Here is a 72,089-nt window from a genome sequence, read left to right as displayed (position 1 = left end):
AATGCATCAGGAGTTCTTGCCACCTGTTGCTACAGTCAATAAGGAATATTTTCTTGTAGTTATATGCCGCTTGCGAGAAGCAATACAAAGAAAACATCCGGCTCATTGCTTTTGAATCATGATAATTCGCCTGCTCATTGGTTGTTCTTAATTTTTTGGCCAAAAACAACACTGAAATCATGTCTCAGCCACCACGATTACCAGATTTGGCCTCCTGCGACTTTTTTCTATTTCCAAGATTGAAGAGACCCATGAAAGGACGGCGTTTTGTGACGAATGATGAGGTAAAAACCGAATTGCTGTGAGAGATAAAGAACTTACCGAAAATTGCATATCAGAACTGCTTTGAGAAACAGAAATAACGCCAGCATAGGTGTATTAAATCTGAGGAGACTACTTTGAAGGGGACAAATTAGAAATTGATGAATAAATAAATATTTTTTGGGAAAAATGAAAATTCACCTTATTTTCTGAACAGACCTCGTAAGGGTCTTATCAAATTCCTCATATGGTTCGACTTGCCCTACTTTTTGAAAAAAAATTCAAATTGATTCAAGTATTTTTATATGCTGATAATGATGCGCACGGCTGGTGTAAACCTCGAAGTAGGAATGGGTCAATTGAGGCTGAGCCTATGAAGAGAAGCGCTTACTGCGCAACCTTTGCTGCAGGCAACCAGTTATGCAATTGAACCCAGCTTTGTGTTCAATAAACCTTACAAAATACAAATAAAACAGAACACAGAGTCAGATGCTACAAATGGAATACGCATATATTCAGACGGCTCAAAAACCAAAGAAGGCTCAGGATGTGGAGTGTACTCCAGATCACTAAGCCTAAGATTTAAGTGGGGAATGGGAAAAAATACCAGCGTTGTCCAAACATAACTGGCTGGTATCTTACCTCAGGGCTAGTACTAGAGTGCCACCAAGATTTAACCAAAGCCTCGGCAGTTAATAACATTATCCTGAGGTGGGTTAAAGGGCACGACAGGAGTAAAAGTAATCACATTGCCACACCTTTAGCCAAGAAAGCGGCTGGACTGAGAATTTTAGGACCCAGGGGCACCTACGGCCTGATGATTTCGACGATTGCGGAACTAGCCAAATGTTACACCCATGCTCAATCTCTAAAAAGATGACATGTCATCAAAGGATGCAATCTTGCCAGGATCATCATGGGTGACCCCGGGAAGCTAGCGCCGAAGAAATATCTGGCGATGACCAGGAAAAATCTATGCTTAACAGTAGGATTTCTGACTGGCTACTGTCAACTAAGGAAATACCTCCATAATATGGGGCTAATGGACACACCTTTATGCAGGATGTGTGAATAGGAAGATGAGACTGTCAGGCAAATCCTATGCGAGTGCCCGGAGTTATCGTCAATAAGAGAGAGTGTGTTCCACGAGTCTTGGCCTACACCTGCCAATATAAAGGAGATGTCTCCCAGTGACCTGTCCACCTTCCTGGAAAGGACAGGATGGACGATGACCTCGGAAGGATGTACAATGGGTCATATGTGGCCTAAGAGCTGTGGGCTTACACTAACCCTCCCTACTCTACAGATATCTACTTTCGGAGATGCAGCCAATAAAAAGTTAATGGGCTATTATGAAATGAATATTTAAGAAATTCACTTCTGACAATGGAAACTCATGAGATGAATTACAATGTCAATATTGAGAAGTGAAAGATAAGCTACCAAATTGCGAAAATTTCACTCAGATTTGCCCTAAAAGACAAAAACAAATCATTACTTTTTGAAAATGTCTCAATAATTGATATGCAAACCATATAAATTACTCTTCTTTCTTTTGACCTGAATTGGACGATCTGGACACCAATGACATGTGGTTTCAACAGGCGGTACGTGCCACACAGCTGATGCCATATTGGATATTATGGACGAGTGATTTGAGGGCATGATCATCTCATGTGGAGGTGATGTGATATGATCACCGAGATGGTGTGATTTAACTCCTTTAGACTTTTCTTGTGGGGTTTTATAAGTCGCAGGTGTATGCGAATAAGCCACAAACCACATCGTTCCTCAAAGCCAACATAACCTATACCATTGGTCAAATTCAGCCTGAATTTGGCGCCAGAAATATAGAAAATTGGATGTTTCATATGTGCTCCAACCAGAGAAGCGGTGGCTGATATTTGAACGATGTTATATTCCACACATAATGTCATCAATAGGTATTTCAAGCAAATACAATTTTTTGATGATATCACACACACTTTGTTTTATCTGAAATTAAAGATAGGAAGAGCTCAATGAAAGACCCTAGAGAAGACACATTATAAATGTTGAAAAAATGATCTTTATCTTTTCTATATGCATATAAATTTATCAACATTATATTCAGTTGTAGTTAATTGTTGTCACACTTTCAACAGAACCAAGGAAAAAGCCCCTTACAAAAGAGTCATTTATTTCATAACTTCATGATGTAGTTTGTTGGAAAAGATACAATTTTGGGAAAATCAGCAGCAGCAGGTTATGAGTTTTTATTACTGAGAGTTCTTAAAATAGTCAAATTTTAGATGGCAACACCAACTTTTGGCTTCAGATTCGTGATCAGCAGTAGGTGGTTAGGTAGGTCCCATTACCAGCGTGTCAAATATTGGCTTCAGATTTGTGATTGTATATTTGTGAAAATATTTCAAATAATAGTGTGAACTGTTAAAATGAATATTAACTCCCTAATTTCAATGTGTCAGTCCTTATTGAACTTGTGTACTTACTTCTCTCTGGAGCGGGTCTACTGCCACTATATTTCCTATAAAGTTCTTTAAGCTTTACTTGATCATTGAGAGCAAGAGCATCCAAATATTCATTTTGTGCTTTGAGTCTTTCAAGATCAGGAAAAAAATCCCTTTGGATGATTTTTCCAATTTCCTGAAGAACAGATACAAAATTAATACAAAGTGATGAAATATTCGATGAGATTTTCCATACCTCCACATAGGTTTCTTCTTGTAAAACTTTCTTCTTGTTTCGTTTTTTAGCTTTTCCAATGGGCTTCTTGAAAACTATATCATTATGCAGAGTTTCCATTATTTCCATCGCTTTCCTGCCAGGGGAATTCTCAATAGAGTCACACATTTTGGAAAATATTTAAGAACTTTGTAGTTAGGTAAAATACTATCATCAAATTAAATGAGGTTAGCTTTTGATGACATAGAACATACACATCCATGGAATCATAGAATCACAGAGTGAATTGAATTCCTTTTGAGCTGTATTCGAGTTGTTGGTTGCCCGGAACGATCGGAGCTCACCCTGAATGATTCTATAGTATTTCTTTTGAAACTTTAGAGTCGGGGTATGCTCTCGCTCCTGTGTGTCAATTTTTTCCTGTTTCTGTATTCAAAAAACACTTTATTAGTAGATTTTCACTGAACAGCTTTATAAAAACACAAAACAATGGCTTCTTCAAGCGTGTCTTTACTCTATTGAACTGTTTGGTAAAGATCTCACAATAAAGTATTTTTCTGATACCTACGTTATGAATTTCCATCAAGTACCGGTCAATTCCATCAAATATTCTGTTTCTGATTTCACGCTCAATCACTGACTTAAACTTTATTTCACATTGAACTAAGGCTAAAAGTATAATTCTGTCCCCAATTCCCTTGAACAATTAAATTTCGCAAATTCCAAAACAAAATATGAAGACCATTTGTTCTACTGAAATTAAAGTAAATTATTGATATCTTGTAAGGAATAGGTAAAGTAAACTCTGTAGGTGAGGTGTTTGTTCGTATTTATATTACCTTTATACAACCACAGTTTTATTTATTTATTTTTTTCTTCTTTTTTTCTCTTTTCAGGGTTGAGTGGAAGAACATTTTTCGTGACGTCGTATTGCATTACGGATGATGAACTTCGCCCTTTATTTCACTTGCTAGTTTGAATAGTTATGTTGAGTTTTTTATTCATGAAATAATAAATACGGTATTATTATTATTAGGTACTCTTATCATTGAATACTACGTAAGAAGGTCTGTCCGCTCGATCGGGTGTCAACTCGAATGCAGTTAAAAAGGGGCTGACATGCTTGCTCAAATTCTGCATGATTTTTACAAATGAAATGATTACCACAAATAGGTTGCTTGCTTGTTTGATTTGTGATTGTGCCCCACAACCACAAACACAATTTGTTAGTTTCGATGATCTGAATCATCACCATTCTTGTAGACGATCATGTATGTTGTCCCTCTCAAGCTGATAACATGAATATTGAGATGAATTACTTGATTGCAATTATTTTCTCGAATTCTAGTATATGTGTATGGTTGGTAGATGTCGACTGTTTTGAAGTTCACACGTGGTATGAATGAAATATTAGTAATGTAGAATAAAGAAGAAGAATAGTATGTTAGGTATAATGTAACATTCCGTTTTTCCACTTTTCATTTTTTATTATTTTCGACACAATATGAACAGGAATGAACCTGTTTTGCCAATTTTAACTTGTAGATTGTAACATACCAGTTATTGATATTCATATTTTCACTGATCTAGGATTCTTCCAAGCAGTCTACAGTAGTACTCCAAATAAATCATGATCAGAATGCTGAAACCTATTTCAAAGTTCATATTGATTATTTTGATTATTTTTATTTATGTAACGGTTAGGATTACGAATAAACATCAACTAGTTCTTTCCTTCTGTTGTCCAGTCATAGACTTTATTTTTATAGTGTAGTGTAACGTAGAGTAAGTGAGGTACAGAGAGAGAGATCTTTTAGTAATGTCAAATCTAGAATCGGGCTTTGCATATATGAATGATTCAACAGGTGGCAGAACTTGTCTGAACATTGAACTGATACCGATTCTATAAGTGAGGATGAAGTTTTGAAAGGGTCTTTTCGGTGCTTGGCTTCGTATGGAAATCATGCCAGTTAATAAATAAATTGGATAAATAATATGTTTCAAAATCGAGATCTAGGATACGGGATCAGTCTAGCTCAAACTACAGATCAAAAACTCAGTCTAGGTATTTCGAGCCCACGAAAATAATTATGTTACTACCATCTCAAATTCAATGAAAAAGTTAGAAAATGTGATTCGCCTTGTACTAATACAGACAAAAGTGATTCGGAAAACGAGCAGGCCAGTCGTAGATGACGACCAACATTTTTCGCCAGGAAGAGTCGTCTTTTCATTCACGAACCTATTGAAAAAGGTGTTTTCCTCTTTTATAGTGGTTCTGATGTTTCAATTGTACCCAAAAATAAGAACTCCTTACACGGAAAACCCGTGTAAGCAGTTAATGAAATGATAATTGACACTTATGATAAAGAACTCCTTGCGACATTTTCATGCTTGAAGGATGTGAATTTGTAATATATTCTGATAAACAGAAACTACTTCTCCCAGACCATACCAATACCTAGATTTCATTAGGCAGTTTTCCACACATATCAGGCATATTTCTTATTCCAAAAATATTGTTGCTGACACCTTATCAAGAATTTGACACAAATAAGACACTTATTTGACCCTAACTAGAAAGGAATTATTAGGGCCAATGACGTGTCATTGGGCACCGCGACCAACAATACTGAGGAAAGAAAGTACTTCAATTTTCAGAAACACATCAATGATTTCGGGTGGAGCGATATACAATGAGCTGTTTGAAATGGCCTATGTTACTGTATGTAGTTCTCATGCCATACATCTATTTTCAGACTTTTGGAAGCATAGAAAAATCTAGTGTCATGTACCGATCTCAATAATTTCAGACACTAGATTTTCTGGTCTCCAAAATAGGAATCAAATCCGCCCATGATAGCTAGAGATTCCAATATACTCGTAATCCAAGTTATCGATACTTATAAATGCGAAAGTCACTCACTTAACACTTACTCCGTACTGGTAAGTCCTAGGAAGCTAACATATGGTATATAGGTGCTTCTTAGGTCTTAGATTCGCACCAAGGATTTCCAAATATTCCAACTGGGAAGACCCTGTGGGGATAAACGGGGTGTATTTACATATGCAAATTATTTTTAATCACTGTTTTTCCGTACTGCTATATTTTAGAAGGCTGACATTTTGTTTGTGGGTTCGTTTTATGTTGTAGATGTGCAATAAGAAAGGATTTTCAAATATTCCAACTGGGACGACCCCTGAGGATAGGGGCACGTATACATATGAAAATAATTTTTTCATCACTGTTGTTCCGTACCACTACATTTTCGGGGGCTGAAATTTTGTATGAAGATTCGTTTTATGTTGTAGATAATAAAAAAGGATTGTCAAAAATTCCAACTGGGGTGCCAGCCGTGGGAGAAAAAGGGGCTTTCATAAAATAAAGTTATCTTTTCATCACTGTTTCTCCGTACCGGTATATCTATGAAGGTTGGAATTTTGTATGAAGGTTTTATATTGTAGATGTGCAATAAAAAAAATGATTTTTAAATATTCCAAGTGAGATGCCAGCAGCGGGAGGAAAAGCCGGGATGTCCATAATGTGATCAAGTGATCAATATGGCCCCCTAGAGCTTGTAATTTGAATGAATATTTTCGAAGATATTACATATTTAGAATGCAGAGACGTAGTGGTTGCAGCGGTATCGGGCCAATAATATGTCGCCCTCTGGAGAAAACATGTTTGTTGTGTATACTGACAAAAAAAACTGTGAAAGTTATATAGAAAGACATTCTGTTGTATATTTAGTATCAGCATTGCACCCGTGCGGAACCGGGGCGGTGGCTAGTAATTCGTATCCCAGCAACTGAATTTTTTTAACGCTCAACTAATATGCATATACAACGCGTTCATTGACATTTTGTTTTCATTTCAAATGTTATGTACCATTTAGAAATAAAACACGACTGAGCATATTGAATGGCAGCACTATGAGCAAATTATGCATTTTTTGAGCTTTGGCAGCATTTTTTCGAAGCAAATTTATACAGTAACTGTTGATTTACCTGTGGTTTCTTGAGTGATATTTTAGTTTGATTCTTTCAGAGAAAATACATTTTGGGAGATGTTTATTCAAATCTCATTATGATCGGTGTTTCTTTTGATAGTTTATGGTGGCTGTGCCACAAGATGTTAGTGACAAGGTGAACACATAAGACGAAGTTTAGAAAGAAGCCTGTTAGAAAGAAAAAAATGTAGAAAATAATAATACGGCATGAAAATTATTGAAAAGTGTAGAAAATATTCTGCTCATACCTAAAATATGAATTGTAGGATATGGAGGATGAATTACTGTGAATCTCAGGAGTGGACATTTTTTTTCATGAGTTCCTATCGAGAAATGTTGGAAAAAAATATTTTATATATTACAAATATTTAAAACTTTTGCATGAATTAACCTGGAAATTTTCGAAAAAAAAATTTCTAAACTGATTTTTTGTTTTCAAACAAAAATTATTTGTTCCTTACGACATTTTGTGGAAACTTAATATTTTGTATTCTCGATATGTAGTAATTTTGAATCATGAAATAATTAACTCAATTTTCACACTGAAAATAGTTTCTTTTTCAAAATCAACGCGTGATGATGTGAAAAATTAACATCATTATAGAGAAATTTGCCGGAAAATGCGCATAACTGATAAAACTTTTGAAAACAGTGAAAACATCGGCGGAAAGGTGATGATTCGATAAAAAAGACCCTTGCTGATTTTGAAAAAATCGCTTTCAGCATTATTTTCACAACGCCTCTTTCAGGTTTTAAAAATGAAGACTCTTCAATATTATGAACACATGGATGAATAAAATTGGAGTACAAAAATATAGGTTTACACTAAATTTCATAGAAAATGAATATCACCCATTTTTAAAACTGAAAGGGAAAAAGTATCTTCATGAGATAGTATTGCAATTTCCACTGGAGTCGTGAATTTTTATTACCTACAAATTTGATATTTGAGGTTTTTTGATGAATACATTTGTGTAATGGAATTGGCCGATACTTGATAAAAATCTATAATGAATTCAAGTAGCACTTTGTTGTGACATTTTTATTGGACAGTTCACATAATCTTAACAACCGCAACACTTGTTTCGCTATACCTACTATAGCTTTCTCAGCGTTTTCATATCGTATAAGAAATTAAATATTTCGAAATAAAATCTCCCGGGCTAATAGCACACTGGATATTGAATTATATCCGATAGACATTTATGAAAGATATCTCACAGAGGTTAGTCTCGCAGATGTCTCTCGTTCATCCAGTAGCAGGGCCATACGTTAATTGTCCGAGAAGATCACCAACAGACCGGTTTCGAGGTATTACCGACTTAAACAGTAGAATGCCTGGGAATTGATTCATTTCAACGCGACTCCACTGCATTTATGAAACCTTCGTGTAAGAGAAAAATTTCGAGAACAAAGCAGACAAGCGGAAAGAAACATCCCATGTAGCCAATACCGCACAGAAAGCTGAAGTTGAATCATCAGCCACCTGTGCAACGTCTTCCATTTGGAATATTCGTCGCAAGTAACTTTTTATATATGAAAAGCTGAAATTAATTTCATCTGGTAAGGATGACCACCGACAGACTCTTTTCGGACTACTAGCTCCTCGTCAGTGCTGGATAGACAATTTCAGATGGAGTGAACTAGTATGTATGTATGTATGTATGTTTGTTTGTTTGTTTGCTTGTAACTCTCAAGCTCGGGATCTGTATTTGACAGAATTATCGACATTATTGCTTGATCTATTCGCGGGCAGATGGCGCTGTACGTAACCTCCTTGATATAATTCTAACTCACTTTACATGTATTTCTTCATTTGAAAAAAGTATTTTTTTTATTAACACGCGCGCCTGCTGCCTTATTTGTAACCCTCCTTTACGTGCCTGCTGCCTTGGGCTAGTAGCTGATTTTCAGGCTCCCTCTCTGGAATCGGAAAATATCAATGGCCATTTTTTCAAAAAATATACGGCTGATTGATCCCAAAGTTTATATAAAATAAATATAATTTAAAAAGACTAAAAAACACGCTTTTGAAGAACATCGAACTAAAAAGTTAAAAATATTTTTTTCAAATAAGCTTAGAACGGACGAAAAATACTAGTATTATTGTGAAAAAAAGCGCCAAAATAATACTAGTATTTTTCGTTCCTTATTGTTTTAAGCTAAATAAAAAATATATTTTTAATTTTTAGTTCGATGTTCTTCACTGTTTCTTTTTCAAACTATATTTATTCAATATATGTATTTCCAGTGATTCATTTGTTTTTAAACGAGTTTTATATTTGTGACTGATAATAGGTAAGTGCCAACGTTTCTTGTATTGTTGAATGACATTTTTGTAGAAATAGAAATAATGTCGCATGCATATCTAATACTTCTGATTCTGCAAATACTGAGCTAGACGAATATCTAATTGGTTTGGATGTCGTTATTTTCAAAAATATTTTTTTGATTACATCGAGGTGATGGATAAGTGAATTAGATGCTGCTTCCCAGGCCAATATCCAATACGTGATACATGATTCCACTAAGGCTTGATAACGAATTTTGAGATGTTTATATAATGAAGTATTTGCGTGAAATATTTAAATTTGGGAAGCTGTGAACGTAATGTTTTACAGACTTGTAATATGTGTTTGTTCCACTTCATATGACAATCGACAGTTAATCCAAGGTACTTCATGCTGTTTGTTCTCAGTATATTAATTGTTTCGCCAGAGCAATTGTTGATTTTGTAATGTATCTATCATAGATAGGGAGGCCACTAGCATAACATGCAAAAGGTAAGAACCACAATTTTTTTTAAATTTATGGATACTACCATCTGATTAAAACATTCAACTATATTTTTCATATTCTGTTCTACTTTTTCATTCACATCTGTCCAGTTATTGCCTTCATAGATGATAATTGTATTATCTGCAAAAGTAGAAATTGTACCACGACTATCGAAAAAAAGTATTGAATTAATATATGGTATAAAAAGTATGGGACCGAGAACGGAACCCTGTGGGACATTTTATCTTTGACTTTTCACTTATTGATCCACCGATCCTCACATATTGCACTCTATCCATCAGTGCGATTCCTCTGAATCCCTTACCTTGTAAAACGTCCAGCAACTGTGCATGATTTTCATAGGTTCTAGCTGTAAATGAGTGAATTACGTCCTCAGTAGATCAACCATCGCGAAAACCAAATTGTTTATTATAATAGGGGAGCCCAAGTCGGGATTTCGGGATTTACTGAAGCGCGGCAGATTAATATACAGGGGGATACCTTGTACCCGGTTAAGTACCTCCTCCAAATATGAGCCCCATATATAAGGCCGCCCGTGAAGAATAAAGGATCAGATAAGTAAAAATAAGTTGATCATCAGAAATTCTCGAGCGCGTCAGATTAAGGTAGGGTAAGTTAATTACATGCTAAAAAGTGTATATTCCAGTAATCTGATAATTTGAGAGTGACGTAAAGAAAGGGGAGGGCAGCAAAGTTGTAAAAAAAACGTCATCTCGACACGCTACGAGCGTAGCGAATTTATTTTTATTTTGAAGAAAATAATTCAAGGATATCGAAAAATATAAAATCTGACGATTTGCACAAGCCGAAATAGCAAAAATTCGTCGAGAAAGTTTAATGCGTGCAGCTGCGTGATGCCTATATTTCCCGCTCCGCGTTTCTATTCCTTTTTCACTTTTTCTCTATCTATGACTCTCTCACTCCGTCCCCACTCTGAATTCTGTTGCCATGACGCCATCACAGCTGATCACAGAGACTCGATCGTGATGAAGATGAAGATGATGATTGATTAATCAATTAATTGATGGATGTAGCCGTTACTACGTGGTAGAAAATCATAATGAAGAAAAGAGAAATGAAACTTTCTATGTTTTTTACCACTTTATTTGTAACTAACGTTACTGCAGTTTCGTCCTATAAGGACATTTTCAAACTTATATATTGTAAAAGTAACTGCAGTAACGTTAGTTATAAATAAAAGTAGTAGAAAACATAGAAAGTTTCATTTCTCTTTTTTACATCAATTAATCAATTGATTATAGAAAATTAAATTTATTTTTTTATAAATACAAGTATTCTACTTAAAAAACATATACTTATTTATTTGTATGCTATTTCCTGAGCTTTCCAATTAATTGAGTTCAATGAAAAAAAAAATTAAAAAAATATTTTTCTGACAGATTAGGCAAATCCCGGTAGATAATCGTCAGATTATGAGACAGCACGTCTAAAACATAAAGATGAACCATATATATCTTAATCTGACGCGCTTGAGTATTTCAAAATGACTTTTTTTTTGCACATTATAATAATGGCCGCGAGCTTGCGTCAGATCAAAATCGTCAGATTATTGAATGAGAGCTTTTTTTAGGTGCACTTAATACCCCCTTAGAAAATCTGACGCGCTCGATTAATTTTTCTATTCATTTTTAACCCTTACGTACAACCACCCACATCATGCAAACGATCAGATTAACATACCAACATTATTAAAAATACATAGGACATTGATGGAATCAATATCTGACGCGCTCGAGTATGTCCATGCAACAGTACTTTTTACATATTTAATAATCTATAGCAGCTTCCCTCACCGATGAAAAGGTATATACAGGGTGTCCCTGGGCTTCCTCTTTTCCTCTCGGGAATGTATAGATGGGGTCAAAATATCACCAGTACTTCATATAACTTTTTTTCCTAAAATCCTTCGTTACCAAGTAACGGGCCCTCGAAGTTACAAAATGAAAAATGTTTTTCTTTGATAACTTTTCAAGTGAATATTCAAAATCATCCAAATTTTGGTAATTGACTAAACAAATGAATTCCGTCGATGAGCTTTCATGCAGGAGTGAGTTGTTTTGCTACAAAGTCAGGAACGGACTACCCCCGATGGTCCACACCCCAAAACTTTGAAATGACAGATATTTTTCAATATTTTTCAACAAAATAAGGTTACTTGGACAATTTTATGAATAAAAGTACTCGTGTGGAAAGTCGATCGGAGCAACGAGTCTTGATAAAAATGTAGTTCTACTCGACGACATCAAACCCGCTCGTCCACCATTATTTGAAATGAATAATTATCAAAGCAGAAATAATAATGATAACGTTAATTCAACAACATTTATAACAGGAATAATACAAAGTATGCTAAAATGAAGTCGTAAACAAAAAGTACAGTACCTATATGGAAGTTTAAGTCACAATTGTGATAGCAGATATTTTTTCAAAAGAAATATCAAGTTCTGTAGATTCGTGGTGTTTTTAAACTAACAAGCTACTCTACTATGAAATATCGAATTCATTCCATATTTTGTATGTACATAATACGTGTGGAATAATCACGTTTCGTGTTGATCAGTTATCTGAATCTCATGAAACTCAACATTCGAATGTTTCAAATTCTTCTTCACAGCTAAACTGTTGAGGAGTTTAGCTGATAATTATAATTTTATGGGAGAAATTCTCTAACACGAATCTAAATTTAGCTGAAAAAACGCACATCGGAAAAAATATTTACTATACTAATAAAAAGCAAACGAATGAACTACAAAAACGGCTGCACATGATCAGGTGAAAAATATCCAGGGAATAATTATGTTCCATTTCTTTCACAGATGTTGACAAAAAAACCTTTTAGAAAGTTTTGATAAAAAATGAGAAACTGGAATGCGATTTTGTTTTGTTGAGTGGTGCGTTGTCATATGACTATCATTGTATTGTCAATATTCTATAGGATATTTTGAATTTTTTTGATATGGCCGAACAGTTTACATTCAATGAATATGCAGATATGCATGTATTTTATGGACGAGCATTTTGTAATGCTGCAGAAGCTCGTCGTCTGTATTCCGAGCATTTTCCCAATCGAACGGTACCGTCAAGAGAAACATTCGAGCGTGTCGATCGCAGCTTGAGGGAGACAGGTATGTAATAATTGATAATTAATTTGAGCACGTTGTTTTATTTCGATATTATTGTAGGTACAGTTTTGCCAAAACGAGGTGGTGAGGGCGCTCCTAGGACTGTACGTACCGTTGTATTGGAGGAAAATATTTTGGAAGCCGTCGCTGATGATTCTTCAATGAGCATCAGAAATCTATCAGAACAGTTCCATACATCCAAGTCCACTATTCATAGAATAATTAGGGAACAACTGCTCTACCCATTTCACATCCAGAAGGTACATGCCATGACACCTCAAGATTTTCCAGCACGACTGGAATATGCCAATTGGTTCATGTACAGGCAAAGAGAGGATATGACTTTTATTAATCGAGTTTTATTCACTGATGAAGCATGTTTCAGTGGAGATGGAGTTATCAACTCTCATAATCTCCATATATGGACCGAAGAAAGGCCCCATGGGATATTGAAAACCAAACACCAACGGAAATTCAACGTGAATGTTTGGGCTGGTATCATAGGAAACCATTTTATAGGACCATTCGTTCTACAGGACCGATTGAATGGAGAACGTTATTTGGAGTTCATTCAGATCGATTTGAATGGACTTTTGGAACATGTTCAATTGCAAACCCGAAGAGATATGTGGTTTATGCATGATGGCGCTCCTCCTCATTTTAGTGTGATTGTGCGTGACCATCTGAACCATATTTTCCACAATAGATGGATTGGTAGAGGTGGGCCATATTCATGGCCATCGCGGTCTCCGGATTTAAATTCATTGGATTTCTTTCTGTGGGGGCATCTAAAAAGCCTTGTTTACGCTACACCTATTCACACAAGAGATGCATTGTTGAAAAGAATAACATTACATTGTGAAGCCATACGAAACGACCCTGGAATGCTATTTCAAGTACAGAGAGGGTGTCTTCGCAGACTAAGAAAATGTATAGAGAGAGAAGGTGGTCATATAGAGCAGTTTCTGTAGCGAATTTTTCATTTCTGTTTGCTCTTGAGGCTCTTGAGTTTCGTTAGTTAAACGTGTTTGCATTATAAAAATTCGTTATAAACATTTTACCTATCATTTCCATTTTCCTTAAAAACTAATATTTTCGAATAATGGTAGACATCTCAGGATGAATGTTGTTGAATTAACGTTATCATTATTATTTCTGCTTTGATAATTATTCATTTCAAATAATGGTGGACGAGCGGGTTTGATGTCGAGTGAAACTACATTTTTATCAAGACTCGTTGCTCCGATCGACTTTCCACACGAGTACTTTTATTCATAAAATTGTCCAAGTAACCTTATTTGTTGAAAAATATTTAAAAATATCTGTCATTTCAAAGTTTTGGGGTGTGGATCATCGGGGGTAGTCCGTTCCTGACTTTGTAGCAAAACAACTGACTCCTGCATGAAAGCTCATCGAAGGAATTCATTTGTTTAGTCAATTACCAAAATTTGGATGATTTTGAATATTCACTTGAAAAGTTATCAAAGAAAAACATTTTTCATTTTGTAACTTCGAGGGTCCGTTACGTGGTAACGAAGGATTTTAGGAAAAAAAGTTATATGAAGTACTGGTGATATTTTGACCCCATCTATACATTCCCGAGAGGAAAAGAGAAAGTCCAGGGACACCCTGTATATTATATAACATTTTTTTTTCTTATCATCTAAGCTTTGCAACCTAATAGGTCTCTATGACGCTCGAGTAAATCCCCATTTTGCATCGTGGGCTCCCCTATATTTGACAAGGTATTTTACTATTCTGTCCTTCATGATTTTTTCTATTATTTTTGCCAAACTACTAATGAGCTTGATTGGTCTGTAGTTGCAAATGGGTTTTTGATTATCTTTTTTGAAAAGAGGTTTCATTCATTATACTCATTTTGAAAACTGAGGGGAACTGCCCATTTTTCAAAACTTTGTTTATGAGATGTGTTAATGGGATTGCTATTTCTATTTTGATTTCATTTAATGTTTCAGGTCTGATGTCATCCATACCCGGTGCCTGTTTCGATTTGAGGGACATTATCTTATCAATTACTTTGTCCTCATTTGTTGGTACAAAAAATGGATTAAGCCTTGTTATTTATTTTTAGAGGGTGATTATTCCGAATTATCACCTGCTCAGCTAGTGTCTCGCCTTCATTTGTGTAATATCTGTTGCCTTAGAGTTATTACTGTTCTTTTCAAATTTTTCTGGGAAATATTGTTTTTTTATTCTTTCAATTTGAGTGTACAGGACGTTTCTATAGGTCAAGTATTGTTCCTTCAGACGTAGATCATTATAATTAGGTATTTCTGTATGCCCTGTATAACTTATTCCTTTCAATGATAGATTGCACCAGATATGATTCACAGGATTGCTACACAATATAGTCTATGAAAGAGGTAGAATTTCACTTACATGAAACACTGTCATCCTCAATGGCGAACATTCGATGTTTCGGAATAAGACACTCTTCATAATCAATCTGAATAACATTACAAGATGAAGCCCTCAATTCATTCATAAAATTACGACTTCGTGTCACGAATGTGGAAAATCTACTCATGTCATCGATGTCACTAAGTAACGTTTGTTTCTGAACTAAACATCTTTGTATAGATTTTATTTTGAAGTTGATTACTTCATTCCTTTCTCAAAAAGACTTCCACATTTTTTTTAAATTATGGTGTAGAAGTAGGGAGCAAAATCTTCCTTTCTCAATTATACTTAATTATTACCGCCAATTGATCTACATATGCAATTTCTGTCGTAGAATCAACAATTCATGCAAAATAATGGCGGTTTTCATTTCATCTACTATTATGCTATATACTTTTTTTGCCTAGAATTTTCAGCAACTCTTCATAAGTGGTTGAGGACAAGTAAAAGGTATATTCTTGGTCTGGATTCCAATATTTGGGAATATTAGTGGCCAAATGAGGAAACAACTTGGCAATTGATTCAATACACATGATGACATTTTCACAGTTATGGGTTCCAAATCGATCAATATGACCTCTCAGAGGTGAACTATCATCGGCTAATAAAGAATATCAGCAACAATACGTTTCCATTCTACAAATAGAAATTTTGTCCAATTGTGTTAGCGATTGACAATCAACTCTTCCTTTTCATACACATACGATTCATGGCATTTTTGGGTTTTCGTGGCTTTTCAAATGAATATATCCATATCTTCTGTCATCAAATCTTTCGTTAATTTAGAAATTCCTCCAAAGAGTTGATATGGAATGGTAATATGTTTTGTCAGCTTTCAGGGTACATAAGGTAGAATATTTTTATCTCTTGTTTATTGATTGGTTCAGATTGAATTGATTTAGGAAGCGATGTTGCCTTCAAACACATTTCTTTGAACGAATTGAAATCAGTTTTGACAAATCTTGACAACTTATCAAGTTATCACTTAATCAGATGAATACTTTTTGTAACATGATGCAAATACAAACGTGTAATGCACTGATAGAAAATACTCAATAGAAAAAAAATAAATTGCCGCCCCCTGAAACCTAACACCCTGAACTGCAGCCCCTTCAGGCCTCCAAACCATCTTTGGGCTCTGTTCAATCTAGTTGCCTCGTAATGAAAGCTGTAGTAAAATACATTGTCAAAGCTTGTCATTGCAACGGACCGCTATTGAGATCCCTGTTCAGAAATTGACAGATGAAACTTTCAAGGTGGCTACTGGGCGCCATCGCTAGGGAAAAACATTAAATGGGAAGGGGGGTCTTGTGAATATAATGTCAATGTTTTCAACTGCTACAAAATGGCAGAACTTTTAATAATTGCCTGAATACATTGACATTTAACTCCATAATATGAGGTGATAAGCTTGAGGTCAGTCCAGAATATGCTCGAAATGGTTGCCTTGAACTTCTTCACATCTGAACAGCCTATCCGATATTTTACGACGAACATTTTCGAATACAGTAATGTCAATATCTCTACAAATATTTATTATTCTCTGCCGTTTATCCAATATTGAAGCGGTTTCAGCTTCATACACCTTTTGCTTCAGATGGCCCCATAAAAAAGTCCAAAGGTGTCAAATCTAACGAGCGGGCTGGCCATTCTGTAGGACCTGGACGGCCAATCCAACGACCGGGAAAAGTAGTATCCAAATAGTTTCGTTACTTGTCTGGAGTAATGTGGTGGTGCTCCATTTTGTTGGAATACAATATTCATATCGAATTCATTAGGATTCGCTTCAACAATTTCAGTGATGAGGGGGTCAACAGTAGTTTTTAGCATATTCAAATACTAATGGAAAAAAAAATTTAAACTTTTTACGTTTTTTACCACTTTTATTTGTAACTAACGTTACTGCAGTTTCGTCCTATAAGTTTGAAAGTGTCCCTATAGGACGAACCGCAGTAACGTTAGTCACAAATAAAAGTGATAAAAACATAGAAAGTTTCAATTCTATTTTCTCCATTATGACTTCCCACCACGTAGTAATGGCTACATCCAAGAATTTATATATTTCCCCTGTTGAATTTTGATCAATAAATAGAGGTCCTACAATATGGTTTCCCAATATTCCTGCCCAAACGTTAATTTTTCCTAGATATTGGGTATGTGTTTCCAGGAGAACGTGAGGGTTGGTGTCACTCCAATAACGGCATTTCTGGGGCCCTCAGAAGTTTCAGTCAAAAAAAGGTAATGTGCCGTTCATAAAGCGGTTTTGAAAAGATTGATATGTGGGTCGAAAATCACTCTCATTTTTCACATCACCTTTGATGTATTGTATGTAGGATGTTTCTTAATATCACCTAATAACAAAATTTTCACAAAATGAAAAAAAAAGTGTAATTTCCTGTTATTTCACAACACACTAACAACTGAATGAAAATCCACTTCTAGCAATAAAACTAAGTCTAAGATAATAGATAAATGGAATGATGAGGTTCATTAACCTATATGTACCGCACGTATTAACATGAACTTTGTTTAACTTTTTTCCTGCATCAACACCTACACCAATATATTTAATTTGACGTAAATATAACCTTGGGTCAGTTTGGTATGCAATAACGTAAAATATATAAAAACCCGGAATTTGGTTGCAGTCATATTCCAATCACTTTTGTCTATAGTCATATAGATAGACAGTGAACCATGAAATTCGTCTTAGTTGTAGTCGGGTTGGTGGTCGTGATTCAAAATGTAAGTGAATTATTTGTTAAGTCAATGAACAAAGTTGAAAGTTGAGGGTAATCACTTCTAGTTTAGTTGAATTCTCAGTTTGGTCATTTCTGTTTTCTTCAAAAAGTGTTTTGGAAAACTCGAGATATTAGATTATTGTTCAATGAATATTGCTGACGATAATAATTGTACTTCTTCTGAAAAATATTTATTATTTATCGGATGAACTCAAGGATGAACTCACCCCCGCTGCTATTCGAATGATATATTCGACATGTTGTTCAACTAACTATTCAGTTGTAGTTTTAGTAGTAGTTTTGCTTTGAGCAAAAAAATTCAAACTGGTCTATTTCAATACATTATCTTTCCGAAGACGTGTGATAGGAGAAGATGGCATTTGCTGAAGTAATAGTATATTGTGATATTTTCAATGAAGAATGTATCAAGTCGCAAACAGGCGTCTCGCTGTACACGATCTTCTTCATGCATATTCATACTAAATCAATTCTACCTAACAATATATCACTTTGAATCACATGACCTAATAAATTATTGACTGACAATAATTTCACCAGAGTTTGGATATAAATTAATTAAGAATTTGAACATTATACCTACTGATTTCAGCAACTTATAAAATGGACAAGTAAAAAAATAATTAACAATTCCACATAAGAAAACAGATTCAGCAGACAGAAATAATTCAATTCATATTGTACCTCATTGATGACTGATAAATTTGCAAGATTTTGTGTAAAAACTAATTGATAAAAATTTTAACATTATAAAAGAAAGTTTCACCAAATCATTGAATAGACATGTGATACACTGATCACATCTTTCTACATTAGAAAATAGAGGAGAAGAATACAATTCCATTTGATCATTCGGTGAATTCTCCAGATTTCCGAATCTATCAATATCTAAATATTTCAAAAAATTGAGTTTCAACCTTTCTCTTCCAAATGTAATACATCATGGTGTGATTGAATTCATGCTCCCCTGCCAAAAAAAGGTTTACAAATGTGAAATTGTTCTTCACAATCAAAAAATTATTACCATGTTCTCTCATTCTTTGCGAAAACGTTCTCCCCGTTTGGGTAATATAAAATTTTGGGTAAGAACCACAAATCAACTCATATACTCAGTATATATCCGATACTGAAGTTTCGTCTTCATTGCACTTGGTGAATCTGCTTAAGTTTTCATTTATTCTGTAATCTACGTCTAGGTTTTTGCTTTCAAAAAAACGAACGATGTTATTCGTGGGTACGCAAGTATGTCAATGTCCTCTGATGTTCATTATCGTTTCTTGAAGTGGGATATACCTGGTAAATGGCTGGTTTTTGTAGTTTCCGTAGTATAAAAGAACATAGAAGTGGTTTTTTGGATAGAAGACTAATTCCACATTTACAAACCATCTTCTGGTAGAGGGACAGGAGTTCAACCACGACTATGACGTATTACATTGGGAAAATAGGTTGAGTCTTTTGAACTGGTTGACCATTAATATATTCAAAAATTCGTAAAACTCACTGGAAGACCAGATAGAATTGAATTCTTTCTCTCTGTTGAATCTGTTTTAACGTGAAAATTGGTGATTGGTTCATTACATGTTCATTTAATAAGTTAATACAATTTCTTATGTTTGAATTTTCAATCAGTTCATACCTGAACAGAGGTAGATTTATTAGTCATCAAATAGGTAGATGGACATATGCTTCAAATTGTTATAGTATATGAATATTACTGGAGTTTTTTCCCAACACCAAATCGTTATTTTTACACCTCGACACGTGTTTCGATCACCAAGTGATCATCTTCAAGAGGAAGATAAAACTAATAACTACTCAAAACTGAAGCTAGTTTTGTAGCTTTAGTTTTGAGTAGTTATTAGTTTTATCTTCCTCTTGAAGATGATCACTTGGTGATGGAAACACGTGTCGAGGTGTAAAAATAACGATTTGGTGTTGGGAAAAAACTCCAGTAATATTCATTACTACACCAAAGGTTCCAAACAGTATATCACAAATGTTATAGTATACAATATAGAATAGAATTCGGTGAGAAAAGCGTAACGGAAGCGTATAGCGAAACACGTGTTGTGATTTTGTGAACTGTTCAGACAATCTAATAAAAATTGTCACTTGAATATGAATCGAACATACTGAGGAATAGTTGGTGAGAAGAATAATATAAAACATATTCGCTAAAAACAAAAAATATGCATGAACACTTCTCAATATCGATCTTTACCAAAGAAGTATTATGGTATTATGATGGTACCTTATTAACACATTTTGAAATCTCAATATATGAGGATCAGGAAACTGATGGAAGATAGAAATAACATTCGGTACATATTACGAACAACACACCTATTTCCCTATTTGCTTCAGGTCGCTGCCTATCCCTATGGTGGATGTGGATCATGTGGAGGATGTGGTGGATGCGGAGGATGTGGAGGCAGCGGCGGTTGTTTCGGACCTGGAGGACGAGAAGACCTCAATGGATTTGGTGGTGTAGACGGATTGAATGGATTAGCTGGATTCACCGGATTGGGAGGCCTTAATAGTAATGGTTTTGGAGGACCTGGTGGACTTGGTTCAGGTAGACCTCATGTTCCATTGGTTGTTAGACCCCAAGAATTACCTAAACCCGCTGTATCTCTTCCCCCATCTCTGGGACCAGTTCCTGGTCCATGTGCAATCAAAAAGGCTATTGTTAAACCTGCTGTTCTTCCAAAACCTGTTTGCCGTGCACCAGCATCTACATGTGGAGCTATTGACAGCTGCCATTGTAGCCACGTAAGTGATCGTTACTAATTTTTTTGCTCTACGAAGTAGTTTGATCATATTGATATCATAAATGGAGAATCAATTTTCGACTAATACTTCCTTTTCTGAAGAATATTTGATGATTTTCTATCGAAATATACTATTAATCAATCCAATACTTTTGAATTGAAATTTTTGCAAATTATTCATTGTCTTCACATAGACGATTAGATGAAAACAACTTTTTTGAATAAGGGGAAAGGTGAAATCTTTATAATCTTCAAAGGAAGATTTTTATACAATCAAAATACTTCTGTTGAAACTAAACAAAAGTAAAATTATTGGATAGAGAGTAGACCACAGCAATATTATATCTCGTCATATATAATTCTTTGAATGACAAAATACTCAACTGGTGGAAGATATAGTGATGCCACCTACTGCCACAGAAATGATATAGTGGCCTCTGAAGGAGTTAATATGATTGCAATAATATTTCAATTATTTAACTTATCTTAAATGGCTTCAACAGCTCTCAATTCACATTTTCAATTTGTGACGTTCAGTTATTTCAATATGCCATTCAAATTATATATTATATTATTCTTCGAACTCCTATCGAGATGTTGGTAGTTAATTGAAGGATTTTTCAGAATGTTCAATGTACCGCGACTTCAACAATCCTTGGATCTTGCTCAGGACCCGTTTTGGGAAATTTAGGATCTTATGGAACTGCACCAGGAGCGGGCCTCTATGGACTCAATGGAGGTCGTGATGGTTTACTCGGACCATCTCCCCTCAATGGACCTTATGGACCTGGATCTGCAAGCTGTATCAGGAACCAAGCCAACTGCGCTCCAGCTGATGCTGTTTCATTAGATCTAGCTTACAAAATGGCCCAAAAGGCACAAGTCAACACTATCGCAGGTGAAGATAGATTACACTTTGGGTTCAGGAAAATCCCCAAGGAATTACCACCCAAAAAGGTAAGTTATATTTCTCAACATCCTGTATATAACGGAACATGAAGGTCCACTGAATAATTATGTTTGGAAAATTGTTTTCGATTCGAAAATGGTCAAATCATCATGTTTTGATTTAGGTAATCCAAAACAATGTCCCCGAAGAGAAAATGTTCAGTTTGAACGGACAAATCGTAGAACTGAAACCAGTGAAACGAGGATCAGGAAGATCTTTGGCAGAGGAAGCTGCGGATGACTTGTTAGAACTTCAAGCAGAAGAAGATGATATGGCTGTAGACGGAAATGATGGAACTGGTAATATGGGACCAAGAAGAGTCAGTTTGGGAGAGATTGGATATACTCCTGCTAAACGTAAGTGAAAATGAATTTGCACTTACTCATTGGATATTATATAAAGTGAAATAGACTAAAAATACCAATAATTATTTTTTATCCAACCAGTGACCTTCAGATTGACTCATAGTACAATATATTTGTCTTTTTTTGTTCTTTGTTGTAGGGTCGATTGTAACTTTCAGATACATTGACGACTTGTGCATTCGTTATTTTTGGATATATTGTTCTTCTTCTTTCTTCTTTTCTCAACAAAAGTTTCTTATCTGATGTCCTTCTGCTCGCCATCCTTCATAACTGGATATTGATCAAGATCATTGTTGTTTTTTTTTGCTACAAGTTTGAACAATGTCAATACTGGATTTAATCCAATAGGTCTTCGTAAGAAGACCTATTGGACATTCATACAGATCCAAAAACGTCTTCAGAATTCTGCAGTCAGTGATAGATGAAGAATAATCAAACCAAATTCGCCACATGAAATTCAATAAGATATTACCATTATAAACATTCCAGCAACATCTCTATAGTTGTTGGGTATTTCCTATCGGAACATTTGACGTTGACTGATTCTATTCGAAATAAATTTTTGTCAATTCATTTCTAGAATATTCATCATTCGAATTGCCTTTTTGTTTATCGTTTTTTTCTTTAAGTGATACTTCACTATGAGTTCCACTAGGTATTCGTTTGTTTAGCGTATTTAATATTGATTGTTAGTATAGCTATTTTATCGTGAAACACTTGTTGCGCTTTTGTGAAATGTTTAGTGAAAATATATTTACCCAAGTACGTTATCATGGATTTTCATCAAGTATCGATTAATTTCCTAACGTATTCAAAAAACACGTTATTGCAAGATTTTCACTAAACGATTTTACAAAAACGTAACACGTGTTTCGCCATACAATGACTTCTTGAGGCATGTATGTATGACCATTGTATGGCGAAACACGTGTTGCGTTTTTGTATAATCGTTTAGTGAAAATCTCACAATAAAGTGTTTTTTGAATACGTTACTTATGGATTTTCATCAAGTATCGGCCAATTCCGTCATATGTATTGTATTCATTTGATCATTTTCAATTTTCATACAATTATTTCTCATTCAACCTGTCATCGTATGCTTTCATTATTCCTTTTTACTAGAGGAATGAATAATATGTCGTTGGCGAAAATACTGAGGGGTCTATAGTATATATAATACAAGAGATTGTTTATACTTCAATTTTGCAGCATGGGCTCAGTCATTTTTTATCAGTTTTCCGTTAGGCATTAACCTTCAAGCGATAATCCCCAAAAGTCTTAAGTTGTGCGAGCTAAATGTTAACGAGGCTTTATATTTAAACGAGCGATTCCTAGCGCGTGAAAACTGCAGGATGAAATGTTCATTTTTATAGGGAGCTTCATTTGTAAAAAATAATGATAAATGTTTGTTTTGTGATTATGTTATGTTCAAAATTTGATTTTTTCTAGCCAACAATCCAACCTTCGTCAACGTACCAGCAGGAAACCTGATCGAAACTGCCGTTGATGGTGCTGCTGATGCTATCAGTGACGCAACTGGTATTAGCGGTGGTGTCAGTGGAGGTGTCAGTGGTGGGGTTGGTGGTGGCAGGGGTTGTTGCAGCTGTTGCAGCTCTCCATGTGTCTGCAAAGTCATACCCGGAGACGTTACTTTCAAGACTGAACCCAAAATTCCACAAGTTTGCCTTCCACCAGCTGTGGTTCCTGACAGCTGTGAATCCGGCGAGGTGAACATATCTGAAGAAGAACAGGGTTGCCAATGCAGCTGTGTACCAATCTGCGTGAAAAAATCCCACTGCTGCCATAAGAAATCTTTCTCCGTCCAACAATACTTGTGAGGAGGATAAAAATATTTTACAAGCAATTGTATGAAGTGTATTTTGATCTGTGATATTGAGTTGCAATAATTTTATCAAGGACTTGCCCCATATATTCTAATTTTAATGATAATTCAAATGATTTTTCGAATCGACATATTTTGGTTTTCAATATTTTTTTTTTATCCCGGCGATACTAATATATCTCTTCAATTGTTCAATAATGTATATTTTCAATATCTAAGTTTCTATCATCTTCTATGATGGCGATTTTTTGATAACGTTCCAAAGTTGTTTTTAATGACAGGTTTCTTTGAAATTTTATTTTACATCTTTGAAGTGATGTAAGAAGTGTATTCTTTGAATATGGTGAAGAACTTTTTGAGACAATTTTTTTTAATAGGTGTTCGTGAAAATTCTATTCGATATTTATCAATTTTTCGGTGTTTCATGACGTTCCAATTCAATATACATCACTTTCTCGATTTTTGTTTTTGATATTTATATTTTATTTTTTAAATCAGCTCGTATTCACTCAATGATCTCATCAAAACTGTTTTTTGTATATATTCTTCTAACTTAGTTGAACCCCTCATATTTTTTTTATACGAATTTTGTCAATTTAATTTCACACTGTTTTTTGTTTCTTCCTATATATAATTTCTGTTTAACAGATATTTTGTTCTGAATAATTATAAACCGACTGTGATTTAATGTAAGATTTTTAAAACTATTGTTTCAATTTAACTTGTATAATTGCTTGTGAAAGCATACTTTCAGCAATAAATATTTGCAAATATTTAACATCCTATTCATTTCATTCCAAATTTCTACTCACAATAATGAACCGTAATTGACGAAAATAATTCTTTCTGAAGATTATTACCTTGTATAATTATGATGTTTCCATTTTTTGTATATTTTAACCTGAAGAAAAAGTTGATGAAAATTATCTATGGAAATTGTTACGATTTTTCGAAAGTGACATTTCAGCTACAGCAGTATGCAGATATGGTTTTGGTGATTCCTAACAATTTTTGTCACTATGATTTGTTTAACATCCCAATCTGTCATTTGTTTTAATTTCGATTTCTTCTAGAAAATAATTTGGTGACGAACGACAAACACATTTTTCAGATCATTAATCTTTTATACAGAATACATATCCCCATTTCATGGTTTTGAGGTTTATCTTTATAAAGTCAATCAATTGACGTATCTATATGAATTTTTATTGTAATGTAGTTTTGAAGAATAGATGCAATGAATTTCTGACATTGGAGACAAAAGTAAACATTATTGAAAATCTTGAGAAGATTATAATTGGAGAAGTATTTATCGATACTGAGTAAGAGATTTTCTGAATAAACGAATACACTTTTTTATGAGAGATGAACAGGAACTATTTCATCTCAACCGAATAATTGTATTTATATTTATATCAAAATCAAAAAAGCCGTAATTCTAGATGTATGAAAATTAAATGTATTGAATTATATGTATAACCTAAATTACTTCTTTATAAGGGCGTTTATTTCAGTTTCATAAATTGAAACTCATTGCATGTTGAATATGTCATTATACTTTTTTTTTGAGTCAGCTGTAGTCTAAATAGTTATTCCATTGTCACAGTTTTTACAGAAGATTGAAAAAGTATTCCCAATTTGCTTTCATTATCACAATAAATTTCTGATATCAATTGGGGGGTAACGATCCATGCAAAATTTTCAAAATATTTGTTTATTTGAGATGATCTCACTCAGAAGCGACTCTATTTCTTCGTAATTTCACGAGTTGGATTAGCCTTAAAATGCTACGATAGAATACAAATTCAACAAAACGAAGAAAAATAGGACAACTTCTCGAACCTCAAAATCATGATACAGAACCAAAAAAAGTCTGTAGTATTACTTGGTAACTTATTTGAAATTTACTTCTTTTATTTTCCGGTGTTTGACTTTTGACCTGCATGTCATCCCATCCAGTGTCATTTGTTGTTCCTTGCCTTACCCGCCTACACCTTCTCTAGCTCTCTCTCTTTCAATTTTTTGTATTTTCTTCAGAAATTTCATCTTTGTCACATTCAGCTCACTATCTTCTTCATCTCTTGCTGTTTTGCTGGTTTCTCCATTTTACCATTTTGTCATATTCCACCTATCTATTCCGCACACTGAATATCTTTCCAGCAATTTATACACTTACCAATAAGTCATAATCATAAAATCAGTAAAATAAAATATCTCTTGGAAACCCAATGGCAACGGGATCTTTATTTATTCTATTAATTTGGGTAGATGATATGACCGTGGTAACGAGAAGAAAAGAAAGTTTCAGTACCCATAGATAATATTAACAAAATACTCGTAGAATACTGAATTATATTCATCAGAGTGGAGGCGCTGTTTCTATTAGAAACGGGGTTTTGATAGGAGAACCAGATTCAAATCGAGAAGTACCATCCAGCTAGAAAATGATGAAACAGCACAGTACATACTTTGTGCCTGCTTCGCTGGGAACCGAATCAGGTTTTTGGAGTTCGGCAGAGCCGTACTTTTACCATCTGACCTGAAAGACCACTCACCATACAAACGAATCAGCCTCGTTAAGAAGCTGGGTTTATTTGGTCGAGTGTGGATAGGTGTTAGCCACAATCAACCCTTGCGGGTTGCGGTGGATACAGATTAGACCCACTCACTTCGGACCTAACCCAACCTAACCTAACCATCCAGTTGACAAATCCGTGAACCGGCAAAGGCCGGTTCACGGATTTGTCAAGCAGATCATCATTTCCAACTGATAGCGGTTTATCTTCTCAATTTGTGACATTCGAGGGTTATCATGCATTATGATCGAGTTCACCACGAAGTATGATGATAAAAAGTAAATATTACTGGAGTTTTATACCAATACCAAACCGTTATTTCAACATCTCGACACGTGCTTTGATCACCAAATGATCATCTTCAAGAGTACATAATAGGAGGTAAATATTACTGGAGTTTTTTCCAAACACCAAAAACCTCGACACGTGTTATTTTAACACCTTGACACTTGTTTTGATCACCAAGTGATCACCTTCAAGAGAAAGATCAGACTGATCATACTTATAAAGCTATCCCTATTCAAACCATCAAATCAAATCAAAATATGCTTTATTGTCCAAGAATGAATCTTATTGACAAAGCGTGTTATATAGAATGGATAGTAAGTACAAACATGAAACCTAAATATATAAGTAACATATGTAAAAACATAAATCTAAATGTAAATATAAATATAAAAACATAAATATAAAAATAAATTCAAATATAAACATAAACAATATAAATATAATCATAGTCATTGTCATATGAAGTCGAGGTGAAATATACTTTAATATCGAAATTAATATCTTATAAATAGAGTATTAAAACTAAGACTAACTAACAATTACCAATCAGTAGGTATGTTGGTATGTCAATAAAAATAAGTACACATGAAACATATATATGGACATACATTTTAAGAATGATAAAAGCAAAGTTGATACAAGTTACAGTAAAAATTATAAGCGACCAACATTACAAATTCAAGGCTTTTCAGGACTAAGCCAGATTGTCAACATAATACTCCAGTATAGTGTAGAATGCCTTTTTCACAAGTGCATTTTTAACGGTCTTTCGAAATAATGGATAGTTTGTAATATTTTTAAAGAGACTAGGTAAATGGTTATATAACTTTTTACTTTCAAATATAATGGAATTTTTAGTTGAAGACGTAGGTTTAGGGAGATAAAAATTATAGATACCTATTACAGGTACTAGCGTCTTGAGTGTCTTAAATTAATTTTACAAAGTGCCTTATCTACTTGTCTTGAATTAGTTTTACAAAGTGTCCTTATGTAACAGTCAGGTAACTATAATAATTGAAATATTATAAGCTATATAAAATCGATTTCACAAATTGCCTCATTTACTATTCTTACATAAATTTTACAATGTTTCCTTACGTAATAGTGAGGTGAATCTAATGATTGAAATATTATAAGCTATATAAAATTAATTTCACAAATTGCCTTATCTACTAGTCTTAAATTAAATGTACAATGTGTCCTTATGTAATAGTTGGGTAAATCTAATAATTAAAATATTATAAGATATAAAAAATTCAATTTCACAATATTGCCCTATCTACTTGACTTAAATTAATTTACAATGTGTCCTTATGTAATGGTCAGGTAGATCTATAAAAAAATATTATTTTAACAAGCTATATAGTATACTCGGTGTTGAGATAAAACTCCAGTAATATTCATTACTACACCAAAGGTTCCAAACAGTGCATCACGAGTATATAATATAGGGTGTTTGATAGTAACGGACACTTTGTTTTTCTGGTCCCAATGTAACTCTGTTAACTGTGCTCTATATCTTATGATGAATATTTCTGATCTCAAGAACATTTCAGTCATTGAGACAGGCTACTGTTCATTTAAAATTCTTAACTTACTCTCAAAAATTATCAGTCGAGTTGAAAATCACCTCAACAAGTTATTTATTATGTCGTAGTCATTTGTGAATATCAAGAATGGTGTTATCGAACATTTTTTTATCCTCAGAGGTTAATCTGAGGTCGGGATGAACACGATGATAGATGATGGTTGCAAAGGCTTGTAATATTATTTCTCAACAAAGTAAGAATGTTTCCGCAACATTTCATTGAAAGCCGTAGTGCGAAGGAAAAGTAATTGGTTTTGTGTCACAGGAAGTAAGTTGTGTCACTTTCATTGCGACTTATCGAGCACAAACAATCTTATGAAAATACCCAACAATGGTTTTGGTACCTACGCAAGTTGGATTTGCATATTGAGAAAAAATAAAAAGTAGATTTTTTTTATTCTATGAACACTACAGGAATTTACATTTTCCCGTCGCTATAATTTTGTATAACACTACGTTCATGTATTACTAGGTTTTCTCCATTTTCATTTAGTTTTTATACTAACAGAGTTTCAAGCAGAGGTCGTGTTAAGAAGGCAGTTAATAATATCGGTTAAATACTTTTTGGGAAAGGAAGATTTTGGCTTTCTACTTCTCCATCTTGATACAAAAAAGTGAAAATCTTCCAAACGAAGCAAGGAAGCAATCAATTTCAAAAATGACCTCTACACAAAGATGTGTTGATCATTCAAAAAAGTAACTTTGAATTATACTAAAAAACACTTCTCCATTCCGTTTGAAATCCTAACATTCTTATGGAATTGAATGAGACATCATTCATAGAATTCCCACACAATATAATGAATGAAAGGAGTGAAATTCAATTACAATTACTGTCATCCTCACTGGTAGATATCGATATTTTGCCGTAAGACACTTGTCTTACTCTCCAGTACCTACCAAATACGGATAACATTATAAAAAATGAAATGAGTAAAAAAATTTTTTATGTTAAATGTTTTTATTGAAAGAAAAAGATTATAATGATGTAAATAATGCACTAAAAACTGAAAAATAATTCGGAAGGTCGTTGGTAGCAATCATCACACCACTCTTCTCAGCAATCTACGGTATTGATCAGATAAAAAATAATTAAATCGTTAGGCGTAGCGTAACCTGAGTAAATATGTAAATACTACACCCAACGATTTTATTTTTGTTTATCTGATCAATATCCTAAAATGCTGAGAAGAGGGGTATGGTGACTGGGTATGATTAGGGCTTTCCGCATAATTTTTTTTTGTTTATAGTACATTATCTACATCATTATTTTTTTTTTCGAAGAAACCGAAGAAAATGTTTTTACATATTTTATTTTCAAATTTTTAGTTTTCTATTTTGTCACTCAATTCTTTCCATTTTGTTTAGTTTTTCAAGTGCCTCAGTATTACAAGGTAATATGTAATCCATCATTTTGTAGCTGCGGCCATCTTTAATTTGTATCTTTTTCAAAGTGTACTACTATTATGCTAGCCAAGCCCTGTTATTTGAAACCCAAATTGTGGTAGTTGTGGAAAAAATATGTAATCTGCCATTTTGTTACTGCGGCCATTTTGGATTTGCATCTTTTTTGAAGTGAACTACTATTCTACTCGTCAAGCTCTGTCAATCAATATACATATTGGGGTAATTTTGTTTTACAAGGTGTCCTCATGTAACAGTCAGGTAAATATAATAATTGAAATATTATAAGCTATATAAAATCGATTTCACAAATTGCCTCATTTACTATTCTTACATAAATTTTACAATGTTTCCTATAATTTTGTATAACACTACGTTCATGTATTTGTATAACACTACGTTATTATATATTTGGAAATATATAATCCGCCATTCTGTAGCTGCTTACATTTTGAATTTGCATTTTTTTCAAAATGTACCACTATTCCACTGGTCAGCTCTGTCATTTGATACCCATATTAAGTTACTTGTGAAACAATATGTAATTCGCCATTTTGTAGCTGCGTCCATCTTGGATTTACAATGATACTGAATTTATTGAATTGTATTGTCATCAAAACTGAATGAGTGTACCAAATTTCAGATTAATCTGTCAATAGGAAGGGGGTCAAATTCCAATTACTGAATTAGACCCAAACAAACAAACGGGGCTAGCTGAATAAAACTGTTCAATTAATGTAAAAACACTAAATTCGTTCATAAAATTACTTATTGTCACGAAATGAGTTGAATCCACCCATGTCATCGATCATAGTACGTAAATAACATTCATTCGTTTATTTGGTTAAATCCCAGCCATTAGAATCTACCAAAGAAAAGAAGGAAGCAATCAATTTTAAAAGTCAACTCTATACAAAGATGTGTAGATCATGCAAAGAGGTAACTTTAAGATACAAAGGAAGTAAATATCCTTTATATTTTCATATAAACATTGAAGTACACGAAAGAAAAATACTTTTGAAACAAATACGTTTATATGAACGCTGGATTATACGGAAAAACACTTTTCTCCATTTCGTTTGAATTCCAAACATTCGTATGGGATTCCTACGCAATATAATCAATGAAATAAGTAAAATTTCACTTACATTGAACACTGTCATCCTCAATAGTATGTTTCGCCGTAAGACACTTGCCTTATCCGCTCTTCAGTATCAAATACAGATCATATTATGAGAACCCAAAAATTAATCTCTCCTAAAAATATACCTTTTCAATTTAATCAGTAAAATACTACAGTATTAACATGAATTGATGATAGTCACCGTTTACCCTTTATGCTAATCAAGGTTATGAAAACTATCTGAATGCCAAATTTCATCGAGGTTTGGTAACAAGCATCCGAGTATATTAATTTTTCACATTTTTGTTAATAACAGGATAGCAGCATAGTCCAATAATTTGGAGTATGCTGCTAAACCTGTTGTCTTATTTGAGTGATATTTTCATGTCTCGTAGCCTTATTCTTTGAAATAATACTCGTATCATTTTTTTGCTAGAAAGTTAATTGTCATTGTATACCCAGTTCGAAAATCGTACTGTGCTTTTTTTTCAAAATTTGTAACGCCCTGTAAAACATTCTAAGACTCATGAAATATCGAATTGAAACCCAACTGTAGTCACATAGGCCAATGCAAATCATTTTTGAATAGGAACGAATCAGTCACAGCATAGAAAAAATTAAATTATACCAGGTTACAACGAAATCATTGCACACGGCCCCATTCGGTTGTTTCTGAAATGGAAAATTTGATATTGTAAACGGAATCATAGTTCATTGAAACCAAAGCTTTTGTCGATAAAATAATTGAAACTCTTTTTTCTTTAAACAAAAGACAAGCACTACAGGTAAATCCTTAAGGCGCTCTTACAGCCTGGCCACGGGACATTCGCCGATGCGAATATTCTCGGATAACCTAAATTAATTTTATAATTTTGCCTCATCTATTATTTTACAATATATGTTTAACTGTTATAGCTGTATAAAAAACAATTTTCAGATATATAAAAATTAATTTCACAATATTTCCTATCAAAATTTATTTTTGCAATGTGTCCTTATGTAGTAATCAGTAAACCCAACAATATTATTTCAACAAACTATATAGTATGCTCTTTGTTATAGGTCCGTCATCGTTATTCATAATATTATTGTGTTTACTTATTTCTACACTCTCATAGGCATCTAGTTGCAACAGGCAACAGGTTGGTATACCTGTATGGGTGGTACATCTCGATGGTTTACCTGTATGGGATATCTATATAGCATAATAGCGTTAGCTTCGCGTTACTTTCCAGTTTAATCTTTCTCTTTGAAGATGATCATTTGGTGATCGAAACACGTGTCGAGGTGTTAAAAATAACGATTTGGTATTGGGAAAAACTTCAGTAATATTGATTACTACACCAAAGGTTCCAAACAGTGCATCATAAGTATTTAATTAGCTGATACTATTTTGGGCAAAGATAGTTCCAAATAAATTCAGTTATAAAAAATCCGTTTGTGACCATTACTTTCTTGGGAAAAGTTGTTTATACTGATGGATACTATAGGTAATTCTCCAAAATATGATCAGCTAATTAAATATTTCCTTTATACTCAGGTATATAGATGAATACGTAATGTATATTAATATAGATGGATATGTATAGGTCGATAGTTAAGTACCTACATACCTTAATGTCAAAAACAATTTTTCAGCGGCACTCAAAACTCTATTCCCATTTGCTTTTTTCTCCAATTCTGGTTGAATATTCATAATAATATAATCGAAGGTTTACTCAAAAAAATTTTATGGATATAATCTGTATTTCTCGTACTTCTTGTGGAATTCTCTAAAATTCTGCAAACGGGGCCGCGTGAATGGTCCCCTCGCGCCCCGCTTCGACGTTCGCATCGCCGATCTCCGTGGCTAGGCCGTTAGAGCGATACCAGTGCGAAAGTAGTGATTCACATTGTATTGAATCGCTGTATATGAAATCCATTTGGAAAAACGTTCTCAGGAAGTTTATTCCACATAAACGCAGTTTTCCAAATAAAAGAGTTATTATACAGTAAAGTTAGAGGTGTTCTGAGTTGAGTCTCAAAAAGATGAGCAGCCACAGTCTGTCAGGTATTTCTGATATGTACCACTCTTGGTGAATCGAATGTGCCAACAGGTTTAACCAGAAATGAATCCGAGACGGAGGTTTTGAACCCTGTTTTTATTGTTTGTTCATTTAATAGGATATAAAATTATATTTTCGTCGATATAACACGAGTGATGACTATTAAGAAATCATTTCCTCCAAATTCAATATGGCGAAACTATGAAGTCATTAATGAAAATATTGTCAGACAACTTAATGTATTGAGAAGCAAAAGATGACATTCGTTCAATTTTGAAGACATTTTTAGAAATTGTAATTCTCCACCAATTCAGGTTTTTTGCTAATTTTCCATTCATTCTTTTCGAAAATCTCAATAGATGGTAGTATTTTTTAAACATTTATATCGATATGTATCTCACTCATTACAGATTAGTCGATTCATTTGTCTATGCAGTGAAAAACTGAAAAAGTGAACAATTATTTAAGTACTGACTTGTTACTGGCACAGAATAATTAACCGAATAGTATCTGACATTTTTTTCTGGTGAAGACGTACACTTTAGGTAAATGCTTCGAAAATATCACTTCCTATTGAGAATTTTTTAGATAAAGTTGAAAACTACAGTGATGAAAATAAATGGAAAGTATGTTAATTGGTGGAACATTTCAATTCTTGAATTTTTTTTAAGAACCAAGCAAACTTCGCCTTTTGTTTCTCACTTTGTCCAGTTGTTCAACAATATTTTCATAGATCAGGGCATGGTATCGCCATACTGGATTTGAAGAAGATGGTTTCCACTTTTTGAAATTTTTGAATTGGGTTCATTTTCACTTCAGATTTCCAGTAGGTTCATCAGTGAAAATATTGGTTTCAATGAATTACTTTTTCCTCAAATGTTATGTATAATGATTTTGTTGTCAACATGTAGTCTATGCAAGTTAAGAGAAATGAAATGGGATGAATTTTAGGAGCAGAAAGTATCTAGGGATGTGAACTTTGTACAAACTATATGGGGGTATTTTCACTGAATATGGTATTTTTCAGCTTCAACATCAAAATAAAATGTTATATGTTCAACAAGAGAAAGCTTGTCTTCCATTTTGTGTCTGAAAGTTGCTTCTTTGCATGATCCATGTATCTTTGTATAGGGTCAGAGAAACTGATTGCTTTCTTCCTTTGTTTCTTTCTTCGGAAAATTCTCACATTTTTTTGTATAAAGATGGAGAAGCAGAAAGCCAAAAGTTTTATTACCTAAAAATGCTGGAAAACAAATGATTTTTGTAGAAAAAAAAACATCACAACACGGATTTTTCAAATTTTCTCGGAAAATTTGAGGTCATGTGAACGAATGATTTATACAAACTATGAATATTACTGGAGTGTTGGGAAAAAACTCCAGTAATATTCATTACTACTCCAAAGGTTCCAAACAGTACATCATAATATACAAACGATGTTAAGTTTTTTTTTAATGAAAGTTTTATTTCGAGTGGAACTTATGAGAACTTGTTTTCCACCCCTAAAATTCACCCCATCTCATTTTCTGTACCTTGAAACGACTGATCATTTTCATGCTATTCATATTTTTTTCTAACACGCGTATCTACTGATGGTTGAACAGGTTTCAACTTTTTTGATTCACCCAGTTGTATTCGATAATAAAAACGTCAGATACCTGATCAACTATTGCTGTTTGGTTGAAATGAAACGCTTCACAAGGAATTTGACCCATGATGAGAGTGTTCGAGCCGTGACCTGACATATAGCAAACCATGCCATCGGCCTAATGGAGTAAACATCAATATCCCATATTGTTCAACCCTATAGAAGTAATGAAAACGATTACAGTAACCATCTTGGAAAAGGTGACCTCAAGTTACTACAGTTACCCAAAATCGTTTTATTACACATATTTCTTTAAGCGGACCACATTAGAATCTCTAAAGCTTTCAAAAAAGGTCGGTTAAATTACAAAAAAATTGTGTATTTCAAAGGTCAAGTCAAACGGTGTACTCAAATCGAAATCAGGCGTTGTCAAGATGTTTGAAGAAAATAAAAATTGTCGATTTTGGTTTCCTTGGTACAGAACTTTCATTTTTAATAGTATAAAAAATGCAGGTGTGAACTTCCTGAGTATTTCATGGACACTTTCTTTAGGTGTCATGATATTTTTGTTGAGATTTTTCGTTCAATGATGGTCACGTCCAACTTTCTTTTCAAATACGGACAAGTATTTTTTCTTTGCAACTGTGTATATCTTTCGCCATGTATCACACTTGACGTGATTAATAGTTTTCACTCTCTGAGTGAATAAGAAAGTTTCATGATAGCGTCGACGCGATGTTTCGCAGTGGGACCACGATGCAAAAAAAATAGGAAATTTGTAACGATTCATTGAAGGGTGTTGAAGAATCATGTTCACCTCGGAATTGATTCGTTAGATAATTTTCAATGAATCATGCCTAAAAACACGAGATTTTTATTAAACGAAAGATATTATGATGTCAGAATTTCAATGCCAACTATTCAGGTGAATCAAATAATTGAAAAAACTCTTTCCTCATCAGAACAATGGGCTATTAGGATTAGGATGTTCATCACCGTTCATAAGTCTCATTCCACATTTTTCGATATCTAAACTTTCGAAGGCATCTTGAAACTTGTTGTCTTATCGGCCTCAACAATTTCAAGCATTCCTCACTTATTCTGTGGCCGTTCTCTATGGAATGTTGAGCAACACTGGATTTCTTTTGTAGTACACTTCAACAAGTGTTGAGCAACCCCAAAGACAAGAAGATGGAAAAGTAGCAGTCTGGGATTTGCGAAATAAGATGCATATGTTGGTCAAACTAAGTGGACTACAATAACTCGCTACAAGGAACATGTTTCATACATTGGGTTCCATAGACCAAGGAAGTATAGTGTTCTGTAAAAGATGCCATAGAGAACGATCACAGAATGAGCGGGAAATGCTCGAAATTGTTGACAATAATATACGATTACAAGTTTTCAGATGCCTTCTCAAATTCAGAAATCGAAAAATGTGGAATGAGATCTTTGAATGGTAATGAAGGTCCTATTTTTAATAACCCATTTTTCGCACATGACCTCAATTGCAGGTAGAAACAGGAGAATAATAGGAACAATAATATAATAATAGGAATTGATTTAATGACCCTCATTATGATTTGTCTAGATTCGTATGAAAACATTAACATACCTGTAAGAAGTAGTTTTAGTCATCTCCTGATGGTGCTAACTAACACGCGTTGAGAAAAAGCATTTCTGTTCTGGCGCAGATAGTGTTTTCATGCCAGAGGTTCCAAATTCGACTTGTCAAGCGAATCAATCAGCCGCGTGCAGATGATATCAGAAAAGTATGGAATTTACCGAGAACGAATTGATAGATGTTTTGAGCTATACTCAGAGCGTGTATAGATTACCAAACCAAACCTATTTCAGAAAACTGGAAAGAAACCCACAAACATTTGGTTATTTCATAAACTGCGGGTCGCTAAAATCGATGCATCATTGCGAAGAAGAATGATGCTGATGTTCTTGGATAAGTCAGTTATGAAAATAACATTGATGGAGAAGTTTCCTTACGAAAAATTGAGAACATTCATGTATATCGAAACGTAAACAATTATCGAAAATACAAATATCGTCCATACAAAATTCGTCTATTAATCTAGACTCTGTAGATTGTTGTTGAGGAAAAAACGTTTCGACAATAGGACTGGTGTCAAAATCATTTGGACAGATGAAAGTTCAATCGCAATGTCCATTTTCATTGGAGTGATGAAAACAAGCGTCGAACCCGTGATACACATTACCAAAAATTGGTATCAATGTTTAACATAAGTAATTCTGAGAAAGAATATGTTGTCTTTTATTTAAAAGATAATATCACATTTTTTTTCTGGAACTTGTTTTAAAAAAACGTTTTTTACTATCGAAGAAATCAGTTTTGCACTCAAACTATTGTGGTGCTGTTCAACTGTTTGGTATATAACATTGCGCTTTCACTTTGATATATTTTAAAAATCGTTTGTGACTATTTGTCCAGATATATCATTTCTTGTGAAGTTCGCTTTCCTCTGAGTGGTCAACCACTTATAGTTGGGAGTAGCGCTTCCCTCAATAGAATAAAAATTGCCCTTGAACTATCAACCTCGCTTCTATAACACTACTTCAGAAGAATTACACCTATTTGTGTTTGATTTCGGTTATTAGAATGCCACAAAAATATACTACGAACAGTTGTTTACGAAGAAGTGAATAAAATTCATAAATATTATGAACTCTTTCAACACGACATTAGGATTGTCATTGCACTCTAAATTATAAATAAAGTATATAAAAAACGATATAAAACCAAAACCACTTTTAGCCCGTTTCAGTTGTTTTTCGTGGGGGAGAGTTTAAAGGGAGTTACTATGAAAGTTTTCATTGTTTTTGCGTTGGCCATACTGGCCTACGTAGAAGCCGACTGTGGATGTTTGAAAGTGAGTACTGAATTAATAAGGAGTGTTCCGAGAAAATAAACGATATTTCAGAAACAGAGAATCTATCCTAATTTTTCATTCTACACTTGTGAATCTAATGAAAGAACATCTTTCGTTTTCTGAAGCACTCTTTCTGAAAATTCCAATCGATTAAAATATTTCCTTGCAGAGACCATTTTTCAGGTTGGTTTCTGATGGGTTCAAATTTGCATCTAACCTGTCAAGGAAAATTAAAGTTGAATGAATATATTTAACAACATTTTCTTGAAATTTTTTAAAATCACAACGCATGTTTTACTATAGAATATCTTCACTATTAGGAAGCAGAATTATAAAATACGTGTTGCGAATTTGTGAAATATTCTATGGAAATATCACAAAAAAGTCTTGTTAGATACGTTATGAATTCCTATCGAGTATTGATCACACGGTTCTTTTTTTTCCACAACTATATACATAGTCAAACTTTCAAAAAGCTCGCTCTATTTTTTACAGAGCTCTAATGATCTGAAAGCTATTTTTATTCGTGAACTTGGAATAAGTTTCAACTGAGTTAGTGACAAAGCTTCAATTTTCACAAGAAATAATACCGTATTTGAATGAATTCCAAACGAAAAAATGCATAAATTTTGTCATAATTTCTTATTGAAAAAATGCCTATATATGTTATGGAATATGAAAGTACCATCTTTCTGATGGGAAGTTCTACTTCTAGCTAGTTGAAGTTTTCATTTGAATATGAATCAAATGCAATAACACACAATATCAAACCGTATCTAGAATAATAGCAGCATATACAAAAAATATTGAAACGATTCAAATATATTTTTTACTCTTTAGTATATTTTCATCGAAGTGAGAATTTGAAAATTCTCACTTCTCAGTTCTCAATTACGACTTTGGGACTTTGACGAAATGATTTTATTTAGTTCTTTTTGATATCAAAACAGACAATTTTCATGAATCCTAGTAGAATTTTCTTGGAACTGATAACACTAAACCTAGAACTCTAAGTTAGTTATGAGTACACTTTTATGAGAAAATAAATGAAACTGGAATAAATAGTTTATCAGTATACTTTAAAGGAATATAATAACCATTCTCAGAAGAAAAAATGACACCATCAAGGGGGTGATCTATTGTGTGGTTTCTGTTCTGTAAGATATTACAACCGTTGAATTGATTATTCATTGACATTTTTTGGTGAGACCACTGACTTTCATATCAGTTACTGTGGAAACTAGAAAGAATTGTAAATGATTCAGATTTTTTTTTTCTCAAATAATTTCTGGCTAATTGGTACCAACAAAAGCCATATTCCTCCCATTACACCCACATTTTGATTTGAACCAACTCCATTTAATGAATTATGAAAAATTTGAATGAATTCTTTTGAACAAATTCTAATGATAATCTATTTTTAGGGAAGACTTCTCCATCATGAATGCCACTCTGCGGCTTCTGTAAGGTTCAATTCTAATTGTTAACGTTCGTCAAATGGAATTATTTTTTTAGTTCAATTCGGAATTTGTCCGATAGCGGATGAACTATTCAAATCATTCCTGATGGCGAATAAATCAAAATGAATGTTCACCAAAAGTTTTGATAGACGGACCTTTTGTTGATGAAAAATCATATTCATTTTCGAAAATTCTCAACATTAATTTACAATCTGGATTGAAATTGACGTGGGAATTAGATACGACTTACACATATCATTGCTATCCAAAAAATATGAGAAAAATATTCCATGCAGTTCGAAATTCTCAGTTAAAACAATAATAATATTACAAACTACTCCGGAATCGATTTGGTCTTCACAAACTTTATTTCCAAAAATATCACGACCTGTTTTGCTGTCACAGTATATAGCTGTTTCGTAGTGAATAACATACATAAGCTATTCACTACGTTTCCGGTGTAGTTTGTGAAAATACTATGAATCTTCATCAAGAAGCAGCTGAGTTATTCAGAAAAATACAATATTACTTTCATCAAAAATTATTTGTCATATGGTATTGCTTTGCTATAGTTTTAGTAAATGATATCACGGAAATAAATAGGGATATACCAAAATAATTTATCAATTCGAAAGAACTGAATTTGCACATGAAATGAATATGATATATGAATAAAACAATTCCATTCATTACGATTTTCCGAATAAATCATTTTTATATTTCAGAAGAGTCTTTAATTTTTTAATGAAGAAGTTTAAGAAGTATACAGTACGGTCAACGGATCTTTAACATGCATCATCAACTTGTGTATCCAAAAATCGACAAAGTAATAGAAATCTAACGACGTGGCTACTACTTCGACAACCTAACCTTTTATTAATGAAATTATCAAATTTCACATTCGGTCAGTTACTCTGCGAATAGATAGAATTTCATACTGCATATTTCAAATTCGATATATGTCAAAAATACAGTGCATTTCTTTAATGTCCTCTCCTCCTTTTATTTTTTGAATGAAATGATGATGAAATTAATGCGTGAATACTTTATTTTTGAAGTGGAATTGACAGATGAAACTTTCAAGATGGTGACTGGACGCCATCTGGGAAAAAAATAAATGAAAAGAACGGTCTTGTAACATATCATTTTGAAGCTCCTGACAAATACTTCACAACCCTAGAATATGAAGTCAATATCTTCACCTACTGCAAAATGGCGAAACATTCAAGTTAGAATATTCTCATTTAGTTTTCGGTTTTACTAGTAGAAAGGTACCACTTCAACAATCCCTAAAATGGCCAATTTTCGTCCATTGGAAGAAAAAATTTAAGCGATTTTTATTCACGGTGCGATGCGTAACTTTCACGAGACCGAAAGGATTTTCAATGGACGTTTTCCGAATCGCCCTATCTGTAGAAAATATTTGAGGGAACTTGCATCCAAATTTACAACTACCGGTAGTGTATATAACAAAAAGCCCCCACCCAGGTCATCCGTCCATTCCTGAACAGCAAGTGCAAATAATTAGTGAGATGGTATTAAATCCTGAACAGTCTACTTATTCCGTCGCGAACGTTTGTGTGGAGACCAATTAACCAATTAACTGAAGATGACCCTGATCGAAGAACAGAATTCTGCGAAATCATAACAATATTTGTTTTAGTGACGATTGTACATTTTTTTAAAATGGCAATGTTCACAGACAAAATTACCGTTATTGGAGTGACGTCAACCCTGACGTTTTCCGGGAAACACATACCCAATATCCAGAGAAAATCAATGGTTTGCAAAAATATTGGGAAACTATATTGTAGGACCTCTATTTGTTGATCAAAATTTAACTGTATTTGAATATTCTGGAAAATACTGTTTGGATACAACTTTTTCCGATTGTTGGATTGACTGTCGAGGTCCTATAGATTGGCGAGCCCGCTCGCCATATTTGACACCTTTGGACTTTTTTTTATGGGGGTATTCGAAGCAAAAGGTGTATGAAACTTAACCTGCTTCAATATTGGATATACGGCAGAGAATAATAAATATTTGTATAGATAATGACGTTACTGTGTTCGAAAATGTTCGTCGTGAAATATCGAATGGGCTGTTCATATGTCAAGAAGTTCAAGGCAACCATTTCGAGCATCTTCTGAACTGCACTCAAGCTTGTTACCTCATATTATGTAGTTAAATGTCAATGTATTCAGACAATTATTGAAAGTTTCGCTATTTTGTAGTAGTTGAAGATATTGACATTATATTCTATGGTTGTGAAGCATTTGTCTGGAGCTTCAAAATGATGTATCACGAGACCCACCTTTCCATTTAATTTTTTCCCCAGATAGCGCCCAGTTGCCACCTTGGAAGTTTCATCTGTCAATTTTACTTCAAAATAAAGTATTCATGCATTAATTTCATTGTCCGAAATTTCAATTTTTTGAGTTGATCCGTTCAAAAAATAAAAGTACCCAATTCATAATTACGGAATGAAATTCAATCACCGTGATATTGAAGACAAACGGTAGAAAATGTCAGAATGTCATTTCTCAAACGATATCAATACGTCATCAATTGATCTTAAAATGTAAGAAATTGCCGATCACTCACATCTGCATAACTCTTTTCGATGTACTTCGTGAGAGCTCTCATACGAACAAACGCAAATGTCGAGTTTCTTCGAAAGTTTTTTACTAAAGTAAATTTTTCATGAAAAATGTGTTTTATCTCGTCAAGTATTGATGATGCATACATATATAATGATTCGTTGTCGCAAATGCATTTGTTGTTCGACTCGAGAGAAAATGTAAGAAAATATATGTTGTTTAAATAGAATAATGGAAAATAAATGAAGCAATATATCGTTTCAGATACATTTCGATAATATATTTTACTTTTATTTCAACAAGTGCTTGTACAGGACGCCTATACGGGCCCGTCGATCAAAACTTTTGAACATACACTTTCACTGATACAATTTTTTTCAGTGCTCCAAACATCTCACGATTGCTGGTGAAATAAATGGTGCGCCTGGACACAACCCATCAAGGTAATTTACAGGTGTCAAAATGGAATAGGTAGTTGTCCTCATTATCCAAACGCATTACCAATTGAAGTGCAGAAACCGCTTGCAATCCCTGAAGAAACTCCACCATTGTCCTGTGGCAAAGGTCAATACTCATATGGCGTAAGTGAGACATACATACTCTATTTTGCCAAGCTTTGATTTTGTGAATGTGAAGGCTTTGAGAGCCGATTTTATTATAGAATTAATTGTAGAAAAGAGATCGATTAAAACAAGCCCTCTCCACTCACGAAAGAATCATTGTTTTCCTATTGTGATTACAGACAGTAAGAAACGATAAATAGACTATTGCAATGATCCACAACTCACACGTACAAACCAATCACATTTGAGTAAACTCATTACTTAACAATTGTGGTTTAATCATTTTCATTTGCAAGTAAGTCTCGGAAATCTATCTATTTCAAAATGTTCTTGAACGTTAAGTACAATCATTGAATTTAGAGTTCGTTTCAAACTACATAGTTTCTAACAGAAAAAAAAAGAACCAGAACATTTTCTATGGCTCTCGGGCGCATAGTTCATAATAACCAGAACATCGAAAGTGTACCCCACCAGACATTTGAAATATGTCGAAAATATTATTTCCCAAGTTCGTCATTGAATAACAAAATAAGTGTGGTTAGAAACTGGAATATATATCACATCAATTTGTAAGTAGAACGGTAGAATGGTAGAGCGGTTGGTAGAACTCTGGGCTTGTAAGCCAATGAATGTCCGATTCAAATCAAACTGATTGCAGTTTTTAATTTTTCAATCCACCACTCCATTTCCAAACTACTCGAAACTGAGTACAGTAACACAAATTGAAAAATAATGATACTACTTCCATTCAGAATATTCTTCAAAAAAGAATCAATTTTAAAAATGTTTTGATATAGAAGAAGTATATTCCCGTGTACCCCCGAGAAATGGCTTGCTTTCGGGTCACGTTGACAAACTTCATTCTCATGGGTACTAACCACATTTCTCGCTCGTTGATTATTTTACACATTTATCTGATTCTTAAAGCTCATATAAATCTGAAATCCACCTAATTTTTGATCATAGAGATAAAATGTATGGGGTTTTTATCGAGTCGTTGTAAGCTCAATAGTGCCAAGGAGCTGAATGTGATCTGGCGAAGTACTAGATTCATAGAGTCTAAGGTTCTATTGAAGTACAGCGCTTCTTATCTTTGAATTCAAATAAAACGAAGTGTGTGTGAGATATCATCAAACGTGTTTATTCGTTAGAAGGACCAATTGATGCCATTATATGTGAAATTATATGTCATCTTGGCTTTGAGGACCGCAGAATATTCAATGTGGTATGAGCTGTGTGGTACGTAGCGCCGTTCTGTTGAAACCAGATGTCGTTGGATTCCAGATAATCCAATTTAGGTCGAAAGAAGTTGAGAATCATCGACCTATAGTGCTCGTCGTTGACAGTGATGGCCTGGCCAACGTCGTTGTCAAATGAATACGGACCGATGACGCTGCCAGCCCAAAATCCACATCGAAGAGTGACTTTTTCGGGATGCATTGGACGCTTTTGGATCTTATGTGGATTGGTATTGTCCAAAATTCGACAATTTTGTTTGTTCACGTACAACTCCATCCAGAAATGGCCTCATCTCTAAAGATGATTTTTCGATTAAAATTAGGGTCAGTTGCCAACTGCTCATGAGCCCATTCAGTTAAGGTCGTTTAGTTCCTGAGTCAGCTGAATGTTGTACGGGTGCAGGCCCAGGTCACGAAAGGCCGAGTTCTTGTGAGCGACGTGAAATCGATTGCATCGGATTCTCCTTCAAATTTTAACAGACAGCGGCGATGAACGGCATAATATGTTGCATTTCGTCGACGTACGAGTGTTGGTCGATCGTTTACTGAACCAGTGGACTCAAATGTATCCACCATATTGCGAATAGTCCTCTCGGTAGGACGATAATGGCGACCGCAAAATGGGCGGAACACGCGGTACGTTGCCCGATCAGAAGACCCATTTAATTATTTGCACGTGTTGTTGAATGCTATATCCGTCTATGGGACGGTCAGCAATTGTCAAAATTTGGAAGTCCCTGTTGTGTTAGTATTGGTTGATTGAATTGTCTATTATTGAATCTGCCACTCATTGAAAAGGATACACATTCGTAATTAGGAGATATAGGTGGTACCGAAAGAGAATTGAAACATATTTAGTGTGTAGGGACAAAACAAATAATATCAAGTAATTACGACATAGTAATGGTGATGAGGTATATCTTTGAGTTTTTTTAGTGGACAGCACAAGTACAGGATGAGTTATGAAAACGGAAAAGGGAAAAGTCTGTAACAAGGAAAAAGAAAAAGAAGACATTCATTACCAAGCCCAAAATTCTGAAGTTGTCAACTTTAGACAGACACGCATTTTGGACTATGAATCGTCGATCAGTTGGAGGGGCAGACAACTCTAATGATAAATCACTCGTTTTGGCACTACGCGGCCAAGCATTGAAAATACAGCAGAACATTATGAAAAAATTAAAAAAAAAAAATCAAATACTTGATACGGAGACCGACATTCGGGACATGTGCACCACAGTCAACTTAGGAGGTTAGTCAAGAACACGTGGAAACTGTTAGAAACCTTGGTGGAACGTTGTCATTTTCATTCCCAAGATCTGCATTTGGAAATGCAGAACAAAGTTTTTTTTGCAGCATCTACTCAATGTGAAAATCGAAAGAATTCATGAGGATATAAGGTGGTTCCTTCAAATAACTAGGCATCAGTTACTTAGACGGAGTTCAGGAGAATAGATGGGAAAATATGATTGTATCATTCACAAAATGATCAAGTTCATTTGAAAAACAATGTGTTTCACGATATTCATAATGATGGTGTTGATTGAAATTGGTAGTATGAAGGAAGAAGTTGAATTCAGCAGCAAGAAGTGCTAAAGTTAATCATAAAAATGCATCCATATTTCAAACAGAAATGAAATGAATAGACTCCATAAAACCACGGTGCTGTAACAATAATTGAAACGAATAGAAATTCTGGAAAAACATGGAGCAAGGATGAGTGGAACAAGCAAAACAATTACCCGAATAGAAGAAATTAAGTCAAGGAAATGTATCAATTGCTGAACTCCAATGAGAAAAGGAACGGAAATAAAAATGTTACCAACATAGAAATAATCCATGATTTATTTCACTTCCAAAACCGAATACAGAAAATTTGAGGCTCCGGTAATTTCAGTCCTTGATGAATATCAAAAGATATATAGAGAGTACAGAAAGTAAGCTGAAACTAGGAGAAATTGGAGGAATCTCAAACAAAAAAGCAGGAAGAAATGAATAAGAGGTAATATAGATACCCATTCAACAGATACCTCATAACTCACTTCTTCATGAGTTGTGCATCGACGTTAATTTAGAGAAGCTACGAGCAATTTATACCAAAAGGTAATGAAAATCATGAATGACAGTCATGTATTTCAAAGGAAAACTCGGAATATAGGAATCGATTTCTATACATTTTAGTGAATATACAAGGCGAATGAAGTGTATAGATCAGTGTACAAAATTTGAAGTGTTGATATGGCAGAAGTATCTTAAGAAGGTCATTTTGATAAGCTTCCAGTCATAATTAAAAGTGTTGAAAAAGATTCCTGTCATATGCAAATGATGATGTTGTATTAATCCCAGAACACTGAAAAAACAATGACGACATACCGAATTCATATCCATCGTAGGATCCAGCTTAGATCATTCCTTGTTGATTACAACTTGGTTAATGAAATGCGCCTGAAGAATTTCGAAGCTCGGCTATAATCAAGAGGTGTTTTTGTGGGATATACTTTAGGAGTTGACTGATTATGTGACACAATTAGGGAGAAAAAGGGGCTATGATCTCCCAGGTTAGTTTGACAAAGACAACACCTGAGACGACAACAATTGAAAGAGAGTGCAGTGTTATGAACCTCAATTCCTAGAAAAATATTCTAATTTTATGATTTTCATAGAATTTGAACTGCAAATTCAATTGCTTGTATGATACGTTATTTCGGCCAGTTGTTTGTCCAAGGTTTGTTTTCATGAATTATATTGAATGAAAATAGTCAAACAGAAGTATACTCTTCATTGTTCTAACCCAGTGATATTGACAATGGAACTGAATGATGGAAAAAAACAGCTTATGGACGGTTACCAGTCTCTTTTCAACCATGTAGTCATCATTACCATAACAGATGATTTTGGGAAACTAAAACACATGCATTCATTTTCCAACCAGTGAATGAACAGTTTTCTGCTGAAATTTCCTTACTCAGTTGCATTCAAATAGTTTCAGTAGTTTCATTTCTCTTAGATATCTTTCACTTCTGAAAAGGATTTTTGAGTCAACAGCTGATGATCTCAATATTTTAGGTATCAATTTGCATAAAATGTTTCTCAGATTTCAATAGTAGTATTAGGGTTCTGAGAACAATCTCAAATCATTGGCAATTTGAGTGTTTTATTACATTATCGTTAAACCACATTTCGTTTTCAGATGCAAGCATTTTACAACAATCCCTCTTTCATATCTTCATATCAAGGAATTTATGATAACTCTCACCACGGATTCTCCCACGGAATAACTCATGGAACTTCACACGATTCTACCAATGGAGGAACTGATGATTCCTATGCACAAGGGCTGGGCATTCACCCAATAACAGTACAAAAACCTATCCCAGTTTCTGGAGGAGATATCACTAACTGCGTTCCCATGTCAGGACTGAAAGCCTCCATCGACAGGGTTGTTTTGCCCAGCAATCGTAAGTTGTTCTTTATAAATATAGTTTCATTAAGATACAGTTGAATGACATTGAATTGGAAGAATACTATTTTTGTACTGATATGATTTTCTTGGCCACACCTTCCTGAAAAAACTTAGATGAATTGGTAGAAGACATTGGCATCCTTTTTTTATACTACTCGGAACTGTCTTTGTTCATTCCTTGCAAATCTCCGGAAAACACTGCAATCTCAAGAGTTCATTGCGTTTTTCTTCATGAAACCCATTTCAACAATCTTGTGTTCTGCACTAGGTTGTATCGGTTCCTTGCCAGGTTTATTTCATATTTTATCATTATTTATAAACATTTAACTAGATAATACATAACATTAAAATGAACAGTTCAAAAATAACTTTACAAAACGCTCAAAGGTGCAAACTCGTTTTCTCCTTTTCATAAAAGAGGATGTATGCACCTCCACTCACAAGCGATTTTGGTGAAATTGGTGACACTTGTGAATCATTGTATCCGTGCCACGTGCCATTATAAGGATGTCTGCAGAATGCTGTATAATGTCCGTTGTAGGTAGACCCACTGTGATTCGAAAGTGCATATAGATTATAGCGACAAGGAGTCACATTATCTGCTGCATAATTGTTCATATCTAATCCATCTAGAGGAAATTCGATGGCAACATTTAACTTGCCTCTAAATCTTTCTGTTAGAGAAAATCTTTTAAATTAATAACTAAAATATGGGGAAACTCATGGATCGATAGAGACTTTGTCTATTTTCTTCTTTCTTTGCAACTTGAACACGTCGGTTTTTCATGTCCATCCAAAGTTTCCTCTCATGTGAAGAAATCCAAGCACTGTGATGAACTCAGTTGGTTAGTTCTTTCTGGTATGGGGAGTGACAAATCCCAGAAAGGATCAAAGGTTACATATGAGGGTCCACAATGTGTGCACTTCATCGTGGATTTTAATTGACCAACGAAATTATCTACAATCTTAGAGTTATATGTATTCAAATAAATTAGCCATGACTTTTGTGCTTTTTCGCTGTCGCTCAATTTTTCGTTAATCTCCGTTAAGGTCGGTTTAGATTACTCAATTATTCTATTAACGTCATCATGTAAACCTTCTAAAAGATAACGAAGGACCTCCTGGGCGTATTAATGCGCATGACCCATGAATCGAGGGGCAAAACTCTGAATCTGACTTTTTAAGGAGACTGTTCACTGCTCTATCAGATGAATTTTCTGACCACAATTCCTTGATAACTTTTGCAAAAGCTTCGATTAAAGCATCCTCCGAACTAGAAATATTAATATTGATATCTTTCATGTACTCATCTTTTTTCCAATATTCCAACAGCCATCTCGTATTGAATAAACATTGGATTGATTACACTGTTCATGAAACAGGTGTTGCCAATATTTTTCAACCCTTTAAGCCCAAGGGTTTTGACTGAGGAACATATCACTGATCTAATTGTGTTGTAGCTGTTGGTGATACTTTCGTCACCGCTGTTTTCTTTCCAGTAATCACGGATGCAATGATTCTTCCCATCATTGGACCAACGGAATGAGGAATTTGAAGTTAAATTTCTTGAAACTGAATCAGATATATTCATGGTGGTTTTTTCGAATTTGGGAGAGAAAGATAATTCCAGAACTTGTTTATTTTCCTCTGCATCTTCTGAGACAATTGGGAAGTGATCAATCTGTTTACTCCATTTTGCGATGTTCATAGGAAATTTTGATTTGATTTGTGGGTTCAAGAATATTTCATCTAATTCAATATACTGAAGTGCATGCAGTATATTTCAAGAAAAGAGTGATTTTTTGGGAAAGATAGGTTTTTGTTTCTATTTTTCCGTCTTGTATCAAGACCTTTCTTTCCAAAAAAAAGTGTATCATATTCTCCTGGATATAATTGGGTTGTCCATAAATTGTTCACCTCCTGTTATACTGTATCTCACATTTGCATAAAATAGGACAAACTGTATCTATCCCTTTGTTGCATTGTCTGCAGCAGACGTCTTCGTTGAACAGCCCTATTTCATTCAGGTGTCCTTTCAATGGTCAGTGTCCAGTGAGTAGTCCTGTAATAATTCTCATCCGACCCCTGCTTCGTTGAAGCAGTTATTCAGTTCTCTTCTCGGTCAGCCCCTTTATGAAGGTTTTCCGTCTCTCCTAGTCTCTCTTTTTGATCTGGTTCCGTACCAGAGACTTTGGAACCCTCACAGCTGGTTCAGGGGCTATATATGAGTTGAGGAACCGTGTTTCGCACACGGTGCACGGTGCACTCCTGCACCCAGTATACAGTCAATCTATTTCTATCCGCCAGTTTCACGAATACGTATTTGAAAAATTTATGGCTCATTTCATCATCTTACAAATGTTGAAAATAATGAAACCTATAGAGAAATCACTACATACTTTTCAGAAAGAGTAATTCATAAATCTATTGGAATAGTTTGTAGTATTGAAGGAGAATATTTTGAAAATTTTCATTCGTATCTATACTTTCTGAAGAAATGGAAAAGTAAAATTAATTTTTTTTCAGCATTCCCAGCTTTCCGTAAACTGATCGACAGCACAGATAGATACAACCCAGTATACAAGGATTGCCCACAACTTCTTTGTCAAAGAGAGAGGCATTCCTGTAAAAAATGTTGTGGCTGTGCTCCACCACCCACTATTCAGTTGCTACATGAAAACAGGTACATACATTCGAAAATGAAAATATTGTTGCCATCTAAAAATAATTTGAAAACAGAACATGAGGAATCCCATTATCGTACAAAACGTCAATTACCGTTTTTGGATCATGGATATAAGTTCTTTATGAATATGCTTCCACCATTCATCCAAGATCCCATCAAAAACGCAGTTAATATTATGGCTCTCACGCATCCCGATAAAAAAATACAGAAAATGTATAAGCAGCCTCCAAAGAAGACCCTTCCGGAAAAACTCTTAGACCAACACAAAAAAAATGTCGCCAATTTGAAGGCGAAACTGTTAGGGCCGACTCACAGAAGAAATCATTTGAAAAAGTCCACAATCCATAATGATTTCCTCAGAAGAGAGGCAGGAGTTTTCATTGACAGTTTACAAGAGCTACCATCTGAATCCAAAAAGTTGAAAATAGCAGGACTTAAAATGAGGACACCTTTATCTGGAGAGGAAAAAGAATATAAAACAATCAATGATAACAAGTGGTTGCGGGAGATGACCGTACATGATATTCTTGATGATGATTCAAAATCGGACCAGAATTCACCTGAAAAAACGATGACTAATGCTGAAAAACTGTTATTCAGATTGAAACTGAAAGAATTGAATGCACACAGAAGATCAAAGAGAGAAATACCCTGCTTAAACGACACTGATGTATGTAGAGAAAAAAGGTCTATTATCATTGATTCTGAAGAATTTTCACTACCGCTTTACCAAGTCAAAATTGGAGACAGCGATGAAGAATCTGCCGAACATGGATATTCTGAGGAAGACGATTATTACGGAGCAAAGGAAAGAATTGTCGGTAAAATCAAAGGAAAAATATACGACGAAGATGACGAAGATAGTTACGAGCCAACAATAATTCTTGCCAAGTCTAGAAAGATGAGCAGAGATGACTCTAGAGAAATAGTCATCAGAAAGGCAATAAGAGAAGAGTTGCAAAAACTTAACCGTAAACAGAGTAGCGAAGAAACCGTTGCTTCACATCCACGTTTGAATACACTAGTTTCACAGTCTCCTCTTATCAACTTACTATCACTTCCCATGAAGTTTTTTTCAGGTCTCAATGACCTGAACAAGAAAACAATCCCTCTGGTTGGTACTGTTCCAAAAATAATAGTAGGCACCAAGAAATATTTCAGAGACATTGGTAAAAACTTCAAAAAGAATACACTGAACTTTGTAAGTGACGTTATAGGAGATTTTGATCACGACGGACCAACTGAAAATATTTTGGGTGACATTTTCAGGCCAAAAAGATATAAAAGAAGTGTTCAAGGATTGGACACAGGACTGGGACGTACAAAAAATAATTTAGAAACTAAAATGCCAGAATTTACGTCGGATTCTATGAGAGGTGATAATACTGGCTGCGAAAACAAAGTTAGAAAGAAAAGGTATATTGTGAAGGTGGTTGATGACGATGAAATAGAAGCAATTTTGAGGAGAAAACTGGAGAGACTATTCGATGATTCTAATGAAAGTTACAAACCCCAGAAGAAACGACAAAGGATGCCAAAATATTCCGAAGATAGATATAGTGGAGAAGTACTTCAATCAAGAAGATTTTCAAGAAAAAAACACTATGACGTATCTGAAGAGGATCATAAACGAAAAGTGGTTGTTCAGAAGATACGACCGAAAGTAATAATAGATAATAATGGATTGCCTTTCATGGAATTAGATGGGTATAAGAGGCCGATCTTAATGAGTAGTAGAAAGTTCAGAAATAGAAAAGTTTACGAATCTTCCGAAGACCAAACTCTGACTAATTACGACTCTTCCGAAGAAGCTAATCTACAAAAAATTCACGGAGTGATAGATTTTGCCAAAAACTGCCAAGTTCAGTCCACGAGAAATATTGATATGCCATTACAAACACTGAAAGAGAAAATTTCGCAACTTTTATTCGAGACTGACGCGTTGGTACATATGAATTTTGAAAAATATGATGAAATATATGATGATTTGATTAATATCCAGCAAATAAAGACCTCTACGGTTCAAGATTGGAAAAGATTGATTATGGAAAAAAAGATAAATGATCGTGAGGCCAAAATTGCCCTTTTGGGTAAATTGCATGAAATGCAACGCATAAAAGAAATTGCTCTCAAAAATATTGTTTACGCCTTGTATTTAGATAATGATAACAAATTTGTTGTGAAGGAATTCACGAAAATGTTGGTCAGACTTCAAAAACTTCAGTGTGTCGTGAATCAAGTAGTGGCATCTTTTCAAGAAAAATTCAGTTTGGGAACAAAATTCGAATTGAGCAAAGAAATAAAATATGTTGAGTACTTGGCTTCTACTAATTTTGTTTATGCAAAAACTAGAAATGATTTGATAGCGAAATTGAAAGAGGCAAGAGATAACGAACTTCAAGCAAACATTCAACAACTCGACAAATTGAAGAAGATGTTAGTCAAAAATGATGAAAACATCATCGACGAGGAATCGAATATTTTGTGGGAAATGAAAAATATCGAGAAGATGCAGGTTGATAATATAGAAGAGATGTATCACAATATGGAGGAAGGGGGCAGAATTAAAAAGAATTTGAAGATTCTGTTCGATTTTTCGAAAAGGATGCAGGTTCTTGAAGCCGAAGAGAAGCGGTTGTATTCAAAGTGTGAAAGCCAAGAGAGCTCCGAAGATATAGAAGTTTCAATTGAAAAATCGATCAAAATTGAGACATCACCAAAAAAAATTGACATCGAACAATTTAAGAAAAAGTGGCAGGACAAAGTGAAGAAAAGAAAATTTCTGATAGAAAAAAATCTCAAGAAGACTTTGGTTAAGCTCAATGTCAAAGAGGGGTCTGATGAATCTGATTGAGAACTTGCAATGAAGGAAGCACTGGAAATGTAGAAGAAAGTGATTCTTTTGTCTGACACTTTGATTTTGGGGACTATAAAGAAAAGAGATGAAAATGAAAATATATATATGAGAACAAAAAAGTCAAGAAGTAGAAAAATGAAATGAAACAGTAAGAAAGACAATTGTAAACCAGTAAATGAGAAATATTTGAGATGTTGTTTTCAATTAGAATAAATTTTGAAGTCCAGAGTTAGTTTTTTTGGAGAACAATTGTCTTTTTTATTTTTTTGAAGAGTCTGTTTCCAAGTGTTTTTTTTTGTTTTAGGTACTATTGAGTAGCCAAGATTCGATGAAGAAAAATAGAAAAGACAATGTTTTGGAACTCGATGGAAATTGCATGCAAACCAATAGTAAAACTAGTCAAAAAATTTCACTGAACTCATTGTATAAATTTCAATAAAATTTATGTGATTAATTTCAAAACTTTTATTTACGTGCGAATACTGGTTGATGACATGCATAGTTTACATAAACTGTAGTCATTGAACCCAATCAGTCAGCAGAAGTAAGCACTGATATTGACCTTAGATATCTATTTACACTTAAGTCGATGCCACTATCAAAATGAGTTAGAAATGAATTTGATATTTCAGTTAATATAATCATGTTTACAATAGTATATCGTCGTGAATTGACCACTATCGTAATTTGCGGTCTTGAGATTACTATTATTTACTTTTTTGAGCAAAAGGAAGAATTTGTATCATTATTTTTTTAGAATTGTATTCATAAACACAAAATGTAATACATAAATAATATTATTCAAATTGTTCACCAAAATTGTAATAAGGAGAAAATGTTTTTATATGCTCCACTAGATTAGTTTGTAAACGAATGGAAAAATTGAAATTTTACATATTTTCCATTCTTCTCGGCAGCAAAGGAGTTTGAGTGCATATATACTTTCATTATAATAGTAATAATAATATTTTTCGGAATATAATATCGATTGCAAGATAGTTCGGTCTATTAGACAAAGCATATACACAATTAAAAACTCGATTACCCTAATTAATTATTTGTTTTGAATGACATAATAGTTGCGAGCTATAACCGGGGTAAGCAGGAATTTGAGATTCTAATAATTCAGAAAATAACTCAGGTATCTGAATCTGAACAAGAATTTAATTTAATTCAATCAGACTTATAGTCTGAAACAAAAATTGTCGGATTTTTTCTGTTAGCTCTACTGCTTCATTTCAAAATAATATGAAGAAGAGAAAGCATTTTTTATGCTGTTTCATTTTGTTGCTATCTGGTATGAAATAATTCTCAATGCGACGTTTCGTTCTTCGGATTTCACCATCAACTTTTTTTCAATTTCTGTTTTCTTCCATCAATTTTAGATACCAACAAATAGTAAAAATACTTTTCGTATGTAGAATTTGAAAACATATATGAACTCGAATGTTTTTTGTTTGAATTTAGCAGGTAGATGAAAATACTTGTACATTCCTTCATGTTTTTGTTACGACTCATTTTTATGAAGCATTTTTATGAAGCAGTTGTTTTTCAGCTGATGAAAATATTGGAAACACGTATTCATAGAAAACCCTAAAATATAAATGTCTAATTCAGGGCAAGTACATAAAATTGCATTTGCCTTTCTCTGGCATCGAAAGAAAAAGAGTATAAAAGAAACATCTCAAAAACATGTGTCTTGATACACGATATGAATTTGTGCTGGTATTTGAAAAACACTTCGGGTTCCAGATACCAATAATGTTGGTCTATACTTTTGTGACATCTTTCACAGGGAATTGCATAATTCTACAAGTACATATCTGAATTTGTGATTCCTGAAATTGAAGGAGAAAATACTGATACCCGTATTGATGGAATTGATTGAACGAAACATCTATTTGAAATATGGTTCACGCCAGATCATAGAAGATAAGAAGCAGTATAAAAAGATCCTGTGCCTTATTTTTATATTTTTCGAAATGGAGGCGGTTTATGAACCAAACGGAATTATTGAATATGAGTTTCTTTGTGAATATTTTAAAAACGGCCTCTAAAAGCTGTGACCTGAAAAATGACTCATTGCCTGCCGAGATTATTGAAGAAATGCCTAAAAATATATAGGATTGTATGAGTATATCAGGGGACTCAGAAATTATTGGTTGAATTTTATTTTACAAAAAAGGGTCATTGAAATTGGAAAAAATTGAGATCACTTTTTTCTCATTTTTATCAAATAAAAGTAATAACACACCAGGATAGCAAATACTATGAGCTCCTAGATGATAAAAGGGTTGACTAGTTGATTTCTGTTTGAAAATGTATCTGATTTTCAGGAAAAGTATGAAGAAGTAATAAAATTAATAACGATTATTTGTCTGGATGAAGTAGAAAACAAAATGAACTGAATTTAAACATGTTTGAATTCATAACAGATGTTCAGGAAATCTGGTACTCTAAACTGTGCACGAAGTAAACTAGTCCACATACAATAGCTCTTCGAACTTCAATTGATATTCATTTCATAATGGTAGGTACCAATACATTTTTCATGTCTTCTAGTGTCATTCTCTCATGTCTTCGTCAACATATCAACGGAGATATGAAAATATACCACCGAACGGGTTCGTTTCTGTATATCCATTTCATTCTGCTCATCAGTTTAAAAAGGATGCCCAGAAATCTTCACACTGAAAATCCATAAGATTTTGAAAGTGGGAGATGAAGGAAATGCCAACTTGGTTGGTGAAACGGGCATGAAGAAGAGTTGTGTTTGATAAAGATAGATCATTTATATATAGCACAAATAGTAAGAGGTCTAATACAGTACCTTGTGACACAAGGTACTGTAATACTGAGAGTTGTCGTTCGTATGAGGGCGACAGCTGATTAACGGAAAAACAGATTTTTTTTAAACAACTTAATTGATTGTTCTTGGGTTACTCGAAAAAACTATTTATATCTACCATTCGTGAACGTTGCTTGAGGTGATTTTCAAAGAGCTTCAGTTGTGAAAATGCTATTCTTATATCTCCCAAGGAATACCATAGGGCCAAAAAATCGTGGGTAAGAATACTCTCTTGGAAGTAATACTAGTTGTCAGAAAGTACATCATATTTTCAGGAATGTAACTAGATCCGCTTCTCAACTATTTTTGGGAAGTTTGTGAAAATTATTAGGATTCAATTCATGTCCTTTTTCTGAAGATGGGTTGAGTAATCGTTGTTTTCAATTGTGTTATGACTTATATTCAAATTTTTGCATTTTTCTCTATGTATAAGCTGCCGACAAATTCACTGCTAATTCATATTCCCATTTTTCCACGCCAGAATAAAATTACTGTCTGACGATGCACGATTCGCTAACCAATTTAGCATCATCAGGATATGCCATACTAATTCCTAGGACTATGTTAATATTTCGATATGCATCTAGATTGAAGGAATAATTTCCTTACATAACGAGGTTCATCAAATTGATTTCTAGTATTTTGTTATTGTTCCTAATGTTATTTGCTACCTGATTGATACCTAATCTCCACCAGTTTTCTACTTGGAACTACGTAAGAGAGTGAACGAAGTATTGTCAGCAATGGGACCCTATTGACCAACCAATCAATGACCAACATCTTGATATAAATCCATTATGTACGATCAATCAGATGAGTTTCTCAATAAAGTATACAGGTGAAACATCCAGTATATGGGATCAATACAAAATGTTCTTTACTGCATCGAACAAATCCCAGTACATGGTAGACTCTACCAGATACTCTCGTAGGAACTTCTGGTATCAATAAATATTCTGAAAAAATCACAGAAGACTACACGAAAACAGGAGAAGAGATATTTTTTGGATACAGTTCTCCGGGTCAAGAGTTATAAATCTAATATCAGAGTCCTGGATACATTCAGATCTGAAGGTCCCCACAAGCGCATCTAGGAAAGATGTGTTGGAAGCTAAGTCCTTGATTGGTCATAAGGTGGAGGCCATGATACTAATCAGTCTCATGTTATGTGCATTAAAAAATGTAGAAAAACTCTTTTTAGGATATATTGGAGGAGTATAACCAGTAGAACATTGCACCGAGACCAATATGCGAGTTTTCAGAATCAATTATCAAAAAACCCGTAAGAGTCTGAAGCTGTAATCAGTGGAAAGTTTTGTCGCTATTGTTATCGGCTTTGTGATGGATGAATTACTACGCCCTTTGTACCATAATGGATATGAAGTCCTGGGCTACGCAAGCTATTAGCCATCCTGGTCCATGCACAAAACTTGGAATATTTGGATGAAAAGCAGATCGAAAGTGTACCAGTTATTCCAATATTTCGATGATGTAACCTTGAGATGAAATTGAAATAACTTGTGTAATGAGAGTACACTTCCGTTTTGCTGTTCACCCAAATGATTCTCAAGATTTGTTCTTAACTAGTCAGCAAAGACTATTAGCCGAGTTATTTTAGCTGATAACACTATTGCTATCTCGAAAACGATAGGTCCTACAAGAACGGTTAAATGGAACAAAAGTTCCCTTTTCAAGGAAACAATAGTGGTAATTCTCAGATCGAGAAAAATAACATCAACCGTTTCTGAGATATTTGCAAAAGACTGGGGAACTTTTTGCTTTATTTCATGTTTTCCTTAGTCTGTTTCAACCCATTGAAGTCCATCATCAATATATTTTACTTTGATACGAACCTGCATAGATTTTATCAAAATTCCATCATTTAACTCTTTTTTCAATAAGAAATCAAATATCTGAATATCGTTGCAAGCACATAGTAAATGTTATCGTAATACACCTCTTTGAAAAAGAAACAGTTGCGAAAAAAAATGTAACGAAATAATAAATCGTAGAGAATGAACATTATAACGAAGTGGCTCCGTTAAATTTTTGAAGTTACCGTCTCACGCAATATCGCATTAAATGTTCAAATTGTCTTCCATCATTTCTAAATAAATACTTGCTCTAGAAATAGTCTCCTTGTAACAGTTCTCTAACATGTGGAATGATAGCCATGGAGGTTCTCCTGATTGAATTCCACAATATTTTCAGAATTTGTTCTGAATTCTTTATCTTTTATGAAGCCCTACAACGAAAAATCTAGAAGAGAAAGGTCCGGTGAACGTGATAGCCGTTCAATAGGACCATTATTTCCTATCCATTTTCCTGGCATAGTTATATTGAGGAACTCCCTGCACATTCTCCTGTGATGTAGTGGAGCTCCGTCGTGTTGTCATGAGGCTAAGTGACAAATCTTCTAGAAACTCAATTAGAGTCCCTGATAAGAAGTCCAAGTATAATTCTCCGGTTATAGATGTTTAAAAAAAGTGGGGACCAATAATTTCATTTTCACTATATCTTTCTTGAAAATTGGTTACTCAATGGAAATATTAATTTTCTTGTCACCAGTGATAATGTATATTCCTGTTCAACCATCTGTTATTGGTGAATATATTTTCATCATACCACATATTTTTTTGCAAATTTCATTATTTTGGCGAAATTTTCTAATGATCCATCTACAAAAAATTGTCCACCTGTTCAAGTCCGTCAAACGCAAATGATGGACTTTCCTGACTCGATAAGCCTTGAATTTATTTTTCTTTGAAATTTTCCGAACAGACGTAGTGGCTATGGCAGAATTTTGAGCAATCTTCCTCAGGGAAATTTCCTTGTTCCCAATTTTTTTGTTTTCCACAAATCCTAAATCGAATGAATGTCACTTTATCATTATTGTGAATCTGTTTTGAACTCACCTAAAATGCGGATAATATTATTGCCAACACATTCAGTAACCGTACATTTTCTTTTGGAGGGTTTTTCAAAGGGTTCATAATTTCGTAAATTATTTTTCTCATACATATCGAATGAACAAAAAGCATAACCACTTTTCCGTCATTGAAAAAATCGATAACTATTTTATTTTGTGTTCGTCAATTAACTTGACATTCACATCCATGTATTTCATGGCTTACTTCAAAAAAAGAAATTATCGGTTATCATGTTAATCCTGAATATCTATCATCTATGACTCTTTCGATATAGTATTTTTAATAGTCAATCCTTGTTGATATACTCATTTTGTAAACAGAAATTTTTGGGTAGCTACAAATTTTCAACAGACATTTGAAAATTATGAGTGGCTTGGTATTGATACAAAAATTATTGGGCTCTCTTACAACTCTGACATGAATCTATTTGGATTTCAGTGAATATAAGTATTTAGGATCTCAATGAACGATATCACGAACTATGGATTTCCGTATCATTCGGAAATTCGAGATCTTAATAAAAAAATATAGTATATTGATGATGTGTTGATGGTATGTTGTAATATATTAATGAATTAACAATTACAATGACTACCAAAATGTACGAAAAAATAAACAGGTCCGTATTTAAAAAATATATTGATGATGGATGTCATTGAACGAAACTTCACATTGGAAAATGGGTTGAACAAGATTATGACAAACATGAAATGAAGCAAAAATTCCTTTTGTCATTTTTTGGTATTACTGAAAATGAAGACAAAAAAGGTAGAGCAAAAAAATAAAATCTGTCATTTTCAGGTTTTTGCAAATATCTCAGAAATTATTGGTGATTTTATCTATCAGAGAATACCATTATGTTGCATTCAACCATCCTTGTGAGACCTACCATTTCCGAGATAGCAATAGTGGTATCAGCTTAAATAAACGCCCCGTCTTCAATAATAAATAAACAATGTTGATAATGAATATTACTGGAGTTTTTTCCCAACACTAAATCATTATTTTCAACACCTCGATACGTGTTTCGATCACCAAGTGATCATCTTCAAAGAGGAAGATTAAAACTAGAAACTTGAGTTTCTAGTTTTAATCTTCTAGAAACTTGAGTTTCTAGTTTTAATTTTCCTCTTTGAAGATGATCACTTGGTGATCGAAACACATGTCGAGGTGTTAAAAATAACGATTTGGTGTTGGGAAAAAACTCCAGTAATATTCAATACTAATCCAAAGGTTCCAAACGGTGCATCATAAATGTTGATAATATTGAGTGGTGCATCAGTGGTGCTAGGATGAAGCATACATGTGTTGCTGAACTCAACTGTCCTCAAAAGATAAGCTTAGTAGGATAGATGACATCTTCCTTCACGTAGACGCCATCTATGAAATCGATAGAGAACACAATTCTCGAATATCACAAATAAACCAGGCTTCCCAAGACCGTCAGTTCGACATCGACTCGTCCTCTGTCTTCCATTGCAGCTTCCGCTGCAAGGTAAATATCTAGTTGAAAAACAGTGCTCAAATACAAGACATTTATGATTCAATACCAGACAGAGCTGTTTCAACCCGCTATAACTCTCATCAGTGGTGCTAGCAGCAGTGCTAGGCTGCAGAATATTGTCGGCTTGGCTTTGTAACAAACCGCTTTGGGGAGCCTCGTTTATCTTTGATATTTGATGATTGTACTTTTTTGTTTTGAACTTAATTCTTTTTTCAAAAAAATAGTCTCAACTAAAAATATACCTCTTTCAATTTTAAAGACTTCCATGGTAAGGATTGTATCTATGCATATGAATGTCTATAACGACCTGTAAACGTGATATGAGTAATTTTATGAATGAAATGGCTACTTCAATTTCTAGTATTTTTCGGGATGATGCTAATGAGGTAATAAGACAAGAGTTCGTTTTCGAAACTCCGAAGTCCTTCATTGGGGGTGATGTGTTTCATGTCAGTCTGGAATACAAACTGAATAAAAAAGATATTTTCGTATAGATTAATGGTCACATGAAAGCAGTTGTTTCAAAAGTATTCTTTCTTTTATATAATTTAATGTTCATGTAAGAATAGTTGTTTCGGGAGGGGAATAAATGGGAAAATGTTTTTCGTGCGATTCCGTGTAGCAGTTGTTTCGAAATTGCGTTTCCTTTCGTGTGATTTAATGTTTCGACATGGTTTTTTTTCTATGCATGGTCTTCAAATCTGTGCGAATAAGTTGCTCTGAATTAGATTACTTTTTTCCTCCATTTGTAAGTGTCACGCAATTTTTTGTATGAAGTAAAGAGCTTATTTTTTTGAGAGCCTATCTCTCCTAATGATATACCCCTTTTGAACGTTCCAGTGATAAAGTTTGAACAGATTATCAGATTGACTGCGAAACAAAATACAATTGAAAATCGAATTTGAAGTATTTTGGTTATTGCCTTCATCTTCAGAACCAGAATAGCGAACTCATATAGCCCTTTATAAACAATGATTTGGAATATTTTCAGGTTAACGCGTAAAATAAGTAAATTGTAAATTACGGACTGAAATTATTTGAAATCATTTCTGATGAATGATATTTGATGTGTGTGTGCAATGAATTGAAAGCATATGATTTTTATTCTCGTTTTCAAAGATACTCTGTGAAGCATACTATTGAATGCTGCTATATGGTTTCCATTCATTCTTGTCAAATAAATATATCAATTAAGTATCTCCAATGAACAGCTACCACCTTGAGGACATGCACTTTTTTGTTTCAGCAAATTTGTGGCAACTTCGCTAACTTAAATTACATTTTTGTAAATATACTAGAATTACGATGAAACCAAAAAAGAAGTTCGAGTTCATACAAAACTTGTCATTCAATACCCCAATTCAATGTCAAGTCACTGAATTGTGTTCATTATGTAAAACCACTTTCGAATAATATAAACGAACATGAAATACGTGCCATCGATCGAATTCATCTTGAGGTTATCGAATTCTATAAAAACTAATATTTCAGTTTTGGAATTGTTAGACCCAGTTCACTTGTGGGGTGTTAACATGTATGACTTTGAAAAAATATTATTGTGGTTTCTAGTGGTGTGCATAATAAGGGTGAGTTTTGGAGAAAATAATCTTTTCGATGACTTTCGCATTATCTATTTAGTGTATATATGGTGGTGAAATCTCTGGGATAGATAACGGATGAATTTTTTGTGAAATTTGAAAAATATTTCCCCAGCCAAAGTTTCGTTAACTAAGTACCCACTACGAGAAACTTGGTAACAAGAAAGCAGTTATTTAATCTACGATTCTGTTTCTATATTTGAAACTAGATATGAATATTGTCAAGAACTCGAAGATATATTTAGTATTGAGCATCTCCTGATGATGGAAATAGAGTTAGTGAAACTTATATCAAGAAAAAAAGTCTTTATTCATTCGTAGTGTACATTCATATATTGAACTTGTTGTTGAGTATTCCATCAAAAAAATACTGAAATTCATATCGATATGTCGTTTAAATCATGAATTTGATTTGAAGTTCGGCAAAAAACCGAAAATTTGTCCAGGCACAAAAAATTTTTCATTTACTTTTTGGATTTCAAAAAATAATTTTATTTGTTCAATTGTTGTTATAATTTTTTGTTGTTGTATGTAAATTAAGTTGCCATTACATCAGTTTTGAGAAAAAAAGGTTTCGACTTTCTATTTCTTCATCTTTATAAAAAAAAAATGTAGAACGATCAATTTCAAAATAAACTCCTAACAAATACACATATTTGTAAGGAGTTTATTTTGAAATGAATTGCTTTCTTCTTCTCATTGGAAGATTCTCACATTTTTTTGTAAAAATTTGGAGTAGTAGATAGCCAAAATCTTTATGTCCATGAAAAAAATCTCTCCTGAAAATATATCCCTATCGATTTGATCAATTTTGAATTTTTGAAATTCGACTTATGGAATCATAAGATATTTGAGTGACAAGTTCTATAAATTCGGTGAATTTTTAAACAAATGTATTTTGCAAGGCCCTCATTTTGGATATAACGTGAGGAATATTACTGGAGTTTTTTCCCAACACCAAACCATCATTTTAACACACCGACACGTGTTTCGATCACCAAGTGATCATCTTCAAGAGGAAAATTAAACTAATTATACTCATTTATACCATAGATACCTTTTCTAGGTAGTTGCGTCTTGGGTGTCTTAAATTAATTTCCCAATATTACCTTATCTACCAGTCTTAAATTAATTTTACAATGTGTCCTTATGTTATACTTAGGTAAATCTAATCATTCAAATATCAAGTCGAGAATTCAGAAGAGTCTAGAATTTACGAAATTAAATGTGAGGACTGCGATGCGAGATATTATGGACAGACAAAAATATCTATTAAAGTAAGATATAAGGAACACTTGCACACCCAAAACGTGGAAAACCAGAAAAATCAGCAGTCGCCCATCATATTTTGCAACAGAACCATTCCATAAACTTCAGTTCATTAACATTAGTTAGACAAGTTAAAAACAAAAGGCATCTAGATGTCTATGAGAGTGTAGTAATAAGTAAAAGTAATAATATTATGAATAACAATGGTGGACCAATACCTATTGGTATACTATATAGCTAATTAAAATAATATTTTATTCATTAGATTTACATGAGGATACATGATGTACATTTTTTAAGACTAGTAGATAAGGCAATATTGTGAAATTAATTTAAAACACTCAAAACGCAGGTACCTAGAAGAGGTATCTATAGTATAAATAAGGATAACTTTGTTTAGTCTGATCTTCTTTAAGATGATCACTTGGTGATCGAAACATGTGTCGACGTGTTGAAATAACGGTTTAGTATTAGGAAAAAAAAATCAGTAATAATAATTACTACACCAAAGGTTCCGATAACAAATATAAAGTGGTGTCACTTAGCTGACTATGCATTGCATTCTAAAACGACTGCTTTAAGCTCTCTAAAATTCAATTGCGATATTTTACCCAAACAAACATACTTACACTGATGAGATTCATAGCAAATATACACTGAATCATAAATAGACAGATTTTGCATTCTGGTATCTTCAATTCATCTGATTCCAGTAAAAGCTGCAGAAAAAAATTGATGAGCGTAGATAGTGTCGTCACGAAAGAAGTCGTCATCTCAATAACACAGACAGTTAACAATATATCGAGCTCATTGGTTCATTATATGCATGTGGTCAGAATTGCGCTGTTAAGGCCACTCAGATGATTTGATTATTTTATCAATAATTTACCATCTGAATGAGATTTGCTCTTCACTTGTTCTTTACCTTTTGAGGAGATTGGGAAAAACTTAATTTGTCTATCTGGTATAACAGTTTAAGATGCCGAATTTTTTAGCAGCTCAGATATACTTCTTAATTTCTTTCGATTCCTGGTTAGCAATTCGATGGTATTATTCTAACGAAAAATGCTCTCCTCCTAGTTTAGACTTATGAAAATATTATTTTCGTGAATCATTCGGTAACTAAGATGACATTATCAAGAAATGATCGTAAATCACTTTCTTCTCATCTTAAGATATGAACTAGGTGGCTTGAAACACATGTCAAATGTTTGTTCAAAGTGCTGAGTTGAAAAACATTTCCATTACCTTCACCCTATATAGGAGATGCAATTGCGTCTGAAAATCATCGTCGATTAATTTGAAGACAAGTCATTCAAAAATGATTGATATACTCTAATATATTAATCTCAATGCCAATCTATAATGATAATCATCATCAATGTTTATGTCTTTGAAAACATATAATGATAATTCTATTTTTATGTGGACTAAAATATATTCTTCATGGATTGCTCAAATTAGTTGAGGAATTTTAGAGAAAATTTGTACTTTCCTGTACCCAATCGTTCTTGTCAGAATCTCACTTTTTTTTTTCAGGCGACAGCAGAGAAAGATGACAGCGATTTGAACCTCAGTCAGGTGTTTCGAACACCAAAAGACTTTTCGAGAGTGAATTTCGACCATTTTGAAATCTTGGAACGCAACAATTTTGATCCCACCCACACATCCCAAGTAGAATCAGAAAATAATGAAGAACAACAATTTGCAAATCACCCAAAGTCTGTGGCCAATGCACAAGTGATGCTGAGGTTTGGAGGTGATGATATCCATGGAAAAAACCGCATTGACTCTTCGGACAACGCAAAACCTAAATCTCATTTCCACATCAAACCCAGTCATCATGACCCTAACCACCATTTACTTCATAATGACATGAGATTCTCACCAAATTATCTTCCCTATCCAACTCATCCCTACTTTCCTCCCCCATCCCCATATAATTATCCATTTGTGCCCCCTCCTCCTTACTATTATCCCGGTTCTTATTACCCTCAAAGGCCTTGCTCTTATGAACTTTTCAATGGCCAATGGTTACCTGCTAATGAATCAAGTGAGTATATTCACTTTTGATAATAAACACGCTTCAAATGGTCAGATGATCTGAGGCATACATGACAAAAATGCATACTATGTGATACAAAATATATTCCGGCAATGTTGTCATGTCCTTCTGAAATATGAATATTCATATAGGAACATAGGATTTCACAGTCAGAGTGACGATCGGAGTGTGTAACATAAGCCGCTTTTCTTCTTCCTAATCTGAGGAAGTATGTTTGTCACCTACTTCGGCGAGACTATGTAGTTCCCTCCTAAATTAGTTAGGAAGTTGTAGAAATGGAAGATAAATGAAACTCTAACCATGTCATCAGAGTTAACTATCTAAACACACGAAAAACTCTCAAGATTGAGTCCTTGGAATCAAACTACCATTAAAACGCCAACGTCATTGACGAACTCATCAGTAGATATAACATAATCAGATCAGTGAAATAACAAGCATATCGTATTCAACGTGTCATGCCATAGTGAAATATCTGCTGACAAGTCGCTACTGAGGCTAGAGAAGAGCAATGGAAAAGAATATCGAACGCTGGGTTCAAGAGACTATAATTGTGGGTAATCCACTGACTGATATTCTGAAAATATATTCTTGATCAGTAGTAATGGCTCAATTGGGACACTTCCTAATGCAGTCCGAATCAAGTCATTCGGATCAAATTGTCGCTAATATGTTTTCTTTCACCAAAGACCACCCAAAGACATTTACATTATCTGGTGTAGCCCTAAAGAGTAACATGAATAACTTCTAGCACTAGTTCATTATATGTACAGAGTAATATATATGTGTCACATCAACATCTTTTCAGGAAAGATTTTGCAACTTTCGTTCGTTTTTTCCATATAGTTATTTCTAATCTTCCTGAATAATGATTACCAGTCTTCCTATATTTATTAGGGGTCGACGTTGACACATATATTGTTGACCGCTTCAGCTTGACTTTATGTAAATGAAGACCATGATACGCAACATATTGCTTAGTCGACCAAAACTCCTCCATGTAACACTCTCGAGGAGCTTTGAAGCTTATCAAAAAAGATCTGGCAAAGACTCTAGACAAAATCCACCAACCTTGCGAAGTTCAGTATCAATGTCATTCAGTATTGCATTTAGACAGAACAAAAAAACTATGCTTTCAACTGTTCTTGCTATTTCATCTATACATACTGGTAGCTATGAAATGCAACCTTAAAAGACATGTGATGATGAATACCCAGCAACAGCTCCAAACAACAGATTGAGAGTTTCCGAGGTTCATAAAATGGAACAAACTGTGTGTTATTGATGACAAATTCAGAGCATGGCAGGAGAGTTACCCTATAGACATTGTCACACAGAAATTATCACAAGAAAAATTTTAGCATTGTTTCATTCCACACAGAACTCAGGTCTTGAAAATGAATGTGAAAAACAGTTTTTATGAGATTGTCATGTAACCACAATCAGAGCTTTTGTAGTTTTCGAAAAAACATTGCGAAAATATTGTCTGTTCTATGATTTTTCAATTCTTAAAAAGGTTGAGACGTGATATGATGATTTGTTTATATGTGATATTCATTATAATTTCGCAATTAATTCATCAGAACTGAATTCAACTACCATATTAAATCAGTTCCAGTTAGAAATGAAATTATTGTTTCAGAGACTAGTAAAGACCAATCCATATCGAAGGAGGATGATTTTTTAGAGAAAAAAGGAAGAAACGAATACGTACTCACAAACGAAAATCCTCCAAAGATTTACCCAGTCGAAGACTTGAGCGACGACGACATCCCAAAAGCAAATTGCAAAAAGTGCACAAAAAAGTCACACATACCAAGAGATCCCTATCAAGTGGAAGAAAATAAAGAAGCTAGTAATACTAATGAAATACGTAGCAACCCTGTCGAAGAGAGTGATATTCGCTTAGCACCTGTCAGGAAAGAATATGTCTGGATTCCCTCAGACTCCATACAACCCGATATTTCTCGAAATCCTTCTGAAGAAGAAAAACCTATCGATTTGACAGCTATCACCAAAAAGTATGTTGGAAAAAACGCTCCAATTTGGATTCCGTCAGATTCAGAAAAATCCGATGTTAGTCATGAACCTACTAGGGATCATATTTGGATGCCTTCGAATTCAGAGCAACCCCAAATCAGTCGAGTAGAAAAACCAAATGATTTCAAACCGATCAAGGAATATATGAAAAATAACGTTCCCGTTAGGATTCCTTCCGATTCACAAAACATCGACATGATTCGTAATACTGCTACCGAAGAAAGGCCTATGGACTTGAAAGGTGCTCCAAAAAAATATACGGCGGAAAATGTTCCCGTTTGGATTCCTTCTGATTCGAATCAATCCGGGATTATTGGCACTTCTGCTGGTGAAGAAAAACCATTGAACGTGAAACCAGAATATATTTGGATTCCTTCAGAAACAAAAAAACCTATCAGTCGTTTTGAAACTGTTCATGAAGAAAGGCCTTTCAACTTACAAGTTGACAACAAAGAATATGTTGAGAATGATTTCCCAGTTTGGATTTCCTCAAAACCTGACCAATCAAGTATTCGTCATTATAAAGATGAAAGGGAAAGGCCTATCGTGATTCGTCGTAACACTGCCGAGGAGGAAAAGCCTCTCAACCTACCTGTTCCCAATAAAGAACACTCAAGAAAAGATGGGTCTATTTGGATACCCTCAGATTCAAAACAAACAGAAATTAGTCACGTCCCAGCAGTAAAAAAATCTTCTGGTTGGATTGAAAAACAGAGACATCTCGACTTATCATCTGCAAATAGAGAAGATTTTGGTATACCCACACAACCATTGATTAATAGTCACTCTGTTGAAGAAGAAAGACCTATTAACTTATTACATACTTCAAAAGAACACATTGAGAAAAATGTTCCTATTTGGATTCCTTCAGATGCAGAACAGTTCAAGAATGGTCATTTTCCAACCAAAGATGAAAAACCTACTGACTTATCAGATGTATTGAAAAAATATATTGTGAAGGATGGTCAAGTCTGGATTCCCCTGAAATTTCACCAATCTGAAATCCGTCGTCACTCTAGTGGACAAGAAAGGCCAATTCATTTTAACCTCAACGTTAAACGTTTTAACATGCTAGAGAATAATAAAGAATACACCAGGAAAGATGGATCAGTTTGGATCCCATCAGATTCTAAGCAACCCCAGATTAGTCGTGTCCCGGTTGAGGAGGAAAAGCCTCTCAACTTACCAGCTGCCAATGAAGAAAACTTCAAGAACGACTTCTCTGTTCAGGTTCCGTCTGATTCACAATCTGTAATCCATCGCACTCCTGCCGAAGAGGAAAGGCCCATCAACTTATCAAATTCCTCTAAAGATAACATTGGAAAGGACGTTCCTGTATGGATTCCTTCAGATTCAAAACAATCCAAAATCAAGCAATCCCCTGATGAGGAAGAAAAACGAATAGATATACCAGCTGTCAATGAATACAATTTTAAGAAAAATACTCCTGTTTGGATTTCCTCCGATTCAATACAACGAGATGAAAAAAAAGAAGTTATTCATAAATATGAGTCAACCTCTGCTTCAGATAAGGATTCCACCAGTTCATTTCATAGGAAAAATGATGAAGGGAGACATCCATCAACCACTGAAGAAAAACCCATCGTTTTGGGTGACATTCACAATAAAAACCCAAGTTCACCTTATCCAGTAGTTGAGGAGAAACCTATATCATTACCACAAATCAACAGAGAGCAACCTTCATCAGTATATCCAGTTTCTAAAGAAATGCCAATTCTTATTCCTCATGTTGACAAAAATGATATCATTATGATAGCGCCAACTTATGAGAAAAAACCAGTTTTACTGCCTTCTATGCCACACTATCCAGAATATACTGATGCTTGGTATTCTGAAGCTGGTCCCGAACAACATTTCATTGATGAAGGATGGTTAAATAAGTCGCTGGTACCATCCCATTGCCAAAAATGTGGCCAAAAACCGAAATTATTGGTTTCCTACCCCATTTTTCAGGAACCACGACGTTATTTGGACACTATATGGGTTGGAGGCTGTCCTTGTTGTCAACGTAAAGGCTTCTGCGACTGCTGTCAGAGCTACAGAAATCCGAACGTTCCATTCGGTGAAAGATTTCCTGCTGACGTTGATTCTCTTTATCAAGTAATGAATATGAAAAATCCATATGAAAGTATTCAATACAACCCATCAAGCTATTCGGCTGGATATTCATCTTCTCTAGCCGCCGGGTATTCCGCTGAAATATCTCAGATTGGAAATCAGAAACCGAAAGTGAATTTGGATGGATACCGGTCCTCTTGTGGATCAGGTTACTACTCGGATCCTTCCAGAGATATTTACTATAAGGAACCAACAGTTGTCGATGTTGTGAGAACACCTAATCCATACAAACGAATTTTAGAACATACTCAGATAGAGCAACCCCAACTGTATAAGATTGTTCGTAAGTACAATATAGTTCCAAAACAAGTTACTCCATTAGTGGTCACCGATTTGGTTTCAACTAATATGTTGCTCTGCCAGAAACATAAAAATCCTAGCAGATGCCAAACAACATGTCACAGAGAGTATGTTCCTGCCAGAAATATTATTCAAATGGTACCGACCAGTCAGTTCGTCCCTTGCAGAAGCTCGCGAGAAAAAAGGGCGAGAAGTATTGAATATTAGTGACATCATATCTTAGTTTGTTGACTATTTATTTTGTTACTTCAGTTGTTTTTGCATTAATTTTGTTAATAAAATTTTTTTGAAATCTATATTATAGTATTTTTTGTTTGTATATCTTCTGTATTATGAAAAATGAGAAATCAAACTTTCTATATTTTTTGTCACTTTTATTTGTATTTACCAGAAAGTTTCATTTCTCATTTTTCATGATGATCTTCTACCACGTAGTAACGGCTACATCAATCAATTTATCTTCTGGATTAGTTGAACATAATCAGGTAATCTGATATTAAAAAGGGGTGGATATCTTGGAAAAGGTGATTTGGAAAACACGATTAACATCAAAAAAATTAAAACTATTAATGAAATTTGTAAAAAGACACATCAGTAACATAATTACTTCCTCGTGATATCCAATAATACTAGCATCCTCATCGTATGGTCCACAGTTTACAATGTGAATAGTTCTTCTAGTAAAATACTGCTCTTCATTTGTATTCGCTGAAAATTATTAACAAATATGATGTGCTGTTTATTTGTATCCTTGTTGGGGGGGATTGGCATTTGCCACAGAGTGTTGGATATAGGTAGTCAGTCATATAATTATTTCACTTTTTATCACAAAAATAATCAGTGCATCACAGATCAACTTGTTTTCCATCGATAGATGGCTTGTGATGTTCACCGGGAGTTGGATATTGAGGGTTATAAGTGTGGACATTAGGTTTTGTGTTTCTTGAACATGGCTTTTAAATCCAAAAAATAAATGGTTCAAATCGGCTATAGAGTTATTATAACATGTACATAGGCTAGTATTGTGTGCGCCTATTCTAAATAAATGTAGGAAAAAACTTCCGTGGTTGAGTTTGTTGTGACGGCATAAAACCTTGGTAGTGTATATAATTCAATATGTGGAATTGTCTTGGGAAGAATGGGGTGAATATGAGTATAAGGATTATCAGATTTGATAGTATAGTTATGCCAATTATCTCGCCATTTGTCTTTTGGATTTTTTTTAGTTAGCTATTGAGTCTAGAAAGATGTATATATATATATATATATATATATATATATATATATATATATATATATTTTCCGTTGCCCATTATTCCTGCATGACCTTCCACCCAAACGTATCTAACTCTACCTGAAGAAGAAATTATAGAATGTAATGAAGAAAAGAGAAATGAAACTTTCTATGTTTTTACCACTTTTATTTGTAACTAACGTTACTGCAGTTTCGTCCTAACTTATACTTATTGTATAAGTTTGAAAATGTCCGTATAGAACGAAACTGCAGTAACGTTGGTTACAAATAAAACATAGAACAACATAGAAAATTTCTCATCAGTTCGGAATTCCATTGTCTAATATGATATAAATTGATTTGATAACCCTGAAAAAATCTTGAAAAATTAAAAATATTATTAACAAAAAATGAAAAAATAAAAAATTAAAAGATTTCAAACCAAATTATGTCACAACGTTTCGATTGTTAGTTTCCACAATCGTTTTTGGGTGATAACTGAGTGCTTCCACCTATCCCCTCTTCCCTCTATCAGCTTCATTTGTTTTGGCGGGAGATGACCTTTTGGACTGAGTTGGTCGTTTTCGCTTGAATATAGGTTTCCATATGTTACGTATCTCTACGCTAGCTTGACTAAATGCGTTGTTGGACAACATATATGTGGCTTCTTTGAATTTTCTTCTAAACCAGTGTTCCTCTTTGTAGATGATTTCAGCTTGAGCCCACTTGATGTTGTGTTGATGAGTCCAAACATGCTTTGCTATTCCGGATTAGCTGGTATCTCCTCGCTGTGTGTGTTAATTGTGCTCAGCAATGCAAACTTTCAATGGCCTCTTAGTTTCACCGATGTATGATTCTCCGCACTCGCAGGGTTTGGTGGCCTGGTTTTCGTGAGGTTGCTACGGATAGTGTTCCCAGATCTGAATCAGGTCCTGATGTTATGCTTAGATCCAATCCGTCTTATCCTTTCCGATAATCCTCTGATGTAGGAATGTAAAAGTACTGGTTGTGGCGGCTTCTCTTCCTTGTGAAGTTCTTGCTGTCTTCTAGCTAAGGTCTGTTCTACCATCACTTTGGAGTAACTATTCCCTTGAAGGTCATTTTTGATGATGCCTAGTTCCTTTTCGAGACCTTCTTTTTCATTACAGAGCCCAAAAGCACCGTCCAGTAGAGTCTTGATGATTCATCTCTTAGTCGATTGATGGTAGTTGGATTTCTGATTCAGATACTGTCCTGTGTGAGTCGGTTTTCGATATACAGATGTTTCACATTTAGTGTCGGTCCTCTTCATTGAAACGTTTAAGAAGGGCAATTCGTTGTGGATTTCCTTCTCCATTGTGAAAGTGATGGAAGGCCTTACGTTGTTGATGTGCTTCAAGAAAGTGTCTAGTTCTGCATTCCCATGGTTCCATATTATGTAGGTGTCGTCTACGTATCTCAACCAAGGGCTTCTAGTAGTTCAACGAAATGCCTTGAATTTTTTACAAAAGATGATGTTTTTTACCTTGTAGTGGTTTAATTATTGATAGTAAAAATCTGGACAAGTTCTGAGTGGCTGAATCTCTGGAGAGAATGATCGGTCTGAGCGGAACATCCTTTTTGTGGATTTTGGGTAGTCCATACAAGTGAGGGGGTTTACTGTGGTGCGGTGTTAGCGATGATCTCTCTTTTTCCGTAAAATAGATTTGGTGTTTTTTCAAAGTCTGGTACAACTTCCTTTCAATTGATCCAGTAGGGTCTCTTACGATCTTCGTGTATTTTCCATTCTGAAGCA

At 34.2% G+C, this 72,089-nt stretch overlaps 4 protein-coding genes across 6 annotated transcripts in view; 3 read left to right on the top strand and 1 right to left on the bottom strand.

Moving 5' to 3' along the window:
- Positions 1–3,193, bottom strand: part of Es2 (ess-2 splicing factor homolog) — an 8,380-nt gene extending 5,187 nt beyond the window's left edge. Inside the window, 2 exon segments of the mRNA XM_074184052.1 lie at positions 2,754–2,907; positions 2,968–3,193. Coding sequence (XP_074040153.1) covers positions 2,754–2,907; positions 2,968–3,114 — 301 coding nt within the window. The 5' untranslated portion in view covers positions 3,115–3,193.
- Positions 3,194–17,910: 14,717 nt separating this feature from the next.
- On the top strand, positions 17,911–24,784 carry LOC111505836 (uncharacterized). Its single transcript, XM_023160711.2, has 5 exons — positions 17,911–18,064; positions 20,443–20,850; positions 21,474–21,806; positions 21,923–22,154; positions 23,613–24,784. The coding sequence occupies exons 1-5, from the start codon at positions 18,017–18,019 to the stop codon at positions 23,999–24,001; spliced, it is 1,410 nt and encodes a 469-aa protein (XP_023016479.2). The 5' UTR covers positions 17,911–18,016; the 3' UTR covers positions 24,002–24,784.
- Positions 24,785–37,381: 12,597 nt separating this feature from the next.
- Positions 37,382–52,842, top strand: LOC111505834 (uncharacterized). 3 transcript variants are annotated; one of them, XM_023160709.2, is made up of 6 exons: positions 37,400–37,521; positions 38,946–38,984; positions 41,963–42,162; positions 46,573–46,840; positions 49,372–49,528; positions 52,693–52,842. In XM_023160709.2, exons 4-6 carry the CDS (start codon positions 46,573–46,575, stop codon positions 52,700–52,702), a joined length of 435 nt encoding a protein of 144 aa, XP_023016477.2. In that variant the 5' UTR covers positions 37,400–37,521; positions 38,946–38,984; positions 41,963–42,162; the 3' UTR covers positions 52,703–52,842. The 3 variants fall into 3 exon arrangements, with proteins under 3 accessions (XP_023016478.2, XP_023016477.2, XP_074040249.1); XM_023160710.2 differs by lacking the exon at positions 38,946–38,984 and having other exon boundaries at positions 37,382–37,521; XM_074184148.1 differs by lacking the exons at positions 37,400–37,521; positions 38,946–38,984 and adding an exon at positions 41,562–41,781.
- Positions 52,843–61,117: 8,275 nt separating this feature from the next.
- On the top strand, positions 61,118–69,377 carry LOC111505833 (uncharacterized). Its single transcript, XM_023160707.2, has 3 exons — positions 61,118–61,256; positions 64,077–64,590; positions 66,245–69,377. Exons 1-3 carry the CDS (start codon positions 61,203–61,205, stop codon positions 69,286–69,288), a joined length of 3,612 nt encoding a protein of 1,203 aa, XP_023016475.2. The 5' UTR covers positions 61,118–61,202; the 3' UTR covers positions 69,289–69,377.
- The last annotated feature ends 2,712 nt before the right edge of the window (positions 69,378–72,089 follow it).

The sequence above is a fragment of the Leptinotarsa decemlineata genome, unplaced genomic scaffold (genome assembly GCF_025532065.1).
Source record: "Leptinotarsa decemlineata unplaced genomic scaffold, Ldec_3_MD MMD2_tig00026354_RagTag_RagTag, whole genome shotgun sequence".
Classification (NCBI taxonomy): Eukaryota; Metazoa; Arthropoda; class Insecta; order Coleoptera; family Chrysomelidae; genus Leptinotarsa; species Leptinotarsa decemlineata.
This window is presented reverse-complemented; position numbering and strand designations above follow the sequence as displayed.

Coding starts and splice junctions, on each gene's coding strand:
- LOC111505836 (XM_023160711.2), top strand. CDS start 18,017: ATGAAATTCGTCTTAGTTGTAGTCGGGTTGGTGGTCGTGATTCAAAAT. Junction 18,065..20,442: donor TGGTGGTCGTGATTCAAAAT/GTAAGTGAATTA, acceptor TATTTGCTTCAG/GTCGCTGCCTATCCCTATGG. Junction 22,155..23,612: donor TGGATATACTCCTGCTAAAC/GTAAGTGAAAAT, acceptor GATTTTTTCTAG/CCAACAATCCAACCTTCGTC.
- LOC111505834 (XM_023160710.2), top strand. CDS start 46,573: ATGCAAGCATTTTACAACAATCCCTCTTTCATATCTTCATATCAAGGA. Junction 46,841..49,371: donor GGTTGTTTTGCCCAGCAATC/GTAAGTTGTTCT, acceptor ATTTTTTTTCAG/CATTCCCAGCTTTCCGTAAA.
- LOC111505833 (XM_023160707.2), top strand. CDS start 61,203: ATGTATGACTTTGAAAAAATATTATTGTGGTTTCTAGTGGTGTGCATA. Junction 61,257..64,076: donor TAGTGGTGTGCATAATAAGG/GTGAGTTTTGGA, acceptor TTTTTTTTTCAG/GCGACAGCAGAGAAAGATGA. Junction 64,591..66,244: donor GTTACCTGCTAATGAATCAA/GTGAGTATATTC, acceptor TTATTGTTTCAG/AGACTAGTAAAGACCAATCC.